Raw genomic sequence first — 72,089 nt, forward strand, 5'->3', positions numbered from 1 at the left:
AGATGGCTTCTTTCTTACATATAAAGAAGGAGAATGAGGAGGGGAAGCTAATGGTACAAAGATAATGGAGTTTGGTTGAAAAATGGAGGAGGGATCGTGGTTTGTAGGTCGACTGAAATGGAGGTGTGTTGTTACTGTGTCTCACTGTTGCTGCTTGTTTTCAAAGGAAGAAGAAGACGAAAAGAAAGAGAGGAATGCAGGGGTGGGGTTCACGGGATGCAACAATCAAAACCATACACATTTTGTAATAACATTAATATATAATAATAATAATAATAATAATAATCATAATAATATATATAAATGTAGTGTGTAGGGTGAGTGTATGAGTGGATAATTATTAGACTAGTTAGGTGAAAAAGGTAAGTGGTGTGTTGTCGGTATGGGATAGGTCAAGAAAAGATTAGTTTCACAAGTGGAAATGTGACGGTCTATAGCTAGACGGAATAATGTCTCGAGTCTATATTAACTTAAGACGGAAACTAATATTATTACTGTCACTATTATTATTGTCCGACCAAAAATATGTATACATATATTCTTATATAAATTATGGCTCAAAGATATAATTTAATAATACGTATTTTTATATAAACGAGCTTTTATATATTATTTTTATAAAAATCGGGTTTGAAATAAAATTAATTAAATTGAATAATTAAAAAATATAAAATAAAATAATCAAACGGTTTAATAAATTTTAAATCTCAAAATGGAAAACTCGCGGGTGTTACAATGGTTATATGGCAGCTAGATAGCATAGACACTTCTCTTAATCAGCCGTTCCATGTCCGACACCGTATCGGACACCGACACTTGTCGGACACACGCCTAAACGTGTCCGACACCTATAAAGCCGTGTCTAACTTTCTACTTTTATATGGACACATGTTCGAAGCGTGTCCATGGTATTTAGGCACGTGTCCTACGCGTGTCCTTGGTATTTGGACATCATTTTGGGTAAATGATGTTCTTTAGACGAGAAATGAGCCGTCGAAAGAGATTGATTAGAATATGGATTTGACTGGGAAATGAAAACGAGTTCTAATCAAGGCCAAGTTTTACCTTCACTTATTTAAATTTAATATCAAATACTTTTTACAAATATAAAATCGAACGTTTACAACTAAAATATACTCCCTCTATCCCGGTCATTTGTTGTCCTTTTCCATATTGGGGTGTCTCAGTGAGTTGTTGTCCTTTGTATTTTAAGAATGAACTTAATGAGCAATTTGATCATTCACACTCAATTTGTTCCATTTGTGATTTAGTGATTAGCTCATTTCTCTTTCCTTGGTCTTTGTGCCAAAACCAAAGGACAAGAAATGACCGGGACGGAGGGAGTAAATATTTTATTAAATTCAAATAACTTGTCATGTGCTCTAAATTTCATGGGATGCCGTGTCACGTGTCCGTGTTGTGTCCGTGTCCGTTTTGGTGCTACCTAGTATGGCAGAGCATCAATAATTCTTTGAGATTGATAAAATCTTTCTCATAGAAGATGATATAGACTACTTTTGGGTAAATCATATTCTAAGCAGGAGGTACGTAAAGCTGTCTTTCAATTGGGTTCTCTTTAAGCTCCAGGCTCAGATGGTTTCCCAACGTTATTTTATCAACGCTGTTGGCGTTTTATTCAAGGCGATGTTTTAAATGCGGTTCTTTATGCCGTAAATTCTAGGGATATACCGGTTAAAATAAAGAGGACTTTCATTTCTCTTATTCCTAAGTGTCCAAATTCGGAACGTGTTGAGCAATATAGGCCGATCAGTTTGTGTAATGTGATTATGAAGATAATCACGAAATGTATTGCAAATAGATTGAAGCGGCTTATGGATAATTTGGTTGGACCCTTTCAGAATGCTTTTGTTCCGAGTAGAAGTATCATTGACAACGTCTTAATCCATGGAAATATTTTCCCACTTCTATTTAGGCACCTCTAATGACTATACCTTACCTTGAGGTCTCTTGTGCTCACCTTTCACCCTTTTGACATGTCAAACATCTTAACACAAATCCAACAACTTCCTTCTTCATACCAGGCCACCAAAACCTGTTCTTCAAGTGATTATATAACTTATCTCCACCTGGATGCACGAAATACGGTGTATTATGTGCTTCAGTCAGTATTTGTCTTTTTAGCTCTTCATTATCTGACACACACCACCTCCCATCAAACCTTAAGTTGCCATCTGCATGAATAGAGAACCGTGAGGGCTCTCCCTTTTCCACGGCCGCTCTCCACGCAACAATCCTTGAATCCATCTTATACTTCTCCCGAATGTCAGTATATAACTCAAACTCAACTGTCAAGTCACTCACTGTATCACCCTTCATGATCACAAATATACCCATCTTCTATACTTCATCCCCTCATTTTCACTCGTGACATAGTTGCACATAAAGAATGGACTGATTTCCTGCTCAATACATCAACTACCACACTTGCCTTCCCCCCATGATAAACAATTTCCATATCATAATCCCCTATCAGCTCAATCCACCTTCTCTACCTCATGTTCAACTCTTTCTGTGTATAAATGTACTTCAAACTCTTATAATCAGAAAATACCTTTAATGTTGCTACAAAAAGATAATGTCTCCATAACTTTAGTGCAAACACAACAGCTCCCAGCTCCAAGTCATGAGTTGGATAGTTCTCTTAATCAGGCTTCAATTGTCTCGAAGTATAAGCAATCACCTTACCATTCTGTATTAGCACACATCCCAATCCATTATTTGAGACATTAGTATAAACCTTAAAATTCCCACTCCCTTCCGGCATGGCTGGGACAGGAACTGTAGTCAATAGTTCCTTTAATGTCAGGAATGTTGTCTCATAACTCTCATCCTATTCAAATATTTTTTTCTTCCTCATCAGTGAAGTCAAAGGCTTAGTTATTCCGGAGAAATCTTTCACAAATCTCCTGTAATAACCAGCCAAACCAAGAAAACTATGCACCTCTGCCATGTTTTTCGGTTCTTCCTACCTAGACACAACTTCAATCTTGCTTGGATCGACATACACACCCTCCTTAGAAACAACATTCCCCAGGAATGCAACTTTCTCCAGCCAAAATTCACATTTACTCAACTTAGCATACAACTGATTGTCTCTCAACGATTATAACACAAGCCTCGGATGCTCCTCATGTTATTATTTATTCTTATAATACAGTAGGATGTCATCGATAAATACAACTAAAATTTGATCCAAATAGGGACTAAATACCCGGTTCATCAAGTTCATAGACACTGTCAGTGCATTATTTAACCCAAATGGCCTAACATCAAATTTATAGTGTCCATGCCTTGTCCTAAATAAAGTCTTTGGTATATCTCCATCTTTAATCCTCAACTAATGGTACCCCGACCTCAAGTCAATCTTAGAAAAGACACCCGCTCCCCCACGTTGGTCAAATATGTCCTCAAATCATAGTAGTGGGTATCTATTTTTTCTTATCACGTTGTTCAATTCTCTGTAGTCTATACACAGTTTCATGGTTTCATCTTTCTTCTTGAAAAATAACATCGGTGCACCTCAAGGACATACATTCGGTCTATGTAGCCTTTATCCAACAACTCCTCCAACTATTTCTTTACCTCCTCCAGCTCCTTAGGTCCCGTTCTCGGTTTCAGTTCAACATTAAAGTGCAATTTCCTCTTAGGTGGCAATCTCGGAATTTCACAGGAAAGACATCTTAAAATTCATTCATTACGTCAATCTCAGCTGCACATAACTCCTCCACATGTGTTTCCCGCACATGGCATAAAATCATTTGGCACCTCTTCCTCAAAAAAGTTTTTAAGGTGATTCATGTAATAAGTTTCACCTTAGGCTTCACAACAAACCCCTTATATGATACTCGAACTCCCTTTGATCCCCTTAATGTTATCTTCTTTTGATGGCAATCTACAAAAGCTCTATTTTTACCCAACCAATCCATTCCCAATATAATCTCAAATCCTTCCAATGGGAAGTCAATTAAGTCTACCGGAAACAAAAACTACCCAATAAAAATAGAAATATTCTTATACATCTTATTGAAGTTTATAGGTTCCCCTGATGGTATTTCTACTTTATCATCTATCAGGTCATGGCCAGTCACCTCCAAAGTCTTAGCATGGTCACTTGAGATAAAGGAATGTGTAGCTCCCAAATTAAATAAAACATACGAAGGCTTAAAGTTCTGCTTATTTTGGTGTAGCTCCTTTGGTTATAGTAATGATTGCTCCACTAACTAGAGTAATGATTGCTCCCAAAGTTAGGTGCCCGAGTACGGTACCCTCCTCGATTTCTATTTCCATTATCATTACCATTTCTATATCCACCTTTGTCATCGATCTCAACTCAATTGGCTTGTGACCAAATTTGTCACACCCAAAGCACTGAAGTCTAAATGGTTCGTCCTGATTTTTCCCGGCCTCCATTATCGCGACCAAAACCACTTTCAATTCCCGATCCCCCAACTGAATAAGACCTGAACTGATTGAAACTTTGCTTCTTACTAGTCGCATTGCTCTCACATACAGTCTCTGCCTTTCTCTTCTCTCCCTTATGTTTCTTATGATCTTTCATCATATCAGCTATCCTTTCTGCATGGCCAGCTCGTTGATAAACTTCTTTGACATCGGTTGGCTCCCCGGTTAGAAGCCTCTTCAGTATCTCCAAGGACAATCCTTTCTTAAACCTCACCTTCAGAATCTCTTCACTGAGCTTCAGATCAGCCATGTACTCAACCAGTTCCATGAATGTGTTGTGATACTTTTCCACTGTCATCCCCTAAGTCATTTTAACATTTCGACCTCTAACCTCATCTTACTTCTGATAAGCTCAGGTAAAAACTCGTTCCTAAGCATAGTCTTGAAACCGCTCAGGTGAACGTGAGTCTCATCGCTCTCCTTAAAAGCTCCCCTTATCATCTCCTTTTTCCTGTCCCACCACAAGCTTGTCTTCCCTTTTAAGTAGAAAGCATCTTGATCTACTTGCACCTCAACTGGGCAATTTAACAACTCTTGTCAAATACCCGACACCAATCCCCCAGCAATGATGGTTCACCTAACCCACCATACTTAGTTAGACTATGACGAGCAATTCCAATCTGCATCCATGACTACCTCATTAAACTTATTTAAATTCTGCAAAGCACTTGTCAAGGTTGCGTTTATCTCCACCAATCTCTCGATCTCCTCAATTGACATAGTTGCAATAGCAACCACTTTCTTTCGAAGCATCTTATTTTTAATAAGAAGGAATAAAGAATACAAGCTAATTGCTTATTACAAAGGATAGACAAAAGAATGGCAAAATTTTGCCCTGAACTCTGGACACTCGATCGAGTCAGGAAATACTCGAACGAGTCTTGGCATACTCGATTGAGTTCTGAGACTACTCGATCGTGGATCCCAATATACCGTACTCATGCATATAAAAAGAAGGTTTCTCGATCGAGTTGGCTTCAACTCGATCGAGTGATACTCCTTTTCACCTGCAATCTTCATTCCCAAATCATATACAATACTCTTTCATATGATATAAATCATATAATTCATATTACTGATCATTTTATATATACTGAAATTGCATCTTTAAATCACTCATTACATCACGTGAATATCCAGTTGTAACAATAAAACATTCATTATATTGCTAGACATGCTCTGCTGCTCATACAAGTCACATACTTCACATCTTACATATCAAGGGATCATTATTCAATGCTTACTACACATGTTATCATTATCAACTTAATGAAATAAACATATCAACAATATTACTATTAAGATCACTATAACAAATTAGTATAATTACATATCAAATGTACATGCATAATATTTCATCATGCTCGTCACAATTGCATCCACTTCTTCAACCCACATCATACCTCCATTCAACTCATTCAACATTATATCTTCATACCAAAGATATGTACTCATAATTCCATATTATCACATGCTCAAAATTCTAGCTAATAAACACATATCACCCACTCTATCTACCCAATCTCTTCAATACTAACCGCAGTGTCTGGTTCCACTACTATAATTTTAGGCTAAGAGGACGCCCCTTAGAGTATGGTTTGTGATGGGACCGTCTTCTATCAGCCAAGTAATCTTGGCGCCATAAGTGATCACATAAATAAGACAGTTAATATGAAAGAGTTCGTGTGCCCATTGTCCGGAATATTGTATAACCGATTAATTCTATGTGGCTACAATGTTCTGCTAGGAGCCGCTTGTAGTCTGAGTCCTAAATGAGTTAGGATTCGGTTAGTATTAATTGGTCCTACAGGGTCACACACTAGATGAGTTTTGGTCAATTATAATTAATATAGACTAATTATTATCAAGGTAATAAGAATAATAAAAGATTATTCAATTAGACTTTCCATATCCTAGACAGTCTAGAATTCTCCTTGAATTCCCTATATATAAGATATAAGGGAAGAAGTTTATAGATCAATTTTTCTGAAAGACAGAACCTCAAGGGAGAAAAAGGAAGAAAATTGCCCTTAAATTTGTACTAACATACATACTCATATCGTGTGGATACCAGTAGAGGCGCAACACTTGGGGCGTTATTGTGAGACGGTCTCACATATTATATTTCTATTCAAGGAGCCGCGATTTGGGTTTTATTATACTTCTTATTATTAGCATATTATTGGAATTCTTCCGCATCCAAGTAAATTTGCTAATCACTCCTTTTATTTAATCTTAATACTTAACATGCACGAGATCTTGGGAATTCTGTAATTCAAATCTGTTGAAAATCATTACAGAACCCTTCAGTGGTATCAGAGCGAACTTGTATTGTTAAGTATTAGATTAAAAGGTTGCGCCTTTAGATATAATTGTTGTATCTATGTTTTTGTTCTTTAATTATAGGATTAGGGCTTTTAAATTAAATTAGTTCAATTAATGCAATTGTTGTATGTTGTTAAACATTAAATTTAGGATTGTATCATAATAGATGTTGACTTGTATCGTAATATTTGATATTATGATGTATTCCTTTAATTCGATTAAAAGAACCCTAATTTAATTGATTTTAACAAAGCTCTAATTTGTTGTTAGATGCCTTTTTTAAGAGTGTCTTAAAATTTTCAATTTGATTGGATCTAATTAGATCAGATATGTAATAAACACTAATTTGATTAGGTGATTAAAATGTTTAATCAGTTTTTAATTTTGATTAAAGGAAAAAAAAAACACTGTTCACGAAACATTATTCACGCACGGGTACTGTTCACGACCACTATTCGCAGAAAATTACTGTTCATTAGTTCGGAGTGTCGGATTTTGATGTTCCAATAATGTTTTTCGAGTGTAAACAGCATTCTAAACAGGACTGTAAAGTAGGATCGGCGTTTTTAAGCCAAATTCTGACGTCTTGATAGACGTTCAGATCGTTTTTTATTAAAAATTATGATTTTGATTTTTCATAATTTGGTTTTGGGTTTTAATCAATTTGATTGATAGATTGTTACAATGTTGTATTGATTTATGTTTATATCTTTATTTAATGTATATATACCCTGAATGATACGTATCATCTACCCATGTTATTATGTTTTTGCATAAGATATTTAAAAACAAACAATTATGAATTGTGGATGATTATGAATCATTTTTGGGTTCTTAACTTGACTTGTTCTAATTTACAAATGTTTGTATATTACTTTTTACATATGATGTTTAAATATTAATTGAAACCTGGTGTGTTGATTAGAACGGCTAGGTTCCCTTATACGCTTTTCCTAAGAGAACTAGTGCTATATTTAGGACCCGTGTCATGTATGACTCAATACTCCCCAATTAAAATATTAAGTAATGCCCTTCCAAATTAATGACTGTAAAGTACTTATATCGTTGGAAGTATTGTCTGCCAAAGTAGAGTACTCCTTCTATATAAATTGAACAAGTGGGTAACAGTTACCCACACGTGAGATTTGGTTCACTTAACAAGGTCATCAAAACAGTTTTGGACTTTGGGGCAAATAATCAAGTCACATAAAATGTTACCTGACGACTAGGAGTCGCATTTGGTGCGATTGACATATGATGATGTCTACCTTGATATGTGTAATTTGGGCGATGAGCCAAAGCTCACTCAAGTTATATATGATTGGGGATTCTAGGATATTATGCACATATGAGAGGTGTGTGTGTAGTAAATCTTAAAATTGTTTAAGAATGTCGTACAAATTGTGTGTCTTAAATTGGTTAATGTAACACCCCCATACTCCAAGTGCCTTACCAGGACCACTTAAGGTATGAAATGCTACCATCTCGGTTACCCGAGGCAATGATAATCAAATGGAAAATAACGAAACGTACTTAAATAGTAATAAAGTTTAAGTGATACAAACCAAATCCAAAACTGATAAAAGAAATACAAATGTTCTCCAAAACCGTCAAACTACTAAACAACCGAAAAACAACTAGTTCGAGACACAGCGGAAGACTCTACGACACGTGATGACTCCATCCCACCTATCCCTCGCGTAAGCCATCATACCTGCTTAACAACTTCTCACCATCTCCGAATGGATCACCACAGTTTTTAAAACAATTAACGGGGTCAGTACTGATTACACAAAACAACAGCTGCAAAGAGACAGTATTACAAACAACACAATCAGCACAACTCAATCAGCACAACTCCATCTCATCTCCACACATCTGACTACACACTGAAGTGTGTAGCCCTGCCAGAGTACCCATCGCAACAAGTACTCCTCGCTGCCAGTGGGGGACCGCAACCGTTCCCACCTAAGCCCCGCTCATCTCCGTCGAGCGATAAACCCATGTTCATTAATATGCACATCCCTTCTTTGGCGGGTTCCACAGAAGACGAATTAAGGGCGTGAAGTCACTCCCGCAAGTAACTCCACTCAGCCAAGGACGCACCCCGAAGATCACAGACAGTTACACAACAATCATCTTATACAAACAACAACTACCAAAACCAATGCCAATACGATAAAGAATCAATAACAACAACAACAATCACCAAAAATGCTATGTAACCAATACTGAGTAGGGAAACCCTACCTGGAATGCAAACACCACATACGATCTAGCAGCTAATCAGAATTTCTCCTCAGCGAATCCTCCTCCTATAACATGCATACATACAATTACTACCAAAGCCATGCAAATCACCCAAAAAAACCCCTATCATTACCTAATTAGGGCTTTAAAGAAACTCAACGAAACACTACATAAATTATACAAGGAACTTACCCCTGACATAACGATGACAACGGTGTGAAGAACAAGATGATCCGACGAACTTAGCTTAGGAATTTGCCAATAATGCGAGAGAAGCAAAGCATGTAACCTCTAATCGTCTCTTGAAAAGTTTAGGATGTTGAAAAGATGTTTAAGAAATAACGACAAACCCTTTTATATTAATCTCGCATTATTAACAAAACCCGTCAAACTCAGCCCGTAAAACACACTTACTTGATCGAGTAAGTGACTTACTCGATCGAGTGGCCCTTACTCGATTGAGTCCCCAACTTACTCGATCGACTACCCTACAAGCAGCCTACTGTTTTGCGCGGAAAACTACTTACTCGACAGAATAAGCCCCACTCGATAGAGTACCCATAGACACATAAAACCGTAGTATTACAGTTAAGATAATAACAGTGTATTAATATATCGATTTAGTTTTGCATATGTTGATAGTTGTAATTTATCATTGTTGTCATGTTTTACAAGTGAGCTTGAATCGTTCAAATTCATAGATTGGTTTTTTTAGAATTCTTCTCAATTAGGCAAAGTGAAGTTTGTCTTCAAAAGAAAGTTTATCAAACCATACTTAATGCTAACGTATAGTTTAGACTATATACCGAAAGTCAGAAGGATGACTATCCGTACCATATGTGTCAATTGTTTAAAATAATGGAATTGTTCCCGCTTAGTGAGAAAAATATGTGGAATGATCCACTTAGTCCACTTGTCATTGTAATGGCATAATTAAATTGATAATTTAGATTAATTGGATATCCTTCTCATTAAAGGTTGATGATTGAAATTGTTTCAGTTCTACCTTAAGTTATATTCAATTCATTGTGAATGATGCATGTAACTTAAGTGAATTTCTCACTTAGTGACAATTGAGTTTCATGTCAAGAAGAATAAAAAACTAATGTTCTTTGAGTTCATCAGTAAAGAGACTTTGAGATATGAGTATTAGACACTGGTAATGGTGGAATAGACAATCGTTGTCAAGTCCAACCCGAAGATCAATGTCTTAACATGTATGAAAATCATTTAGTGATTAACGTCATTATTGTAATGACAAATAGCATCGCAAAGACAGCTTTTAGAAATGTCTTGAAGATCTGCGAAAGCCATTTAAGTATGACTTCTAAATGAAGTATGTATGTTATAGAAGTAAAAGTTACTACGAATATTCTACTATAAGGCATAAGATACCAAAGATGGTATTTACATTATGAATGTAATGCCATGTGGAGTAGGTTAATGGTAAAGAATGAAATAGATCTACGTATATAATGAGGAAATGCATTATGCGTAAAAGTTATTCATTTGAATGTTGTATTGTTCAAAACTAGATTTATTTGAATAATAGTTCTTCTTACATTTTATTGTTAGAAAAATGTTAATTCTTTCATGTTTGGACATAAATTGAATTAATATTTTATAAAGAACAATTGTTGTTCTCTTTCTTGTTAAGACAATTTTAGTTTTGTTCAATCTCATCTATGACATGAAATACAAAAGGGTTCAAGTGTGTTATGACTCGAGTTTCACGCGCTTACAACATTGTCTTATGAGCCAAAAAATAAGAAACATTCAAAGAAGTTCCATGATGATGGAACTCTAAGCCTTGTTGATTTGGATCAACCACGACAAGTGAATTTTGTTTAAATGGTGAAAAAACGGTAACATGCCTCTAACTTGTTAAGATGGCAACTGACAAGTTTGGTCACACATATTCATATATGTGTGGATTAATTAAGTGATGTTGTTAAGGAATGAGATTCTAATACTTCATCATAATTACAATTTTCAGTAATTATGCATATGTTCATACGATGAACATTAGTCTGACATTTTAAAAGGTTTACTTGAAATAGACTCGGACTGAAGTAAAGGTCAACTTAGGAAGACAATCAGTATCGCTCGATTTGATCGAGATGGGAAAACTTGAACCAAATGTTTATGATCATCATAATAGTAATGAAATTGTTTCATTACCAGTCTTAAGAAGACAATCTAAGTTTCACAGTAACAATATTAGAGAATTTTTTTTTTCTTATAATTGGTATGTGGTATTTTGGGAATGTCACAAAGATATAACTATGCGGGTTCGTCCCAAATGGGAGATATCATACTAATTTTATTTCGATGGTGGTCTTTTTCTAAATGATTGTGGAATGTTATGTCTTATAAGATAAGAAGAGCCCTATTTTGATATGGTTCTGTCTATGATGAGTCATGCAGATCTCACTATTTTATACGCTCGAAATTATCTAGGTACACAATTTTAAAATTGTTTCCATCTAAGTCAATGAATATAAATTACATATAAGATATGTAAGGGAATTGTTCCTATATAGTATTTTCTTAATATTTGAGGTATTTAAAACCTTTTTTTTTAAAAAAAAAAAAATTTCTGAAATTTAGACTCAAATTTGCCATGTACTTTGTGGGATTATCCTAAGGTAGGATATTAATTTTACGTCTCATTCAAGTACAAAGAGTTTGCTACTTGAAATGATTCTCAATGTAAATATTGTCTCCAAAGAAACAGTGGGAGTACAATATTCTTGAAAAGATCAAGATTCATAGTAATTCTCATCAAATGTTGATGGAGATGGCTAAGATCCATGAAGAGTCATGGATGTACCATCTATGAATAAGCCCGCATAAGTTTGACTTTAAAGGAAGCAATAATGAGCTCCAACTCAAAAGGTGTAAAGTGGCTAGAGGCCATGAATCCAAAATGATTTCATGTATCATTACAATGTTTTGGACTTAGGTTGATACCCCGATGGTGTTGTAACCATATAGAGTTTGGATTATCCTAGTACATGTCAACATACATGAAATGAGATTTGACAGGTATACGTGAATAATGTAGTTTTGCTTAATGGAAATATGCAATAAGTTGTGTCAGACACACCTTGAGATTCACGTTATCAGAGTGTGCTAGGCAAGTGAGAACGTTTTTGAAACGAGTATCCAGAGGTTGGAATTTTCGATCTCAATAAAATGATTCAGAAGTGTTTTGAATTATTTGAGATAAGGATAATTTTATATGTACACGAAAGTTATGGGAGTATAATTTGCTTTTATGGTTTGGTATGTTAGTGACATACAAATTAAGAAAACGACATTTTGTTGTCTCAATGAGACTCGCAAATATGTTGTTTATGTACTCGTATGACGAGTGGATACCAATCCAGTCTTGATGACTATTATGGACAACATGAGAAATAATCATTGTAAGTTGGTTACATTGATATCAATTTCAAATAGACAAGTATGGTTCCTGATTGTAATCTGGATACATTTTGTTTAAATGAAAGTAATTATGTGCTGAAATGGTTTCAAGTACGACACTATGACTAATTTTACAACTAAAATGAATACTTTGTTGCTTATGAAGCATCGAATACAGTGTGTGGTTTGGAAATCAAACATATACACAACTATATACTTTGTTGCTTATGAAGAAACAAAGAGTACATTTGATTTAAGAATTAAACGTGTGCTATTGATTTTACTTTATTCAGATAAGGTAAATTAAACATATGTAAGATAGTAATTGATGCAATGGCTGCATGTCTTGTATAAGACGCATTAGCGAGTGGTCTTGATACTACCAAGAGGTCTTTATTTTAGTGGTAGGTTATGTTCGATATGATTGATACGTTTGTATGACATGTTCTTTTATATGATAAAAGGTTGATTTTGCATTTAATTATCGTATAATTGAATGTTTGTCCTAAAATAGTATACATTGTTTAAACAGATCACTAAGTGCATGACTTGGTTATGGAACTCTGTTTTGTAAGATAATGTATTTATATAAGTCTCTAATCAAGGCATAGTGAAAGGGACACTAATGCCTCATAATGATTAGTTGTGAGTTGGTTGATGACTACGTTCCGTAAGTCATGATATTGAGATATCAAACCAGGCACATGGATACATGTTTGGAGTGTGTATTAGATTGACCCGTCAAAGAACTTTGTTAAGGTTTCGCTTAGTGTCAACAAAGTTTCTTTCACCATTTGGTAGTCTTTAGACCCGAGTCTTTGACTATTATGTACATGTGAAGTGCTAGTTTTGACATCATCAAACGTCAACCGTGACTAGTGGCTATAAAGGTGATGGGTAAACTTGTCATGGAATGTGTGACAAAATGTGGTTAGACAAAATGGGTTTTGCTCCTCCTTTGAGAAAGGAGTTTGTCATCTTCGGCCTCTCGAAGAGTGGGAATTGTATAAGTGCATGGCCATGCCCAGGCGAGGTGAAAGTCAGTCGTCTGTTGTAACAATTGAGATTCGAGAAAAGAGATCGAGATTTATAGGGATGACACTTCTCCTACCCTATTCTCATATAGAGAGATAGAAGCAAAGAGATTATGGTGCCTTATAGGACATAAGTGCAAGTGGGAGACTGAAAGAGTTAGTGTGCCCATATGTCCGGAATATTGTATAACCGATTCATTCTATGTGGCTACAATGTTCTGCTAGGAGCCGCTTGTAGTATGAGTCCTAAATAAGTTAGGATTCGGTTAGAATTAATCGGTCCTACATGGTCACACACTAGATGAGTTTTGGGCAATTATAATTAATATAGATTAATTATTATCAAGGTAATAAGAATAATAAAAGATTATTCAATTAGACTTTTCATATCCTAGATAGTCTAGAATTCTCCTTGAACTCCCTATATATAGAGATATAAGGGGAGAAGTTTATAGATCAATTTTTCTGAAAGACAAAACCTCAAGGGAGAAAAAGGAAGAAAATTGCCCTTAAATTTGTACTAGCATACATACTCATATCGTGTGGATACCAGTAGAGGCGCAACACTTGGGGCGTTATTGTGAGATGGTCTCACAGATTATATTTCTATTCAAGGAGCCGCGATTTGTGTTTTATTATACTTCTTATTATTAGCATATTATTTGAATTTGTCCGCATCCAAGTAAGTTTGCTAATCACTCATTTTATTTAATCTTAATACTTAACATGCATGAGATCTTGGGAATTCTGTAATTCAAATCTGTTGAAAATTGTTATAAAACCCTTCATAATAATGAGACCCGTCCTTATCGTAAAAGTAACAAGGACGTTTGGTCAATAAAACCATCTTCTTATTAATATACAAGACGGTTGTTTACTAGAACCGTCTTCTTATTTTTTAATAGTGATAATTAAAATTATCATATTACCCATCAGTTCACTACTCCAACGGCCTCGGTCGTTTGCCTTTTCCCCTTTTTTTCAAACACTCAATTTGTTCTACCCTAGCATAAACACTATCACCTACCTCGACGCTACCACCACCGCGCCTCGCAAACCACCACCACCACGTTCTCCTTCATTGACCATCGCCCTAACGCAACACCAGTAACAATCGCCATCTCTCATCTCCTTACCGAGGTAATTAAAATTGACACATATTGAATCAATCAAATCAATATTGCTGCATATCATCATATTCTTCATTTAACACATATTGCTGCTCCGATTTTTAGTAATTCCTCTCATGTAACTTATTTTTTTGCTCCGTTTTTTGGTACATATGGTTGTCCCTAATCCCTTAATTTGCTTCTAGGGGGCATTGGTAACTTGTATCTTTGGCTATTTGTAAACTGCTCCAGACTTCTTTTTAACAAGCTTTGGGGATTCTATTTTGTTTTGGTAGCGTAAAAGAAGGTACCTTTTCTTTCACTAGCCTATTGCTACAGTACATCTCTTGTGCATTGCATCACCATTATTATGACTCTATAAGCATTATTGAGTGGCCATAGAAAATTTTCATGATCCCTGGGTTAACAAGTAATTGTATTCTTCCAGTCCTTGTTGATGCTAGGTTGCATTATTGTTAAACTAAGTGAGTATATTGTACAAAATTGAAATAGTTGTTGGGGTTATTGTGGATGATACTTCACTAGTACAAATAGAAAGTGAACTATGATGCTATTTTAGATGTTACTGGATAGCAACATCTTTCCCCATTTTTATTCAAACTAGTCCTTTGTTACGTGCGTTGCACGAAAGTTTAATGCAGTAGTTAAGAAGACAATGAGATTTTGGTAAAAATAGATCTAATAATATATCATCATATACCAAGTCTAGTACTCTGTATATCTAACAAAATATCATGACTAACAAGGTGTTTTTGTAAGTTGGTTTCAATTTGTCATATAATTTCTACAAATAAATATAATAACATTATTAATGATTTGGTGATAACTATTTCTACATTCCACTTCTACTAACGAATGTTTTTCATTGCACCACCTGTCTTTCTAATATGTGTAGCCAATTTGAATACAATGCGTGAGACACCAATCTGATGGTAATGTTAAGCTAATTTTAACGCTTGGATTAGAACAACTTGGTGGTTTACTCTTTTCATCTACTAATGTTATCTTTAATAAGTATTTGAACGCCATAAGTCGGACACCAATTTGAATTAGGAAGCAACCATAATTGCTAATACTCCAGCAAGATCCAAGTATATTAGAGCAACTTATTTGAAATGGAAAAAGAAATGACAGTAACTAAGACATTTCAAGAGTTTGTTTAATTTCTATCCTAAAATATAAATCTTAAAGAGTTGTTAAGATTTACTCCAATGTAAAATGATATTTTGGGATGAAAAACATGCCATTAGTAAGAAAAACAGGAAGAATGCAGCTCAAAGGAAAGCAAAATACCATGGTTCTAAAGGAGGATATCGGGAAATTGAGAAGAAAATTGTAAGTTACCCCATATATTTTATTGTTCAAGTGTTTGCTTCATAAAAGTTTTAAATATTTGATATAAATATTTTACCCAACTTAAGTTAATTTTGAGTTATCTTATAATTGTTTTAAGTTTTCTGGCAAACGGGTAAGCAGCCAAGTGAAGAAGTATTAGCTCGTTTCATGAATGCGATGACGAAGAATGCGTCTCAAAGGAAAGCAAAATACCATGGTTCTAAAGGAAGATTGTTTGGGCTAAAATCTGCACTTTAGCCTAATATGAGGTAAGCCCACCTAATTCCGTTTGAAGAGTTGGGCCGCAGAGGTAGGTCAATCGCGGAAAGCTCAAGAACAAGTGGAATCTGCCTAAGGAGTTGGGCCAAGGAGCATGCGACGATGAGAAGGCCTGATGATAAAGGAAGCCCGTGTTTTGGAAAGCCTTCAGGGAGATCTTAGGAGAATTCAGAGAGATCAGGTTGAATGGAGGAGGAAGACTCGTTTATGGAAAGAATTGTGGTAGGAGTAATATTGCTTACCATAAACAAGGTAGAGCATATCTAGAGTTCCTACCCTATAAATAACCAAGGAGACAAGCAAGAAATGGCATTCAAGATCTCTCACGCATAATACATTGAGCTAGCTAGATTTACATTCCATTTCCATTGTACTCGTTCTCTTATTATCAAGCTAGTGCAATACTTGGGAGGGTGCCGTCCCTTCCCGCGGTTGCTCCCCACATTGGGTTTTCCGCGTCACCAAATCTCACGTGTCAACATTTATTTACGTACTTAATTCCTTTACTTTACGTTGGAACACAAATATACATCCAACATACAATGAGTAAGACTGCATTGACCTCGCTTAACCTAATTCGGTAGAAAATTACCAAAACAGTTTGGCGCCCACCGTGAGGCATTGTGGTCGTCAATCATTGACTAACTCAGACATATAATGGACAAGCAAACGTCAGCAGTCATGTTAAGGAGTGGCCAGCCGTCGATACCATCCAATCCAGTTCAGAATCCAACATCAGTGGCATAAACCCAGGCCCCCGGGCACACTCCAAGAACCACATCCATGACAAAAGTCACTCTGCTTCCTAGGACTCCTGTTGTGGCAGCTCAACCCAGATCGGACAAGGGCACAACAAGTTCAGGCCTCACCCCACCACCCAGTCCAACACAAACCCTGCTTAGTGGCATTGAGAATCTTTAGAAGGTAATGGAAGATATGCGAGAAGACCAGAGAAAGGAAGAAGCTGAAGCAAAGAAGAGGGACAGGGAACTCTGGGCGCAGATAGACAGACTTTCTGAAGCAGCAGTCCAGCACTCCAGCCAGCACGGGGAATGAAGGTCGGGCCCCGGTAGTAAATCTTACCTAGGGGGCATCAGGCAGCAAGAGTCAGCTTCGACAGATACCAGCCGAGTTGGTAACAAGACTAGATCTAACAGTAGTATCAACAGGAGAAAGGATAACCCCGCAAGGGCTAGGATACCTCACACCAGACAGCTGGCAGCCAGCCAGCCGCGTGGAAGTACAACCAGGTAACCTTCCAGTTGATAAATTCGTAGTTACTAACCATACACCTGGTGCAGGATCCGCAGGTAGCCCGCAAGTAAGCTGGGATCAAGGAACGCTCGTGACCTCAACCCCATTAGCTACCACGCCGCCTCCGAACCTTCAAGAATTCGGGCCTCGCAGCAGCACTCCAAATCAGCAGGTAGTAGACAGACGAATCTCGGATTCAGGAAGCCTGACCAATCAGCAGTACCTGGAGTTAAGGGAGATGCTGAGCAGGGTCCCAGGATTGCCACCTCTACTTGAGAAGGCGTCACCCGAAAGTTATGCTGACTCGCCATTTGTGGATGCCATATCCATTGTAGCCATGCCAAAGGGATTCACAAATCCAAACATGCCTATCTTTGACGGCACTACAGATCCCTTTGACCACATAAGCCAGTACAAGCAAAAAATGATGATAGTGACAGTAGTAGGACAAGTAAAAGAAGCATGTATGTGTAAGGGGTTTGGATCTACACTGTCGGGGCCAGCACTCTGATGGTTCGTAAGCTTGCCAAATAGGTCAATACCCACGTTTGCCGACCTGGTAAACGCGTTCACTCAGCAATTCGCAAGCAGCCGGAAGCCGCAAAAGCACGCAGGGGACTTGTACAGAATTGTTCAGGGAGCAGGCGAGACCATTGGAGAGTACAACACTAGATTCAACAATGAGAAGGTGGCAGTACGGGAATGTGACGTGTCAACAACAATGAAAGCCTTCAGAAGAGGTCTGCACCATGAGTCTGACCTGTATAAGTAGTTAACTATGCACCCTTGTCATAGCTTTGAGGCGGTGCAAGAGAAAGTAGCAGCTGCAATCAGATTGGAAGAAGATATCCTAGCCAGAGCCACCAAACCAAGTACACCAAGCATATCCAGCACATCAGCCATGGAAAAGTCAGGTAGAAAGCAACCCACTAGCAAGAAGGATGAGAGATACATGCCTTATGGTAGGGGAGTCAACAGAGAAGAAAATCAGCAACTCCCCACACTGGCAGAATATGGATTCACAACTGGTGTCGGAGGAATCCTTAAAGCACTCAGAGAAATGGGAGACGGGGTAAGATGGCCCAGGCCACCAGTAGAGGGACAGGCATGGCGAAAGGACAACAAGAAAAAATGTGAGTTCCATCGTGACATTGGGCATAACACAGAGGACTGTTATACACTACGTAGGGAGATCAGACGCCTGTATGAGCAGGGAGAACTGAGCCACCTATTACCACGTGGGGGCAAGCAGCAGGATAAGGTAGGCTCCACAAAACCTGCAACTCCAACTAAATGCACCAAAATAATAAACGTGATAATAGGCGGCTCAGACATAAGTGGGTTAACATATTCAGCAGCTAAAAGGCGTGCCACTGAGACTACGGGAGATAGACCATAAACGTCTTGCAGAATTTCCCATAGTGATCTACCTGCGGTTGCTTTTGACGAAGGAGATGTATGTGACGAGTAAGATCATCATGACGCACTCATCATAACTCTGTCAATGGCCAACTGCACAGTCAGAAAGGTCCTGGTGGATACTGGTAGCTCGGTCAACATGATCATGCGGAAAACCATAGAAAACATGGGGTTCAGAGAGAAGGATTTGCATAAGAAGACTATCCCGCTGGTAGGGTTCAGCGGAGAGACAGCGAACTCGTTGGGCGAGATAGTAATCCCATCCTACGTGGGAGGAGTCAACAAACAATTAAGGTACTTGGTCATAGATGGACCCTCTACCTACAACGTCATTCTTGGAAGACCATGGTTGCACCTGATGAAGGCATTCCCTCAACATACCATCAATGCATAAAGTTTACCACGCCATGGGGAGTGGAAACAATACGAGGAGACCAGGAGGAAGCTAGAGGCTGCTACAAGAAAGTGCTAAAGTGCACAGCTAGTCCTCGAGCATAGCAATTACAGAAGCAGCATGTCCAGGATGAATACATTGAACCTCCAGCCGAGGAATTGGACCAGATCAACCTGGACAAGCTGCACCCTGAGAGGACCGTGTTAAGAGGGGCAGGATGCACAAGAGACCTCAGACAACACCTAGTCAAGTTCCTCCAAGCCAATATGGATTGTTTCGCATGGTCCCACGAGGACATGATAGGGATAGATCCATCTATCATAACACACAAACGCAGCGTGGACCCAGGATGCAGGCCCATCCAGCAGAGACGAAGAAAGTTCGCAGCTGAGAGAAATAAGGTAATCAACCAGGACGTAGACAGCCTGCTAGCAGCAAATAAGATAAGAGAGGTGAAGTAACCAGAATGGCTGTCAAACGTGGTGGTAGTACCCAAGAAGAACGGAGAGTGGAGAGTATGCGTTGACTTCACCGACCTCAACAAAGCATGTCCCAAAGATCCTTTCCCACTACCACACATTGACGCAATGGTGGATGCAACAGCTGGACACGAGATGTTGACATTCCTAGATGCTTGGAGTGGTTACAATCAATTCAATATGGATCTAGCAGATTAGGAGAAGACAACATTCATGTCCAAAAGAGGAATATACTGGTACAACGTCATGCCTTTTGGCCTGAAAAACGCAGGATCCACATATCAAAGGCTGGTCAACCGTATGTTCAAAGAACAAATAGGAAGAACCATAGAGGTATATATTGATGATATGCTAGTGAAATCAGAGAACGCTACGGATCACATGCAGCATCTGGCAGAAACATTCAGCACCCTCAGAGAATACAAAATGAAGCTAAACCCGTCTAAGTGCACCTTTGGAGTTTCCTCCGGCAAATTCTTAGGCTACATTGTTACTCAAAGAGGAGTAGAAGCTAGTACCGAGCAGATTAAGGTCGTATTACAGCTAGAATCACCAGAAAAACCGAAGGATGTACAAAGGCTAGCTGGCAAAGTGGTAGCTTTGAGCAGGTTCATCTCAAGATCCTCAGACAAGTGTAGACTATTCTACGATATATTGAGAAAGAGCCAGAAGTTTGAGTGGACTGCAGACCACGAGCAGGCATTCAGGGAGCTGAAGCACTACCTCAGCAACCTGCCATTACTATCAAAACTAGAGCAGGGAGAAGCGTTGTTCCTTTATCTAGCTGCCATAGAGGTTGCGGTAAGCGCAGTTCTGGTCAGAGAGCAAGACAAGGAGTAAAAGCCAGTTTATTATGTAAGCAAGTCTCTGCTGCCGGCAGAGACCATGTACACATCTCTTGAAAAATTAGTACTAGCACTGGTAATTGTATCTTACAAACTGCGCCCCTACTTTGAGCCCCACACCATACATGTTATAACCAATTACCCGTTGAAATCCGTGATGAGGATGCCTGAGCTGTCATGCAGAATAACAAAGTGGTCCGTCCACCTTAGTGGATACGACATCAGGTATGATCCAAGAACAACAATAAAGTCGCAGGCACTGGCAGACGTTCTGTCAGACTTCAGCCCAGCTATCCAGAATCTGGCAGACGAAGAGATCCTAACCCTCAAAGGAAACAAGGAAGCAGAAGTCTGACAGATGCACATCGATGAAGCCTCTAACCGAAGGGGGGCAGGTGTAGGACTAATCTTGCGATCACCGCATGGAGATCTGATAGCACAAGTAGTACGATGTGAGTTTAAGGCAACTAATAATGAAACAGAATACGAAGCCTTAATACTAGGAATGCAGCTAGCCCTGGAGTTGGGAGTCAGGAACCTACAAATATTCAGTGACTCTTTGCTAATAGTTAACCATATGAATGATGAATTCATAGCCAGGGACTCAAAGATGATCGCCTACTTAAAAGTGGCGAAGGAGCTGAAACAGAAATTCAAAGATTGCAAGCTCAAACAAATCCCCAGAGACCAAAACATGGAAGCAGATGCCCTAGCAACTCTGGGGGCAACCTTCAAACCAGCCAAATGGTCCAATATTCCCATCGCGCACATGCTGGAACCTTCTATCCAAAAATTGGAAGAAGCGGACAGAGGAGAACTGGAAGACCAGCAAGATGGGGCAGCAGTTTAGTCAACCACAAATGGCCAGGCGACTGTTCAGCCAGATAATCAGTCGGATGGCCAAACAACTGCCCAGCCCGACGATCAGCCAGCTGATCAGACAGATGACTGGGATTGGCGGACGCCATACCTAGATTGGCTGCTGCACAGCAAGCTGCCAGATGACAAGAAGGAGATAAGAGGTTTTAAAATGAGAGCCAGGTTCATATTAATTGACGATGTGCTTTTCAGGAAATCATTGGCAGGACCCTACCTACGGTAACTGAATAAGCAAGAAGCACAGACTGTGTTGCATGCCCTCCACAGTGGCGAGTGTGGAAACCATGCAGGGGGCAGGAGTCTGTAAACAAAGCCCTCAGACAAGGCTACTTCTGGCCCACAATGAGGGCATACTCGACAGATTATGCACGCAATTGTGACGCCTACCAGCGCTCAGCGCCAATGATCCATCAGCTAGCTGAGCCCCTGCATCCAATCATTTCTCCCTGGTCGTTCATGGCATGAGGGATGGATATAGTGAGTCCTCTGCCTAGAGCCACAGGAAACAGAATATGGATGCTAGCAATGACAGACTATTTCTCCAAATGGATAGAAACAGAAGCATTCACAGAAGTGAAAGATAAACAGGTCATCTCTTTCATTAAGCGTAATATCATCTGCAGGTTTGGTATATTATCAGAAAGCATATGTAACAATGGATCACAATTCATCTTAAACGATGCGGAGGGATACTATGCCATATGAAACATCACTCTAAAAAAATCAGCACCCAGGACTCGAAAGTCCAACGGGCAAGCTGAATCCAGCAATAAAATCATCATGGATAACTTAAGAAGGAGGCTACAGGAGTTAGGAAGAAAGTGGACAGATGAATTGCCACTAGTGTTATGGTTAGACAGAACGACACCAAAAACGGTGATAGGCCAAATACCCTTCAGCCTGGTGTTTGGTGCAGAAGCAGTAATTCCATCAGAGGTTCTAGTTCCAACTCACAGGTATGGATGTATGACAGGGGAACTGAACAGTGCAGAGATGGCCAGGGGCCTGGACACGATAGACGAGCTGCGAGCACGCACAAAAATACGTCTGGCGGCCTACAAGCAGTCCGTCGCCAGAAGTTACAACAAGAATGTAAAAGTCAGGCTCTTGGAGGTAGGAGACCTGGTTCTCCGTGAAGTGTTCCAAAACATGGGGCCGTTGTTGGCCATGGTGCGTACAGATTAATGACCATGGATGGTCAAATCATACTCAAACCATGGAACATACTTCACTTGAAGAAGTATCACTTTTGATAATAAGTAGAATTTAGTGTACAGAGTAGTGTATTAAGAAAGCCCAAAAAAAAACGGTAGTAGGCATACTACCAATTTTGTGTCATTTTCTTTTATTTCTTTAAAACTTTGAAAACTACTATTGGAGTTGTGTGGTCTGTAAGCTTCCTGGGATCACAATTGCTCTGGCACCCCATGAGATGGCATCAGGTACTTCACATCGCTCTGGTAGGATTTCTATTTTCAAGCTTCTGTAAATGCATCACTCTGAATTCTAACATCTATGGTACATTGAAAGTGTAGCTAGCAGGACTGTCAACTGCAAACGCGGGGTGACAAGGCCCATGACACTCCAACATGCCTAACCTACATTTCTCCATTAGGAGCACCCTCACCAGGCGGCCTGTGGAACATACAAAAGGGCGCCTGGTTGACAGCTGAAAGCTTATCCAGCTACCCTGGATACCACCCCCTAGACGTAGCTCGCAATCAACGCAATTAATCAGGTCCCCAGCATGCATGCACACACATATGGAGCACAGGGATCTCTAAGCTACCAGAATCCTGCAACGTTCTATCGGTCCTAGAATGACGATAAACTTGCCTAAGGTACGCCCCAGTTGACTTTAAACGTGATGAACACACCTTGCGTCATGAACAAGGTTAAGTAGTCAAAATGCGGCGCACGCCTAAATTAGTCATCAGACTGACACGGCAGCTAGCTGAGTCTAAATCAGCCTTTTCAGGCTGACACGACTGGTCTAAATCAGCCTCAAAGGTTGACACGACCACCTCACCTACAATGCGGCGTACGCCTAAATTAGTCATCAGACTGACACGGCAGCTAGCTGAGTCTAAATCAGCCTTTTTAGGCTGACACGATTAGCCTAAATCAGCCAGCATGCTGACACGGCCGCTTCCTAAGCTAAGTATATAAGTAAGAAAAAAAACACATAAGATATGGTAAAACTTGCCAAATTAAGGCAAGGGGCATTCCAAAAAATTGGCCAAAAACACGGCCCCATGTTCAAACCGCCACCACGGCGAGAAAGCGTAAACAGAAAAGTGTTTAAAAATCTTCCAAGTCTGCCCACACAGGGTCAGACCACCATCGAAAAAAGTTTAAAACTAAAAAACTTTTAACTTTAGGTCACATTGATGACCTTCACTTCTGGCACCTCCTCTGCCGCCTCCTGCTGACTTCCCATTTCAGGTACAGGACCAGCTTGCACGCCCCCGGCAATAGCAACCTCCTGAGCTCCCTCGGAATAAAGACCTCTCGGGAATGAGCCAAAGCATCCCCAACACCGTATGTCGCTCCGCCGTAGCAGGAGAATTCACCTCGCCAACCTCAGGCATCAGCACGCTCAAATCAGGCTGGATGGGGTAAAGGGTCTCCAGCTGCCTCTCCTCCTCCTCTATGGCCTGCTGGGTTGGACTCTCATCAAGTGCAGCACGCATCCCACTGATCTTTCCCCGCTAGGTAGCATAAGCAAAAATATTGGTGGCCAGGGAGATCAGCTCGCTGACCTTCTCATCCAAGCGCTTGAGAGAATCAGAGAAGGTACTGCACACTTCCTGAGTGCACGCCATCTGGTCAGCTCTCTCCTTCAGCTTCTTCTTGGCTCCAGCAAGCTCGGCTTTTAGCTCCACTACCCGCCCCCTCAAGTCAGAACGCTGCTGCTTCAGCTCAGCAATGGTTCCAGTCAGCTCTTGATTCCTGGCACTGGGGGCCCTGCTGGTAGTCTGGACCACGTTGATCATCTTCCTATTGTATAAGGCTGACTGGAAGGCCTGGTGGCGAAAAAGAGAGTTAACAGATGTGACATAGACAATTTGGAATAGATAGCGGAGGAAGAACACTCACTATGAATGCGTTATGCACATCATTCTCAGCCATCTCCTCTGGGGAGAATTCTGAGAAGGACTCTACCAAAGGAGGGAAGAGGATCTGGTTGATTTCAGGCCAGTATGGTACCTTGTCTATATTTCCAAAGCCCTCGGGGAAGTGGGCAATGATGCCACCACTAGGAGGAGCAGGACTAGCATGCGGACTAGGAGGGTGGTGTGACAACGGGTTGACTTCTATGGGTTCAGGACGAATAGTACTGGTATGGCCAGGAGGAGACTGGAATGAGGTAGCAGGGGCACTCCTCTTGGAAGCAGAGGCGGTGTCGGGGCTCGCAACAGTTCTCTTTATTTTAGCACTCTGGAGGATGACCTCCAGAGGATCAACTTTTGAACCTGCAAGCAGCCAGATTTTAGACACCAGAAACACCAGATAGGCAGCGAGATTACATGCAAGCAGAGATAGCACGAATGACATCACGAAGTGACTTACCAGAGGACATGATGTGGGCTTGTTGCTGTGGATTGGAAGAAGAGGCAGGTGAGAAGTCGGGCATCAGATCAGGGAACTTTGTCTCAGACTGGGGGATGTAGAATAGCTTGTTGTGAGCAGATATTGGGTCGCCCAGACGAGTCAGGTGGCAGGGACCTACACTAAAGCAAAAAGTAAGCCAGTAAGCATTAAGAAGAACAAATCAGGCGTCAAGAGAGCCACTTACGCGAGGTAGTGACCCATTTCTCGAAGATGTAGTCAGTGGGCGGCTGGATGAAAGCCTTCCTCACAAAGAAGAAGTCCTTAAACCACTTATCATCCCTGGATTTTGACACGTGTCTGAAGGGGGTCTCACTAGAGCCCCGAAAATAAAATTGGCCTCTTCCTAGGGACCTGATCTCGTACATATGGGCCAGATCGCCCAAGGAGATGGAGCTGTCGGTGTTCTGACTAGCAGTCAGAGAGTAAAGGAGGACCCTCCAAATGTTGGCAGAAATTTGTGCCATGGCAAAGTTGTTTGTGAAAAGGAAATCTTGCATGAGTCTTGGGAAGGGGAAACGAAGGTCGTACGTAAATCGATAAAGGTAAAAGCAGACCCATCCCGACCGGATGGCATCCGCCTTCTGGCCCGGTTCCGAGATAGAAATATCAACCCCGTCGCCGAGACCAAGCAAACCCTTATTCATGGGGATATCGGCGGTAGTCAAAGAAGAATTGCAATCATAAGGGTGAACGAAAAGATTCCGGGAAGGGAAGACGGGGTCTGGGTTTTGGTCGATTGGGGTAGAAGTTGAAGCAGTGTGACGGGATTTACCCATGGTCGGAGGGAAGAAAAAGAAAGGATCAAAGAGAATCTGCAAGAAAAGTACCTGATAAAGGGCAGCGAAGGCGGCGGCGAGAGAAGCGGAGCCCGGCAAGGAGATGGAAGGAAGAAGAAGGGTTTTCGGAAGGTGAGAGGGTTTAATTTTTGAAGTTAATGAAAGTAGGAGGGGGGAGGGGGGTTGAGATTATAAAGGAGGAGAGAGAGAAGGGAGCGCGAGAAATGAGGGAGGGTAATGATGAGTGTTTGGGAAGTTGTGTGGAAGATGGCGCGGTACTTTAAAAAAAAAAAATACGTAATTCCTTATTCGACGCCTCAAGACGTATCTCACAAGGAATTAGGGGCAAAATGTTTCAGCTAAATTCTGCAATTTAGCCTAATATAAGGCAAGCCCACCTAATTCCATTTGAAGAGTTGGGCCGCAGAGGTAGGTCAATCGCGGGAAGCCCAAGAACAAGTGGAATCCACCTAAGGAGTTGGGCCAAAGAGCATACGACGATAAGAAGGCCTGATGATAAAGGAAGCCCACGTTTTGGAAAGCCTTCAGGGAGATCTTAGGGAGAATTCATGGAGATCAGGGAGAATGGAGGAGGAAGACTCGTTTATGGAAAGAGTTATGGTAGGAGTAATATTCCTTACCATAAACAAGGTAGGGCATATCTAGGGTTCCTACCCTATAACTAGCCAAGGAAACAAGCAAGAAAGGGCATTCAAGATCTCTCATGCATAATACATTGAGCTAGCTAGATTTACATTCCATCTCCATTGTACCCGTTCTCTTATTATCAAGCTAGTGCAATACTTGGAAGGGTGTCGTCCCTTCCCGCGGTCGTTTCCCATATTTTGTTTTCCACGTCACCAAATCTCACGTATCAACCTTTATTTACGTACTTAACTCTTTTACTTTACGTTGGAACACAAATATACATCCAACATACAACGAGTAAGACCGCATTGACCTCGCTTAACCTAATTCGGTAGGAAATTACCAAAACAAGGATATCGGGAAATTGAGAAGAAAATTGTAAGTTACCCCATATATTTTAATTGTTCAAGTCTTTGCTTCATAAAAGTTTTAAATATTTGATATAAATATTTTACCCAACTTAAGTTAGTTCTGAGTTATCTTATAATTGTTTTAAGTTTTCTGGCAAACGGGTAAGCGGCCAAGTGAAGAAGTATTAGCTCGTTTCATGAATGCGATGACTAAGAGTACACAAGGATCGACTAGCTATCCATCTATGGAGGGGTCTCAATCACAACCTAGTAAGGAGTCGCCCAATGACGAGCCATCTCATAAGGAGAAAGCAAGTGAGCCATTTAGTGAGGAGCCACTCTCTGATGAGGTTTTTTGTACTCTAGTGGCCACCATTCCGAAGTTTTCTATCCCAATACTACAGGTAGTCAAATAAATTAAATTATCTCTGCCACTATATCATATTCATATATCTTCTTTGTACTTTGTTCTGTCCGGGACAAACAAATTCATGTGCAGAGGGCTTAATAAAATGTGCTGACATTTAACCTTTATCCTATTCTCAGCTCACGTCTTTGAAATGATTAATTTGAGATGGATGTTATTTGATGGTATGATGGTCAGTTTTTCATATGATTACTTTTAGGTGTGACGATCAGTTTTTTATATGCAGTTTTATAGTTTTATGTGAAACTTGTGCATACTGGTATTTTCTTTGGGACGACGGTAAAATTAACGCCTTCCGTATTAGCGGTTTCCACTCTCCTATTATATCGATGTTTGGTTTCTGGTATGTTTATGCATATGCAATATCCAGTCAAAGATAGTAGTAACTTATTGAATTTTGGCTTCCTCTTAATCTTATTCTGCCTCCGTCTGCTGCTATTTATGAGAAACTTGCTCGTGGGCGCAATAAGTAAGCTAGCCCAATGCACAGGAAGAACTTGCTTGGTTTGGCTTGAGTTACCTTGTCCATTTCTTGGATTATTTTATATTGTAATTTCTTGGTTTAATTGGGTTCAAAGGCACTGGCTTAAGACCAATGATTTCAGATTGGGCAAAACCTCTACCCTGGCAAAACCATTGTCTAAAACTCCTTCCTTAGAATGATCAGAATGATATTAAGTAGAACGAGCTGGTTCCCTTGCATTCTCATTAACCCCACTACACTTCTTTTCTGCTATTTTAATATTCTTGTAACACGTATTGATATGGATGACAAACTTTGAAATTATGATTAATTTGAAAAGTGTAGGCTTGGAAAAATTGTATATTATCATAGCCAGGAAAATAGATAAAGATGGTGGCTTTAGAGTTGGTGTTCATGTCAACTAAAGGGGAGTTTATTTCTGTTCACGACGCCTCCCTACGTGATGGTTTTAAAAAAAGTCACAATCAAGAAAGTGTACTACAGTGGGTCTGAAAATGTGTTGTTGTCGGTGCCGATTGGCGACATGGAGATATTAAACGATGCTAAGGGCTCATTTGTTAAATGGCCACAAACTAATATTCATAATACTACTGAGGTAATTAATTTCAATTGCTACAGCCTTGAATATTGCTTATGAAATACGTTGGACAATTCTTATGCGATTTAGGAGACCATGTGCTTCCAGATTTTAGTTAATGATGCACCTGAAACATGAATTCATACGCTAATGTTGCTCCGATTGGTTGATGTGCTATATAAACCCCGATGCATGCTCTTTATCTTCCTTTAGTTCCATTTCTTTGAATATGTGGCTTTTGTTAGAAATGCTTTGGGTACTTTTACGAACTATCATCATATATATTATTTGTGTTTTTTGGTTGTATGTAGTTCATGCTTAAAGCCCCAAAGACATACCCGGTTTAGCAAATTGACGAGGTGCGAGACATTTGGGCAAAATATACATTGGAGTTTAAGGTGCAAGTATTTGCTGACAACGTTTAAAGTATGCTGAACGCTTGGATTTTTTATAGATAGCTTACGTATGGTGTCTGGATGGAAAAACTCTTGTTAGTGCTTGTGTTAAACTGATTGTCGATAGTTTGTATTTTAGAGGTTCAAACTTATTCCATTTTGTTTGGTTGGATTTAGAGTATAAATGTAAGATTTGCTAGATTTTCTGAATTGTAGCAGGATATATTTAAGCTATACGACTATTATCGTATAGGGTATGAATGAAACCAACTTTATTTCAAAAATCTAGTTGTGCCAAAAAATGGGCGGACTATATTCATAAATTCGCGCTACATTGATTTAAAAAAAAGAGATGTATAGAAGACGGTTCCTTGACAAAGCGTGGTGAGGTTGGCGCAAAAGTTATGCGCGCAATGTGTCCAAAACAAGACGGTTGAGACAAGGGACCACCCCCCTTGTAAATTCAAAGAAGACGGTTCTAAACCACAACCGTCCTATTTTCAAAAGCAAAAGAGGACGGTATGTCAACCGTCATCTTAGGCAACGAGGTCAGGTGAATTTAAGACGGTTGTTTTAAGATTTATGAACGGTTTTTAACCATCCTCTTTGTCTGTTTTTGTAGTAGTGTTCAAAACTAGAAGGACCATAACCCGAATTAAAAATGTCTCCCTGACCGAGCTAAGAGGGCTCCTAATAATTTCCACCCGGGGTTAATTTTATTACACACATCCTAGGTGTATTAGATTCATTAATTTAGGCCCTAGGATCGTTCACTCTGATACCACTTTGTAACACCCACATTTATTCATGAGACATTCCTAAATAACTAGGACTGTTACCATCTCGCTTGTCCGAGGTACTGAATAGCAAAGTAAAGCAATCAAAGGAACTTTAAATTAAATTACATCAAATACTGTAAAACTATCTCAAATACATTATTACAAATTTAACCAACTGAAATAAAAACTGAAATTTTAATACAACGGAAGTTTAAAAGTGATTAATATCATCCAATTGGTAAGCTAGACTCAGCCCAAACTCAGTCTGCACTCCTGCATATCACGCTCCAGTCCTGCATCCAAAGCATCCAACTTACTCTTTATTATCTGCTATATTAACTGCACCCCATTTGAAAAGAAATAACAAATGGATCATCACAGGCCACCGTAGTAAAAAAAGTTTGTGACAATTGACACAAGGCATAAACAACGTCAACCAAAAGTTGAGTAGAAATTATGTAAACATTGATATAAAAATTCATATCAACACCTGCAATAGAAATTACTATAGAAAGAACAGTCAACAACATATAAGGACCACGACCTCATCAATGCCATTGTACCTGGCCACTCGTAATCAGGTCCAAGGTCACACTCGAAACACCACCGTGCATGGCCTACCAATACATTGTAACACCCCTAATTTCCATTTAATATTTCTTTATTTTATTTTCGCATATTTTGTATTTTATTTTACGGAAAAATATCCTTATCTTGTCTTTTTGGCTTGTTGGGCTCGAAGTGGCTGAAGACCCGCTCCTTTCTTGTGCTTCAAGTGAGGTTGGAGTATATGGGTGGAATTTTGGGCCTAAGCTTGGTTTAAACCCATGAGTTTTATTATAAATAAGAAGGGAAACAAAACCCTTGATTTTCTTTTCTCATAATTCTCACAAAACCATAAACCTAGTTTTCTCTCCTCTCTTTTCCTCTTGGAGCCGTGTGCCTCTTCCCCTTTAGAGTTTCGTGCACCCTTTTCTTCCTCCTCTCTTCATCATCTTTTGCGCCTAGATCGATCCTACTCCTTGGATCTATCTATTCTTGTCGTAAGTTCCATGTTTTTCGCGTAGTTTTTATAGTTTTATTTTAACGTTAGCGTTTTAGTTGGGAACGTTTTCCTTTGGCACATTTGAATGGATCAATGAAAGCGTGGAGTCCGCTCTTGTAGAGGATATCTATATCGTGGACGGAGATCTTGAGAATTAATCACTAAGAAGGTAACTAGGTGTTTCTCTTTTAATTGTATTTATGCCAATTGATGTGATTTACATGATTTAATGATTGATTTACATAATTGGTACTTGTTAGATTGTTTATTGTCATGATTAATCATGTTTCATATGTTTGTATATGTTTTAATATCTTAATTGTGTGTCGTATAATGTTTACGCATTAATATGGGTGTCTTGTACGCGTCTAGGGTTTACGAGGGAAACCCTAGAGGCGGTTTCACCATGCGGCCAAGAGTGGTATGTAGGGTTATAGCACCAGCTAAGTAACAAGAGATTTAGAAGCAAATTCAAGAGATGATCGATAAGGGTTTTATCCATCCGAGTGCTTTGCCGTGGGGTGTTCCAGTTTTTTTCCGTAAAAAAGAAGCATGGTAGTATACGGTTGTGCATCAACTCCCGTGAGCTGAACAAGATTACTATCAAGAATAAGTATTTTTTGCCGGGGATCGAGGATTTGTTTGATCAACTCCGTGGCGCTACTGTGTTATCTAAGATGGATCTGAGGTCTTGCTACCATCATATTCCGGTTAGGAAAGAGGATATTCTCAAGCCTACTTTTAGTTCGAGGTATGGCCATTACGAGTTCGTGGTTATGCCGTTTGGATTGATGAATGCACCTACATTCTTTATAAATCAGATGAACCGCACTTTTAGCGAGTATTTGGATAAGTGTATCACGGTTTTCATAGAAGACATACTGATTTACTCGAGAGATGAGGTTGAGCACGAGAGTCATCTTCGTATGATTTTCGAGACTCTGCGTAAGCAGAAATGGTATGCTAAGTTCTCGAAGTGCACGTTTTGGCTGAAAGAAGTGACTTTCTTGGGTCATGTGATATATGGCGATGGAGTTATGGTTTATCCCTCGAGATTCAAGCTGTGGTCGATTGGGAGAGTCCGAAGAATGTAAACGAGATTCGGAGTTTCCTTGGTTTTGCTTGTTACTATCGTCGTTTCGTGCATGATTTCTCAAAGATCGCGAGGCGGATGACTCTGTTTATGAAGAAGGAATTCCATGTTCATTTGGACTGAGGCTCGTGAATCTGCCTTCCAAGAGTTGAAGAAGAGGTTGACTAGTGCTCATGTGTTGGAATCTACCAGAAGAGGGTGTTGAGTTCGATGTCTACTGCGATGCGTCGGAGTCTAGTTTGGGTTGTGTTTTGATGCAGAAGCGTAAGGTTGTGGTTTTTGCTTCCCATCAATTGAAAGTTAATGAGATAAACTACCCGACTCACGATCTTAAGTTAGTAACAGTGGTGTTTTCACTTAAGCGGTGACGACACTACCTTTATAGAGTCTCTTGCAATATTTATACGGATCATAAAAGCTTTAAGTATATCTTCACTTAGAGGGATCTTAACATGAGGTAGATATGTTGGTTGGAGCTGCTTAACAACTACAAGATTGAGCTGCAGTATCGTGAGGGTAAGGCAAATGTGGCTGCCGATGCTTTGAGTCGTAAGGTGTGTCATGCTATGAGATATATGATGGTGTTACTTGATGACTTGAGTCGAGAGTTCTAGAAAATGAGACTTGAGGTAGTTCTTCCTATTACTTTAGATTTGAGTGCGATAGTTGATGAACCCGAAATTCTTCAGGAGATCCGAGTAAAGCAACGAGTGGACGAATTCCTTGATGGAGTTCAAGTCATTGTATGCGAGGGTCGTGTCAAAGGCTTTGACCATGGACCTGATGATGGTCTACTATTCCAACGTCGTTGGTGTGTACCTAGCTATGAGGTTTTAAAATGTACGATTCTTAAGGACCCTCATAGTAATCCCTATCCGGTTCATCCTGGTGGTGATAAGATGTACAAGGATCTGAAGCTACGGTTTGGTGGCCAAATATAAAGAAAGAGATCACCGAGTTTATGAGCTGTTGCCTGATCTGTCAGAAGGTCAAGTTCGAGCATTAGAGATCTGGTGGTCTACTGCAACCTTTGTAGATTCTCACTTAGAAATGGGATTCTATTTCAATGGATTTCGTCATGGGCTTGCTGAGGTAGCCGAAAGGAATGAATGCGATTTGGGTCGTGGTTGATCGTTTGACCAAGGTCATGCATTTCATTCCGATGAAGGAGACTTGGGGTCTCGAGGAGCCAGCGAATTCTTATCAGCGTGAGATCATTCGTCTTCATGGGGTTCCTAAGGATATCATCTCCGATTGTGAGATCATTCGTCTTCATGGATTTTAGTGTTACAGTTGGTATCAGGGCGAACACACTCCCAACTATCGCGTAGTTATGACCAAAATAAATGACCTAGTTAATGAGTGACAGTAAATGGGGTAGAAACTAATAGGACATGTTGGTTTTCTTATGCTTGTAGATTGTATGAGTAGTTGTTTGGAGTGGTACATAGGTTCTACCACTTATAATGAAATTTCGTTCTTGCAGATGGTGCGCAACGGAAATGGTGAGACTGATGTTGATCGCATTAGGAGACTTGAGGCCATTTTGGCAACTATGGATGAGTGTTTCACAAATCATCTCAATAATAATAACAACCATCCACATCAGACTGTGTTCGATCATTTCGCTCGTCATCGTCCCCTACTTATGATGGTGCGAATAATCCTACTGCTTATAAGGCTTGGATTCGAGAGATCGAGAAGCTGTTCCTCGCTACTGGGTGTCCAGAGGATCAGAACATGGACATTTCCATCTATTATTTGAAGGATGAGGCCGACAACTGGTGGGCTCTTGCTAGAGCTGGTCTGGAGGTTTAGCCGGGGTATGATTGGACTGTCTTCACTAAGGCTCTGAAGTAAAAGGTTTTATCCTGAAGAGATGCGTTGGCAGAAGGAGCTAGAGTTCCTTTGTTTGTAGTAGGGTTCCATGACTATAGAGGAGTACACCAGAAGAAGGCGTTCAGTTCGATGTGTACTGCGATGCGTCGAAGTCTGGTTTGGGCTGTGTTTTGATGCAGAAGCGTAAGGTTGTGGCTTTTGCTTTCCATCAGTTGAAAGTTAATGAGATGAACTACCCGACTCATGATCTTAAGTAAGCAGGAGTGGTGTTTTCACTTAAGCTATGACGACACTACCTTTATAAGGTCTCTTGCAACATTTATATGGATCATAAAACCTTGGAAGTACATCTTCACTCAGAGAGATCTTAACTTGAGATAGAGACGTTTGTTGGAGCTGCTTAACGACAACAAGGTTGACTTGCAGTATCATGACGGTAAGGCAAACGTGGTTGCCGATGCTTTGAGTCGTAAGGTGTGTCATGCTATGAGATTTGTGATGGTGTTACCTGATGACTTGAGTCAAGAGTTCTAGAAGATGAGCCTGGAGGTAGTTCGTCCTCGTACTTTAGACTTGAGTGCGATGGTTGCTGTACGCAAAATTCATCATGAGATCTGAGTAAAGCAATGAGAGGATGAATTCCTAGAAGGAGTTCAAGTCGCTGTAAGTGAAGGACATGCCAAAGGTGTCGATGGTGGACCTGATGATGGTCTACTATTCCAAGGTTGTTGGTGTGCACCTAGCTATGAGGTTTTAAAATGTATGATTCTCAACGAGGCTCATAGTAACCCCTATTCGGTTCATCCTGGTGGTGATAAGATGTACAATGATCTGAAGCTACGGTTTTGGTGGCCAAATATGAAGAAAGATATCGCCGAGTTTATGAGTCGTTGCTTGATCTGTCAGAAGGTCAAGTTCTAGCATTAGAGACCTCATGGTATACTGCAACCTTTGGAGTTTCTCACTTGGAAATAGGATTCTATTTCGATGGATTTTGTCATGGGCTTGCCGAGGTCGCCGAAAGAAATGAATGCGATTTGGGTCGTGGTTGATCATTTGACCATGGTCACACATTTCATTCCGATGAAGGAGACTTGGAGTCTCGAGGAGCCAGTGAATGCTTATCAACGTGAGATCGTTCGTCTTCATGGATTTTAGTGTTACAGTTGGTATCAGAGCGAACACGCTCCCAATTCTCGCATATTTATGAATAAAATAAATGCCTAGTTAATAAGTGAGATTAAATGGGGTAGAAACCAATAGGACATGTTGGTTTTCTTATGCTTGTAGAGTGTCTGAGTAGTTGTTTGGAGTGGTACATAGGTTCTACCACTTATAATGAGATTTCGTTCTTGAAGATGGTGCGAAACGGAAATGGTTAGACTAATGCTGATCGCATCAGGAGACTTGAGGCCGCTTTGGCAACTATGGCCGAGGGTTTCACAAATCACCTCAACAATAATAACAACAACAACAACCATCCACATCAGACTGTGTTCGATCGTTTCGCTCGTCATCCTCCCCCTACTTATGATGGTACGAATGATCCTACTGCTTTGGAGGCTTGGGTTTTAGAGATCGAGAAGCTGTTCCTCGCTACTGGGTCTCTTGAGGATCAGAAGGTGGACATTGCTAGAGCTGGTCTGGAGGTTCAGCCGACTGTCTTTACTAAGGCTCTGAGGAAAAGATTTTATCCTGAAGAGATGCATTGGCAGAAGGAGCAGAAGTTCCTTCGTTTGCAGCAGGGTTCCATGACTGTAGAGGAGCACACCAACAAGTTCGTGAAGCTGTCACGATTCGTTACCTCTGTTGTTATGGACGAGGTGTCGAGGACTCGTCATTTTGAGAAGAATTTTGCTTCTAAGGTCCGGACTGTTGTGTCTGGTATTTCTTCGACTTCTTTACAGTAAGCTTATGACCGTGCTCTCAGCATTTATGAATCCGTCCTTGCTATCGAGGCCGAGGAGAGTGCGAGGAGTAAGTTTGTGAAGAGGTCGTATGTTGCTTCTAGTGCTCTCCAGAAGAAGCAGAAGTTCGAGGCTCGTCCGTATACCCCGCGTGATCAGAGTCAAGCTAAGGAGGGTATGACCTGGTTCAGATGCAGGAAGCCTTACCACTCAGGTACGAGTTGCGCTCCTGGTAATCTGATCACATGTTTTACGTGCAAAGCTACGGGACACAAAGCTGCTGATGCTCTGTAGACTGGTCGAGTGTTCGTTATAAGGCATGCTGAGGTAGATGCTAATCGAGATGTGGTTACGGGTACTTTTCTATTTTACTCTTTATTTGATTTTTTTCTTTTTGATACAGGTGCGTCAATGTCTTTCGTATCCGAATCCTTTTCTATCCGAGCCGGACTTACTTTCTCATCATCCGTTGATACCTTTATATCCCTTCCTACGAGTGACATTGTTTCTTACTCCGTTATGTTCAAGGACGTACCTGTCAGTGTTATAGGGGCGATCCTTTCTGTCGATCTTGTCCAATTCAAACTAGGGGAGTTTGATGTGATTTTGGGCATGGATTGGCTAGCTCGATATGATGCTAGGTTTCAGAGTCATGATCATAAGATCATACTTAAGAGTCCTACGGGTTCGAGGGTTTCTTATCAGGGTGTTAGGGTTACACCTTCTGTCAAGTTGGTTTTTGCTAAGAAGATGGCTAACATGGGTAGAAAGGGTCATCAGATCTATCTGTGCAGTGTTTGAGATGTTTCAGCTGAGATGAAGTTGGAAGATATCCATGTGGTTAAGGAGTTCCCCGATGTATTTCCAGATGATTTACCTGGTATTCCTCCTGAGCGAGATATAGAGTTCTCGATCGACTTGTTGCCTTGTACTGGTCCCATTTCGAAATCTCTCTATCGTATGGCACCACCTGAGTTACAAGAGCCTTAGAAATAGCTTGAAGATACGATCAATAAGTGTTTTATCCGACCGAGTGCTTCACCATGGGGTGCTCCACTTTTGTTTTGTCAAGAAGAAGCATGGTAATATGCGGTTGTGCATCGACTACCGTGAGCTGAACAAGATTACTATCAAGAATATGTATCCTTTGCCAAGGATCGAGGATTTGTTTAATCATATCCATGGCGCTAAGGTGTTATCTAAGATCGATCTGAGGTCTGGCTACCGTCAGATTCCGGTTTGGAAAGAGGATATTTCCAAGACAGCTTTTTATTCGAGGTATGGCCATTACGAGTTCGTGGTTATGCCGTTTGGATTGAGGAATGTACTAGCTGTCTTTATGGATCAGATGCATCATAATTTCAGCGAGTATTTGGATAAGTGTGTCGTGGTGTTCATAGACGACATACTGATTTACTCGAGTGATGAGGCTGAGCACGAGGTCATCTTCATGTGATTTTGGAGACTCTGCGTAAGCAAAAATAAAATGTTAAGTTCTCAAAGTGCGAGTTTTGGCTGAAGGAAGTGACTTTCTTAGGTCATGTGATATCTGGTGAAGGAGTTATGGTTAATCCGTCGAAGATTCGAGTTGTGGTCGAGTGGGAGAGTCCAAAGAATGTGAACGAGATTTGGAGTTTCCTTGGTCTTGCTTGTTACTATCGTCGTTTCATGCATGATTTCTCAAAGATCGCGAGGCCGATGACTTTGTTAATGAAGAAGGAATCCATGTTCATTTGGACTGACGCTTGTGAATCTGCCTTCCAGGAGTTGAAGAAGAGGTAGACTAGTGCTCCTATGTTAACTCTACCAGAAGAGGGCGTTGAGTTTGATGTCTACTGCGATGCGTCAAAGTCTTGTTTGGGCTTTGTTTTAATGTAGAAGGGTAAGGTTGTGGCTTTTGCTTCCCATTAGTTGAAAGTTAACGAGATGAACTAACCGACTCATGATCTTGAGTTAGCAACACTAGTGTTTGCACTTAAGTTGTGGCGACACTACCTTTATGGGGTCTCTTGCAACATTTCTACGGATCATAAAAGCTTAAAGTATATCTTCACTCAGAAGGATCATAACATGAGGCAGAGACGTTGGTTGGAGTTGCTTAACGAGTACAAGGTTAAGTTGTAGTATCATAAGGGTAATGTAAATGTGGTTGCCGATACTTTGAGTCTTAAGGTGTGTCATGCTATGAGATCTGTGATGGTTTTACCTGATGACTTGAGTCGAGAGTTCCAGAAGATGAGCCTTGAGGTAGTTCTTTGTGGTACTTCAGATTTGAGTGCGATGGTTGTTGAACCCGAAATTTTTCATGAGTTTCGAGTTAAGCAAAGAGAGGATGAATTCCTAGAAGGTGTTCGAGTCGCTGTAAGCGAAGGTCATGCCAAAGGCTTCGACGTTGGACCTAATGATGGTTTGATATTCCAAGGTATAAGGTCTTAAAATGTAAGATTCTCAAGGAGGCTCATTGTACTCCCTATTCAGTTCATCCTGGTAGTGATAAGATGTACAAGGATCTAAAGCTACGGTTTTGGTGGCCAAATATGAAGAAAGAGATCGCCGAGTTTATGAGTCGTTGCTTGATCAATTGGAAGGTTAAGTTCGAGCATCAAAGACCCGGTGCTCTCTTGCAACCTTTGCAGACTCCCACATGGAAATGAGATTCTATTTCGATGTATTTCGTCATGGCTTGTCGAGGTCGCCGAAAGGAATGAATGCGATTTGGGGTGTGGTTGATCGTTTGACTAAGGTCGTGCATTTCATTCCGATGAAGAAGACTTAAAGTCTCGAGGAGCTAGCGAATGCTTATCAGCGTGAGATTATTCATTTTCATGGGGTTCCTAAGAATATCATCTCCGATCATGATCCGAGGTTCTGTTCTCATTTTTGGAAGAAGCTAAAGTTGGCTTTGGTCAGTGAGCTTAAGATGTGTATGGCTTTTCATGCTGCAACTGATGGTCGAACTGAGTGTACTATTTAGACGCTAAAGGATATGTTGCGGGCTTGTGCTTTGGATTTCCAAGTTAGTTGGGAGAAAAGTTTACCACTTTTGGAGTTCTCATACAAAAATAGTTACCATGCTAGTATTCAGATGGCTCCGTTTGAGGCACTCTATGGAAAGAAAGTGGCGTAGTCCTTTGTGTTGGGACGACTACAGTGAGGCAGTCGTTCTTGGTCCAGAGTTGGTTAAGGAATCGATTGAGCAGGTAAGGGTTATTTGTGAGAAGCTTAAGGCAACTCTGGATTGACAGAAGACGTATGCAGATTTGCGGCGTAGGCCGATTGAGTTCGAGATTGGCGATAAAGTTTTCCTTAAGGTTTTGCCGATGCAAAGTGTCAAGAGATTTAGGATTAAGGGCAAGCTTAGTCCTAAGCATATTGGACCTTATGAGGTGCTCATGAGAGTTGGTGAGGTGGCCAATAGGTTGGCTCTACCTCCAAATTTGTCGAAGGTTCAGGATGTTTTCCATTTGTACCAGTTGCGCTGTTATCGTAGCGATCCTTCCCATATTCTACAAGCTGATGCGATCGATGTTGAGCCTAAATTGACTTATGAGAAACGACATGTTCGTATTTTGGAATGCCAGGAAAAGAGGTTAAGTAATAAGGTTGTACGTTTGGTTTGGGTTCTGTGGAGGAGTCAGAATTTCGAGAAGGAGACTTGGGAAATCGAAGCGCCGATGAGAGAGAACCATCCGCATCTTTAGAGTGAGGTAGTTCTCTTTTCAAGTTTTGAGAATGAAACTTTTTTTTAGGAGGTTAGATTGTAACACGGCTAATTTCCGTTTAATATTTCTTTATTTTATTTTCCCATATTTTGTATTTTATTTTCCGGGAAAATATTCTTCTTTTGTCTTTTTGGCTCAAAATGGGTGAAGACCCACTCCTTTCTTGTGCTTCACGTGAGGTTGGAGTATATGGGTGGAGTTTTGGGCCTAAGTTTGGTTTAAACCCATGAGTTTTCTTATAAATAAGAAGGGAAACCAAACCCTTACTTTTCTTTTCTCATAATTCTCCCAAAACTCAAAACCTAATTTTCTCTCTTCTCTTTTCCTCTTGGAGCTGTGTGCCTCTTCCCCTTGAGGGTTTTGTGCGCCCTTTTATTCCTCCTCTCTTCATCATCTTTCGTGCCTAAATCGATCATATTCCTTTGATCTATCTATTCTCATCGTAAGTTTCTTGTTTTTCGCGTAGTTTTTATAGTTTTATTTTATAGTTAGCATTTTAAATGGGAATGTTTCCCCTTGACAAGTTTGGATGGATCAGTGAAGGTGTGGAGACTACTCCTGGAGAGGATATTTATATCGTGGACGAAGATCTTGAGAATTAATCGCAAAAAATATAACTAGATGTTTATCTTATTATTGTGTTTATGCCAATTGATGTGATTTACATGAATTAATGATTGATTTGTATAATTGGTACTTTGTTAGATTGTTTATTGTCATGATTAATTATGTTTCATATGTTTGTATATATTTTAATTTATTAATTGCGTGTCATATAATGTTGATGCGTTAATATTGGTCTCTTTTACGCGGCTAGGGTTCACGAGCGAAACTCTAGAGGCGGCTTGACCGTGCAGCCAAGAGTGGTATGTAGCGTTATAGCTGAAGTTGGTATAACCTTGAGAATATGGCTCATTGTTATGGCTGAAGCTAGTACAACTTTATGTTATGACTCAAGTTATGGTTGTTTAAGGTATAACCTTGGAAATATGAATCAAAGTTATAGCTGATACTACTATAACTTTGGACTACGAGATAAGGTTATGGCTGAAACAAACGTTACCCTGAGATTATGATTCAAGGTTATGGTTGGAGCTAGTATAACATTGAGTTTCGTGTCAAGGTTATGGTTGAGGTTAGTATAACCTCAGAGTTATATATGTTGAAGTTATAGTTGAGGTTAGTATAACCTCACACCCAGAGTCGATGTTATGACTAAGTTTACTCTAACTTTGATCGGTAATACTTGTTTCATATGTTATGTGATATTTTATTGTTATTATATTACGCTATGTTTGCATATGTCGTTTCTTACTCTTGTTCATATGATAAGTAGGATAGTCAGTTATACTATCATATGAGTTGAGTCGTGATGTTGTTTACGCATGTTAGTACAGTCAGCTATACTGTGCATTTGTTGTTTGCTAGTCTGAATAGATGATGGTACCATCAGTTATATACTATCGGAATGAACTAACGCCACCCATTGATGTGGGATTTATTTGGTCTATGTTCGGAACTAGCCAGAGGCGGTGTTTATACGCTCTGGATCCCGAGTGTCGTTCGGTATACAATTATTGCACCGAGAGTCTGGCCAGGTCTTAGACATATAGGTAGTGGTTATACGCTATACATAGTACCATGGAGGCAGTGGTTATACGCTCCGCACAAATAGAGGCAGTTGTTATACGCTCCGTCAGCTAGAGGCATTGGTTATACGCCGTGTCAAGTTAGAGACAGTGGTTATACGCTCTAACGGCGTTCGCTCTATTCGCTATGCTTTGTTTCTAGCTTTGTGCCTTCTGTTGCCGTGGATCGTGTGACACCATATTCGCTATGCTTTAATGCTAGCATTGTGCCTTAAGTTATTATGGGTCGTGTGCTACTTTGGTTTGTAAGTGTACATGGTCTAGTGGTTGCATATGGTCTAGGTTTGCATGATTGCGTACATTTAAGGTTGATAAAGTTTGATGGGTTATGTTAAGCTTTCATGAGTATAGATGGTCTCACATGTTTACTGGTTTTACATTTCAATTGTTAATGATTGTTGGTTATATTCACTTGTTGTAAACATGACTGGGAGAGAATCTAGTTACTTCCCACTGATTGTCGACCCCCCCCCCCTTTCTCAGGTTCTTCAAGCGATTTGAGGTTTGGTTGATACCTTACTGGGAAGTACTGTGCGGCGGGATAAATAATAAATTAGGATTTTGATTTCTGGTTTTAAGAACCCTTTAATAATGTAATGACTTTCGTTTTAGTAGCGAACTGGATTCGCCAGGTGTTTCCGCTACCTGAACCCTTTTATAAGTGTTTTACTCTGATTATTCTTTTAATATACGTTTTCCCTTTGTTATATAATCCGGGTTGTTACAGAAACACCACCATGTCTATCCTACCGATACACTGTACATCACGTCCACAGCCACGTTATGCTTGGCCTACCAATACATAACAAGTATAACCTAGACTATCACAGTATGTCAACCACAATACAATAATATAATAACAGTACAGTAAACCGTCACAATTATAATACAACTTCAATACCAGCGAATAAACCGTGTCAGCATGTTGTAAACAAACATCCAATAATAGTAACGTAGATTGAGTAGATAATTCCTACCTTTTTGAAAATCTTCCAAAAATACAGATATCAAATTATTCAAAAGCTTTCCTCAACGACTTCCTCACCTACACGTCACAATATATGCATACAATTACTAATCTAACAATACAACAACGATTAAGACAAAAATTTACCCCAAATCCCTCCAATAGGTTTCGTGACCCACGTTTAAACCGTGATCACTCTCGGTCCATGATGGTCAAATGGTGGTCAAGGGTGGTGTGTCATCGTAAAAGAATAAACAAATGATTAAAAGCGTAGATCTAGATTAACTTACGAGAATTCGGTGTGAAAAGATGATTAATACTCCTTAATCGCGCCTCTTTTCTCTCTCAATGTGAATTAGGGTTTTGTGTGAATACCAATAAGAAAAAGTGTATTAAGTTTGATGTATAGATGGTATTTATAGGTCTAGGGTCGATATAAGTGGGTTTAGAAATAATATAAAATAATTAGAAACAATTTAGGAAAGACGAAATTTAAGAAAGCTGTTACAGCGCAAGACACTCGACCGAGTATAGAGACACTCGATCGAGTGACCTAATTAAGTCAAGTTCTGGTCGGGCCAAAAACGTAACTTCAGCAATTCTAACAAGGGTTTCTCGACCGAGTACACCCCCTAAATTGATCGAGTGACCTACTGTAGGATCAAAAATACTTCAAAAATGACAGATATTACACCCCCCCAACCCACCCATGGCGAGTGGAATTCTTGTACTCATACCTGCCCCACCATCCGCGAAAGCTCCATCTTCGCCCAACTGGAGAGAGTACAGGGCGGTATCCGCTTATACCCGCCCCGCTAACATCCCTAATCATCAGTCAAAATTTGACACAAATATGTAAAGTTGTGTGTCAGTTCCTAAAGTTATTTATTTAAGAAGATCTTTTGATTCTTGTTTAATATCCTCATTTTCAACTTATGGTTTTTCTACCATGTTAATGGTTTAATTAGGTTTTCTAATCCATATTTATTTGGATATCATATCCTCTATTTTTATAGAAGACACGATATTTTGCAAACTGTAATTTCCATTAACTTTCTAAATCATTACAATAAGTGGAAGAAAATAAATACATAACATAAATTACTAACTAATTCTAGTAATCGAAGCAATCTCATGTCTTGAGCACTTCGTTTTGAAACTGAACTTTCTTCTAAAATGTCCTCTAATTCTTTTTATGCAAATTTCTTTATCTTTGATGAAGGTTTTATGTTCTTTATAGTCTACTAGTTGCAGCTTATCCAGCGCTTCTATTCTTGGTGGTGAAATTTGCTTTCTAAATTTATCATCAAGAGTCGTCACATTAACTTCAACAGTAGGTAAATCAACATGGATATTTTCATAATTTTTACCACACCACATTACCAAAAGTTAGAATAATTAGGAGGGAATAGACTATTTTATTCAACCAACTTCTTCCTAATAAAACATTACATGTAGTTATAGTCCTAACTACATAAAAGGGCATAGTAATAGTACATGTAATACTACGGTTTTATGTGTTGTTGGATACTCTATCGAGTAAGGCTTACTCTGTCGAGTAAGTGAGGTTTGCGTACAAAATAGTGTTCTGTCTGACGGATACTCGATCGAGTAGGGGCCACTCGATTGAGTAAGTCACTTACTCAATCGAGTAAGTTGGTTTTTACGGGTTATTTGTCGGGTTTTGATAGCAACGCGAAAAGGATATATACACACTTTTCGTCAGTTTCTTTTCACTTTTTACCTTATTCTAAACTTCACAATGCTAAAACAAAGTTACGTTGCTTCCCTCTTTCACATTGCTATCGAATCCTAAGGCTTGTGTCGCCGGAATCCAGAGTTCTCTACGCCGTTGAGACCGTCGCATTGTGGGTAAGATCCTAGTACAGTTTTTGTATTGTTTCATTGATTTTGGTTCAAACCCTAATTGGGTAATTTGGGGGTTTTGGGAGTATTTTGATATTAGATAGTGATTGTATGTTTGTGTGATTTATAGGAGGTAATTTCGTTGAGGAACGTTTCTGATTCGTTGTTGTGACGATATTGGTGATTGCATTTTCCAAGTAGGGTTTCCCTACTCAGTTATTGGTTACATGTATATTAGATGGTTAGTTGGTTGTTGATGGTTGATTGATGTCATTGATCTATATCGTATTCCATTGGTAATTGTTGATGTAGTAGTTGGTTGTTGTTGTTTGTCTGTGGTTCACGAGGTGCGCCCCCGGCTGAGTGGAGTCACTTGCGGGAGTGTCTTCACGCCCTTGATTTGACCCTTGTGGAACTCGCCACAAAAGGAGAAGTGCACATTAAGGAACATGGGTTTGCGCTTGGTATTGATGAGCGGGGCTTAGGTGGGAACGGCTGCGGTCCCTCACTGGCGGTGTGGATTAATGGTTGCGGCCGTAATCTGGCAGCACTAGACCCTCAGGTTAGTCAGGTGATTAGAGATGTGACGGTGTTGGAGGATTGTATGTATTGTTGTTATTGCCTTATATTATACTGTGTAATCAGTAACTGACCCCGTTTAATTCTTTTAAAAACCGTGGTGATCCATTCGGGGATGGTGATCAGTCATTGAGCAGGTATGATATGGATGCGCGAGGGATAGCTGAGTTTGAGTCACCACGAGTCGTTTTGAGTTTTCCGCTGTGTTATCAAACTTTACTTTTGATTTAGTTGGTTTTGGATTTGGAACAGTTGTACCTCTTTTGACATTTTTGGATTTTGGTTATGTATCACTTTAAACTTATCTATTAAAGTATGTTCTTTTATGGTCAATTTGATATATATTGCCTTGGGTAACCGAGATGGTAGCACTTTCTTACATTATGTGGTCTTGGTAAAGCACCTTGGTATATGGGGGTGTTACAAAGTGGTATCATAGCGATGATTTAGGAACCTGTAACTAATGAATCTAATGAACCTAGGGAGTCAAACTAAAATGAATCCGGGTAGGAGTTGTTAGGAGCTAATTCAAAGACTTGGGTGACGTCCGAAAGTCGCGAACTCGCCCTATAACTTTGAACCGGTCACTATGGGGTGTCATGGGCTCGCTATGTCTTTATTAATGTTCAATTAAATATGATGGATGAGTATGTTGTATGAAATATTGGATGAATGATTGTGGTGGAATGGAGAATGTGGTAGAAAAAGGGTGAAGTAGATGTATATGATAATATGTTGTGATAAAGCATGTTGCATGATGGATGATTTATAATGTGGCGCTAATAGTAACATGTGAATAGGAATGTTGGTGTTATATAAGTATATTCTTATTGTTGCGAAAAGTTATTAAGTTAAGGCATGCGGGTAACTAGAAACGTCCGCATGGCTCGATCGAGTGGGGGTAACTCGATCGAGTAGGGTGGACTCGATTGAGTAGGCACAGCTCGATCGAGTGGGTCTATGGCAAAGTTAAGTAGTAGCTGCTATTTTGTGCAACTCGATCGAGTAAGAGCAGTACTAGATCGAGTGGGGGCTACTCGATCGAGTACGTAAGTGACTCGATCAAGTGCATTTTTGTGTACGTTCTGGTCAGGTTCTAGAGTTGAGGTACTCGATCGATTAAGTGGGAAACTCGATCGAGTGACCTCTACTAGATCGAGTGGGTGTTGTTACTCGATCGAGTATGTGTTGTACAGGTTGTATATGGTTTGAGCCGTAGGCTATGTGCTTACGTTTATCTCTCCTCTTATAGCTCAAAGATATACCGCCAAAGAGGTCTTCCATGTATGCTAGGGCGCAGGAGATGACTGTGGATGATATTGCCAAGATGCTTGAGCATCAAGATGCGATTACCGAGGCCCTAAAGAGGTTTGGGAAAGACAAAGATGCCGGGGTAGATTTTTCCAAGATGAGCACTACAATATCCCGCTTCAACCCAAAGGAATATATGGGTACTGGTGCGCCAATTTTGCACGACAATTGGCATAGGGAGATGGAGAACCTCTTGGGAATGGTTCATTGTCCCGAGGACTTTAACGTGGAACAAGCTGCGTTCTACTTGAGAGATGTTACGGGAGAGTGGTGGGACAAGGTAAGGGAGAGTGACCTAGATCTTTATCTGAAGCAGGGTAAGTCATCTATACCATGGGTTAAGTTCAAGAGAGCTATGCGCAGGGAGTTTGTTCCAGAACATGTTCGTAGTAAGCTGAGGGAGGAGTTTGATTCTTTCAAGATGACGTCGGATATGACTGTGGCTGAGTATTACCATAAGTTTAATGAGAAATCAAGGTATGCCGAGGACATGGGGCTGAGTCAGGAGAACTTGGCACTTCGGTTTGAAAAGGGGTTGACCTATCAGATCATGGAGAAGTTACCGGTTGGGGTCCTTACTAAGTTAAGGAAGTTCATGAGAGGGCAAGGAGAGTTGAGAGATTGGTCGAGATGGCCAAAGAAAATAAGGAGATAGGTCCTGAAAAGAGAAAGGCTGAGAGTGAGGGTGGTGGTCAGTCTAGCTACAAGAGTGGTAATCATAACCAGGCAAGGCCTTACTCATCGAGATCGGGTTTCAGTGGTGGAGCTTCTTATGGGCGTGGTCGTGGTGGTAGAAGTAGCAGTATCAGCTGAAGTATCTCTTGTTTCAACTGTGGCTGTATGGGCTACAAGAGACATGAATGTACTAGTGCCGTGGGGGAGGTTTTCAGAGGTCCTCGCCGGGGAGCTTCTCACAGGTTCCGACTCAGAGCTATGCTAGAAACCGACTGGCTGGGTCATGGAATAATCAAGGAGGGCATGGTAACAACAACGGTGGGTCCAACCGTAATAGAGGTAATGCTTATGAGAAACCGGCGGCTAACAACAATCAGGGGTCAGCTGCTAAGCCATCTACTTCAGCTAGTACAGTTCAAGGAGGTGGACAAAAGACTAGTGGCAAGTTATTCATGATGGACAAGAAAGCTGCTGAGGATGATTCACACGTGATCATTGGTACCTTTCTTGTTAATGATGTTTCTACCCTTGTTTTGTTTGATTTGGGGGCGTCACACTCTTTTGTATCACCGGGTCATGCTAAACTTTTGGGTTTGAGAGAGTTTGAGTCTGTAAAAGACGAGGTTTTTATTCCATTAGGTGAGTCAATGTCTTGTGGGAGGTTGTATAAGGGTGTATCTATGAAAGTTGGGAAGTTTGATCTTCCAGTGGATTTGTTAGAATTTCTTATGGATGTTTTTGAGATGATAGTTGGTATGGATTGGTTGGGTAAGTACAAGGCTAGAATATGGGATTTAGTGCGTGTTACCGGGTCTTCAGTAAGCTTTTGGATTAGTTTGTGGTGGTGTTCATAAATGATATCTTAGTCTACTCCAAGACTAAGGAGGAGCATGAGGAGCACTTGAGGTTGGTGTTGCAAACTCTACGCGATAACCAGTACGCGATAACCAGTTGTATGCAAAGTTGTCTAAGTGTGAGTTCTGGCTAGAGGAAGTGGCTTTTTTGGGTCATGTGTTTTCTATATAGGGTGTATCTTTGGATCCTACCAAGATAGAGGCGATGTCTAAGTGGGAAGCACCAAAGAATGTAGCAGAGATCATGAGTTTCTTGGGTTTGGCAGGGTATTATCGCCGGTTCGTGAAAGATTTTTTTAAGATTGCCAGGCCTATGACTACGTTGATGGGGAAGGAGAAAAGGTTTCGATAGGATGAATGTTGTGAGACGGCGTTCCAAACATTAAAGGAGGGTTTGACCACAGCTCCAGTCTTAGCTTTACCTGAAAGATGTGAGAACTTTGAGGTGTATACAGATGCTTCAAGGAATGGGTTGGGTTGTGTGTTGATACAGAACGGCAAAGTCATTGCCTATGCTTCTAGGCAATTGAAGCCTTATGAGAAGAACTATCCGACGCATGATCTAGAGTTGGGTACAGTTGTGTTTGCTCTCAAGATTTGGAGGCACTATCTTTATAGGGCGACCTTTAAGGTGTTTTTAGATTACAAGAGTCTAAAGTACATCTTTACTCAAAAGGAACTGAACATGAGACAGAGGAGGTGGATGGAGCTTATAGGGGACTACGACATGGATATCATATACCATGAAGGGAAAGCAAACATGGTAGCTGATGCGTTAAGCAGGAAGAGTGTGCATTCTCTGTGCACAGTTATGTCTTTGATGAGGTTGAGAGATGAAGTGGGTAATATGGGGATTCATTTTATTTAAAAAGGGGATGCTAGAGGAGACTTGACAATGGAGCCGGATCTTTATGATGACATTCACAGGATGCAGGCTCTTGATTCTAAGATTCAGGAGTAGAGAGCTGGAGTAGAGAAAAGGACAGTGTCTCGGTTCTCTATCCATTCTGATGGCAGAGTTCGGTTTGATGGGAGATGGTGTGTGCCTAGGGATGAGGAGTTGAAAAATATAATCATGACAGAGGCTCATTGCACACCGTATTCAGTGCATCCGGGTGGTGACAAGCTTTATAGAGATTTGAAGAAGACTTTCTGGTGGCCTGGGATGAAAAGGGAGACAGCTGAGTTCGTGGCTCGATGTTTGACATGTCAGAGGGTTAAGGGAGAGTAGCGACGACCACAGGGTAATATTGAGTCTCTTGAGGTACCTGAGTAGAAATGTTAGTATATCTCCATGGATTTTATAATGGGTTTACCGAGGAGCCACCAGGGTAATAACATGATTTGGGTGATAGTTGACCGTTTGACTAAGTCAGCTCACTTTATTCCAATGAAAGATACATGGAGTAAGGTTCAGTTGGCTAATGGGTACAGGAAGCATGTGGTGAGGTTACATGGAGTGCCAAAGGACATTGTGTCAGATCGGGATGCGAGGTTCATTTCTCGGTTTTGGCAAGAGTTGTAGGAGATGATGAGAACTACCTTGAAGATGAGTACTGCGTTTCACCCTCCAACAGATGGACAGTCAGAGAGGACTATCAAGACTCTGGAGGATATGTTGAGAGCTTGTGTGATGGAGTTTGGTGTAGTTGGGAAGATAGGTTGCATTTGATCGAATTTTCTTAAAATAACAGCTATCATACGAGTATTAGGATGGCTCCGTTTGAGGCTTTATATGAGAGGAGATGTAGGAGTCCGATTTGCTAGGATGATAGAGCTGAGGCTGTGGTTTTAGGACCACAGATGGTACACGAGATGATAGAACAGGTGAAAGTGATTTGACAAAAGATGAAAGCGGCCCAGGATCGACAAAAGAGCTATGTGAACTTACATCGTCGTGACATCGAGTTTCAGGTTGGGGATAAGGTTCTTTTGAAAGTGTGACCTATGTATGGGGTTATGCGGTTTGGTAAGAAAAGGGAAGTTGAGCCAGAAGCTCATTGGACCGTATGAGATTTTGGATCATGTGGGAGAAATTGCTTATCGATTAGCTTTACCACCAGCTTTGGATCGTGTACATGATGTGTTCTATGTGTCTCAGTTACGGAAATATGTGAGTGATCCTTCCCATGTGTTAGAGGTAGGGCTAAGCAAAAAAAAGTCTGATCCGCTTTAAAAAACCGCAACTGAACCGAAACCCGTATTTAGGGGCCCGAAAATTCGAGTTTTTTCCGGTTTAGGTGCTCGAACCGAATTTTTTAGATCAAAAGCGGTTTAATTTGGATTCGGATCCTAAAAATACAAAACCGGTCCCCGATTTTTGAACCGAATTGATTTTTCTAAAAAAAAAATATACAAATACCACACTAACTTACAAACACGGCCGCACAACCCTCTTTCTCTCAAAACCAAAATGATCTAATTTCTTAAAGAGCACTCCACCTCTTAGACTTTCACTCCCTTAAACACAAACCAACCCTAATTTTTGTGATATATGTGAATCAAATTTAAGGATTAAATCAAGGTTTGTATTGATTTATTTCCTTTGTTCATATTTTAGTTTATTTGTACTGATTGTTTTTATTTATTTTTTTTCATTTGTTCTGATTTCATTTCTTCTATTCTGAGTTTAATTCATTTCCAATTGAAGGTCAGCTATCATTTATTGGGTGTTAAAAGTTTTAGTATTTTGTTGATTTGAATACAATATGATGTTGATGATTGTTACTTTGATTTTATTTACATGCTGCCCAGCTTATGTGCTTCTAACGTTTTTGTTTTGATAATTGTTGGAGATGGTTGATCATCCTTCCTTAGTTTGTTTGGGATTTGAAGTTGTTATACAACTTGAATTTGTAATATACTTTAGCGTTGTAATTTGTTAACTTTCATAAGAATGAATTAATCGTTACTTTGGCTGTATAACACTGAAGAAAAAAGACTATCTCTGAAACGGTCTAAAAATCGGTTCAGTTAAACCGATTTTGGTTCCGGTTTGAAAATTGCAAAAAAACCGGTGACCCGAATTAATCCGGTTTGGTTCCGGTTTACAAAGTATGGGATTTTTAAAACCTGGTAACCGGACCGATTTGCAAAACCGGGTCGGTTACCCGGTTTTGCTCAACCCTAGTTAGAGGTGGAGAACATCGAGTTGCATGAATCCTTGTATTATCTTGAGGTGCCAAAATAGATTCTTGATCGCAAGGTTCGCAAAACTAGGTCCGGGGAAACAGTGTTGCATAAGGTTCTATGGTCTAATCATGAGGTTGAGGAAGCAACTTGGGAGGCGGAAGATGTAACATGCCCTTCTCGATTTCCCGAAGCGGTGAATCGGAGATACAATAAAGAAACATTTATTATAAATGACAAGTTTCGTGATTACAAACCATTAATTAATGAATAAAATACGACTCATGGCTACTATACTTATCTAACTAACTATACTCGTCTCGTGACTCATCAAGCTCGTCCCGTCTCCTGCGTACTATCGAAACCACATGTACCTAACCAGCTCCCCATATGACCAAAGGACATCATATGAATTAACATAGGCCACCCCAAAAGAGACAGGTGACAAATACACACAAACACAAATGTCAGTTTCAATAATCAAATAAAGTGCAACACGACTCAAGTATGTGAATATGCAACATGACTACTAATGTGAATGAGACGCTATCAAACAACCACCACCACGGTACCGGGACACGCCCAGACATACTGACAACCACACTGGTACCGAGACACGCCCAGATATACCTACAACCACAAACAGGTACCGGGACACGCCTCGACATACCGGGTCAGGAACCCAACCGGATCCCCTGCCAGACGTCGTGTCTTAACCACACGAGTCCCTCTGTAACTCAAGCCATTAATGTGCACATCCCTATTGGAGTTGAAAACTCCAAGAGGCGACTTAAGCGTAGGACGGTTGGGCTTACGTGTTCACAACAACAATAACAACAACAACAGCAACAACAACAACAACCTCCAACATATATGACAATGACCCATACATGAACCACAATCAACATATCATAATCATCCTCTTAATTGATTGCCACTAGACATGTTATAATGAAAATACTATAATTATGCAAAACTAACTACAACATCAACACAAACAACATCACATTATTGAAACCGAGTAGGATTAACCTACCTTAGAAATATCCCCAAGCTACCCGACTCCGGACCGAAACCGTCTCATCCAATCCAAATCTCATGATAACTATCACAATACATCCTATACTAATATACACTACAAAATCCCTTATTATTACCACTTAATTACCCCAATTACACATACTAATCACTAATTAATTACCCATACGAATTTCCCCAGAAGTTAGGGTTTAAAAGACTAGAAAAGGGGAGATCTTTACTTATTAGGCGAAGAAGATGAAGAGGAAGGTGGGAAATCCTCTAATCCAAGCTTGAATCCCAAGTAGAAGGTGTTTGTGAGGGTTTAGAGAGAAGGGAGAGAGTTTGGAGAGATAAGGAGGAAGGTGGAAATAATTTTAGGGTTAGGGGAGAAAGGGGTTAAATCCCGGGTTTCTGAAAACAACATCACTCGACCGAGTGCCGAATCCACTCGGTCGAGTATACTCTTCACTCGACCAAGTGGACCAACTCGATCCGCTGCAACACCTACTTGGTCTAGTCTAGGTCTAGTGTAAGGCTATCCTTCCCTCCCGAGTGATCTCTTATTGGTCTAAAGTATCACGCGTCCCAAGGTCTAACTACGGGTCCCATAAAGGTCGGGTATTACAATCTTCCCTCCTTAAAAATGAACTTCGTCTTCGAAGTTTGCCTCGCCCTTACATTTCCTTAACATTTTCTTACGTCTCATTCGTGTCATGCCTCACTCCCAATCTCTTCCCCAAGCATTCACTCGTCTCTCTCGCTAGTGTTTTACCCTACGTGCACTTTTATGTTCTCTTATCCTTTCTTATTCCTAAATGTTACATTCACTCCTCCTAAAACAGAACTTCATCCCGAAGTTCGCCACTCGATCCCTCACAAGAAGGATTCTCTTATTCACTCGATCTAGGCTCATGTGTCCTAGTACAAGTCAGGCTCAACCTTCTTTCCCACTATGATGGCTAAGGTTCAGTCGTATCGTGCATAGTTGTGACTCTAGGTATGCATGTATAACTCATGACTCTGTATATAATAATCGTAACACGGTCGAGTACCCCGTCTACTGTGATTCACCTCTTCCATATTCCTTAATCCCGACTAAATCATGTTGTGCATAAATCACCTATCCTCGTATCATATTATCTCACTCTAGTCGCCACACGAATCGATCATGCATAAAACTCATAGAATTCTAATATACATTCACCAATTACCGCATCATTATTGATCTTACAAAAAACGTCAGATCTCATCCATCAATTAAACATGTTTGTACTACAACACACAAAACGGCACATGCTAACGTAAACAACTCATTCCAATTCATTCGTTAATGATTTCTATGATTACACAAGTACTAGGGGCCGGTGGGGTTATAAAACGGAAGTACTCAATCCATGTCGCTTCAAAACCATCGAAACAAGGTCAAAACAGTCCACTCGGTTGAGCGGAGACTTAATCGGTCAAGTTGGGATGGCACTCGATCGAGTGAGCGTGTCACTCGGTCGAGTGCGTATTTTTACAGAAAGTTCCCAAGGTCTATTTTCGGCTCACTCAATTGAGTGAAGTGAGGCACTCGGTCGAGTGGACCGCCACTCGGTCGAGTGAAAACGGCACTCGGCCGAGTGTCTCCTGATAGTCCAAAATCCGATCATTTATAGTCTCTAAACTTACCTATGGTTGATCATACTTGCAAAAAGGGTCTCAATGGTGATCATAGCATCATCCTACCACACAACATCTACTAGCTTTTGGCCTTATGGCCAAGTTTACAATGCGAGAAAAGCAAATTGTTCGAGACTCAACCGACATAAGGTCACACAAGTTTCCACATGAATAAACAAAACTAAGAAGATGACTTCCTTCTCTTGCCAAGCCTCTTTACCCACCGAACCAAGGCTCCTTGGTTGTTTACCGGTGACTCCTCCCTTCGCGTGCTAAGCTCTTCACTCCTCGTATCACCCGAGGTGTCCATCGTCGCATCTTCTACAATTGCGTTGACATAGCGGTCATGATACTCCATAAGTCCCGGTGCCCAACTAGATGCTCCTCCTCCACTCCCGCTTCTATAGAAAACATTGCCCCCACCCTCGTGAGAGACACCTCCCACCTCCTCTCGGTACGAACTATCCACATTACCTTGGTAATCATTACCCACATTCTTGATGCGTGTATTTTATATAAGGTTTTTACCTCGTTTTTACACGCATTTCTGCACTAATTTATGTAGCATCTAGCTATAAACACTACAAGAAAAACGCGGCATAGTGACGGTCATACCGAAGGAAAAAAGAAGCCATCAGAAAACTCGAGATACTGAAGGATTTTTGACGGAATTTCCGTCGGTATCAATTAGTGACGAATTTCCCGTCACGAGTAATTCGCGCGTTGACAAAGTCAATGACGCTAAAAAACATGTGACGGAATATCCGTCAGTATTTCCAAAAAACTGACGGAAATTCCGTCATTGGCTGCCACACACAACAGTGCATGACAGCTGTATGGCAATTAGGAAAACTGACGGAAATTCCGTCAGTAAAACATAAAAACTGACGGAATTTCCGTCACATATGTTATTTTTTTGAAAACAGGTGTGTGACAACCTGTCACAATAATTGACCCAGTGATAGAAATTCCGTCAGGATTTTGAAAAAAGTGACGGAAAATCCGTCAATAGTCCAAATTATATGACGTGTAAAATTTATGCATTATTGGTCTGATAAAGTAGGCCTACGGCGGAATTTCCGTCATTTTTTTGGAAATACTGACGGAAATTCCATCTGGAATCCTATTTTACTGACGGGATTTCCGTCAGTCCTTCCTTTTATCTCAAACACGGGATCCAATCAATATCACTTTACCAATTTTCCCCCAAATTACAAATCGCCAAAGCCTCCTCCACCACCTTGAAACCCGACACAAACACCACCCTCCTCCACTTCCGGCGCCGCCACCACCACCAACAACACCACCACGCCGTCGCCATCACTATAAGGTAATTTTTTGTGTTTTTCTTCTTTTCTCCTTTCTCTTTTTCCTTTTCCTTTAATTGTTTTTAATTTTTTTTTTCTCCATAGCCTCCCGCCGCAGCCTCCTCCTGCCGCCGCCACCCCTGTCGCCTCCTGCCGCCGTCACCTTTCCTCTTTCTCATCCTTCTTTTTCATTTTTTTTCTTTGTGGAGCTAATTAGGTATTTGTCTTTTAATTTTTTTTGTTTAATTATCTTAATTGAATTAGAATATTAGTTATTGTTTTAATTATTGTTGAATTATTGTTGATGTTGATGCATGTTGACTTAGGATAATACCGCTATTGTGGAATTAAGAGAGCAAGTTGCGCAGTTAACGCTTACGTAAAACCAAATTCATCATCCACCCTCGTGCGATCCAGTCAATGCAATAAATCTCCGGAGTGGCCTTGCTTATGAGGGGCCAAAAATGCTAGGAGACGGGGTAGTGACAGCTGGAAATGCCCCGGAGGATGAGTTGGACGAGTTCACGGACGATATCCCTGCTGCATATTGTCCAGACACTCGATCGAGTGAAATTTCAACTCGATCGAGTGAAATTATCCATCCAGATGCTCGATCGAGTATAAATCCTACTCGATCGAGAGGTGCCCAATTTGAAGAACTCGATCGACCAACAAATTCCTCTCGATTGAACGTTTTGGCAGAAGAAGTCACTCGATCGAGTAAAAATTGCGCTCGATCGAGTGAACCAGAAATACAAGAGCTCGATCAAGCTATTCAAATACCTCGATCGAGTAATTTCCAAGATAAAACCACTCGATCGAGTGAGGAAAGTACTCGATCGAGTGCTAGAACCAGCGGAGATCATATTTTAACATCCAATTCCGCTACCGTGTCATCTTCCCCTGCTGTGAAGACGTCACGTGCTGATAAAGGTAAAGAGAAAGTCGCGGGTCCACTCATTGCTACCAGAGTACCCTTTCTAGGACGTCTGAAGGATGCAAAGGTTGAGCGACAGTACGGTAAGTTTGTGGACGTTGTCAAGACCTCCAGGTAACTGTCCCTTTTACCGAACTTATTACCGAGGTACCTACTTACGCTAAATTCATGAAAGATATTGTGACGCGTTAGAGAGAGCTAAGTGAATTTGAGAGCGTTTCATTTTTGGAAGAGTCTAGTAATTTACTTCTAAATAAGGCTCCACCTAAAATGAAGGATCCGGGTAGTTTCTCTATTACCTGTGTTATAGGCAATGAAGTAATTGATAAGGCTCTTTGTGATTTAGGAGCCAGCGTCAGTGTCATGCCCCTATCTGTCTGCAAGAAATTAAAAATAGGTCACCTTAAATTGACTAACATTACACTATAGATGGCTGATATATCTGTAAGACGACCCTTAGGTGTCTTAGAGGACGTGCCTGTGAAAGTAGGCAAGTTCTTTATACCAGTGGACTTTATTGTTTTAGATATAGTTGAGGACACTCGGACCCCAATTATATTAGGAAGACCGTTCCTTTGCACAGCTGGGGCCATTATTGATGTCAAACAAGGGCGTTTGACTCTTGCAGTAGGGGATGACGCGATTACTTTCAGTCTGCCTGGCAGTTTGGCTCGGCCAATGATAGAGGATACATGTTATTCAGTTGATATTGTTAACGAGTCTGTCTATGACTTTTGGACGGGTTCTTTTATAAAGGACCCACTAGAAGCTCTTATGCTTTTGGATGAGTGTGTATATAACCCAGATAACAATGACGTTGTGTTGGATTTGCTTGAAGCTGCTTTAGATTAGTGTGAACTCACCGACGCTGAAGGAGAGCAAGTGGAACAGATGATCAGTACCCATTGCTCCATTGAGGTAAAGGTACCTGAGCGTAAGCCTCTCCCCTCTCATCTAAAATTTGTTTTCTTAGATGATACTGAGCAATATCCAGTTATTGTTAGTGTTAAGCTTGATGATGATCAGCTGACTTCTTTGTTAGCTGTGCTTAAGAAAAACAGGAAAGCTTTGGGTTATTCTTTGGATGATATCAAGGGGATTAGTCCCGATATTTGTATGCACAGGATAGAGCTAGAGGAAGATCACAAACCTTGCAGACACGGTCAGCGCCGGCTGAATCAGAAGATGTAAGATGTTGTGATGCCTGAGGTAATGAAGCTGCTTGACGCAGGTATTATCTATTTTGTTGGTCATTCTAAGTGGGTGAGTCTGGTGCAGGTAGTCCCTAAGAAAGGAGGGACTACTATGGTCGAGAATGACAAAAATGAGTTAATACCTACTAGAGTAGTGACTGGTTGGCGGATGTGTATAGCCTACAGACAGCTGAATGCCGCCACCAAGAAAGATCACTTTCCCCTTCCTTTTATTGATCAGATGGTAGAAAGGTTAGCTTCTCATAAGTTTTTCTGCTATTTAAACAGGTATTCAGGGTTCTTTCAGATCCCTATTCACCCAGATGATCAAGCTAAGACTACTTTTACTTGTCCTCAGGGCGTGTTTGCTTATTGCAGGATGCCTTTTGGTTTATGTAATGCCCCTGCCACCTTTCAAAGGTGCATGATGGGGATATTTTCAGAGTATATTGAGTCTATTATGGAAGTTTTCATGGACAATTTTAGTGTTTATGGAAGTGATTTTTCTAACTGTCTGTCTAACCTTGACAAAGTGTTGCAGCGCTGCATTGAGGTTAATCTTGTGCTTAACTGGGAGAAGTGCCATTTTATGGTCAACGAGGGAGTTGTCTTAGGACACTTAGTTTCTGATAGAGGAATAGAAGTTGATAAAGCAAAAGTGGAAGTGATTCAGCAATTACCTCCTCCTGTTAATGTCAAAAGAGTGAGGAGTTTCCTTGGTCGGGCCGGCTTTTATCGCTGGTTTATTAAGGATTTTTCAAAAATTGCTAAACCACTTACACAGCTGTTATTTAAGGATGCCCCTTTTGTACTTACTGACGAGTGTCTTTCTGCTGGGATTTGCTTTTATCTGCGCTGATTATACAGCCTCTCGACTGGGATTTGCCGTTCGAAATAATGTGTGATGCTAGTGACTATGCACTAGAAGCGGTGCTAGGCCAAAGGAAAGACAAAGCTTTAAATGTAATCTACTATGCAAACTTAACTCTGGATGAGGCTCAAGTGAAGTACACCACCACTGAAAAAGAACTGCTAGCTGTAGTTTATGCCTTAGAGAAATTTCGTTCTTACTTGATTGGGTCAGAAGTCACTGTTTTTACTGACCATGCAGCTCTGAGGGACCTCCTTGCTAAGAAGGAGGCTAAACCACGGCTATTGATATGGATACTCCTTCTTCAGGAGTTTATTTGCAGATAAAAGATAAGAAAGGAGCCGAGAACTTTGTAGCTGATCATCTGTCGCGACTGTCACGGCAAGAGGGAGAAGATTTTTTACCTATTGATGAGTCTTTTCCTGATGATTCTTTATTTGCCGTATTGTCTTCTATTATTAACCAAGAACCTTGGTATGCAGATATAGCTAATTACGTTGTCAGTGGCAAGCTGCCGCCTGACCTTTCTCATCAGCAGAGGAAGCGTTTTCTGTATAACGCTAAGCAGTATTTTTGGGATGATCCTTATTTGTTTAAGGAATGTGCAGATGGTCTCTACAGACAGTGTATTCCGCAGTAGGAGGCTAAAGTAGTCCTGGAAGGCTATCACTCATCCTCTTATGGTGGTCACCACGGTCCATCGCGCACCGTGGCTAAGGTACTTCAGTCTGGTTTTTACTGGCCTACTTTGTTTGCTGATGCTAAGTCTTTTGTTTCAGCTTGTGATTCCTGCCAACGATCAGGGAACAGTTCAAAGAGACACGAGATGCCACAAAATGGTATCTTAGAGGTTGAGGTTTTTTGATGTCTGAGGCATTGATTTCCAGGGACCGTTCCCGTCTAGTAAAGGTAACAGGTATATTTTAGTAGCTGTTGATTATATGTCTAAGTGGGTTAAGGCAATTGCTTCACCCCATTGTGATGCCAAGACCGTGATAAATATGTTTAAAAATATCATATTTCCCCGATTTGGTGTCCCTAGGGTCGTCATTAGTGATGGGGGAATGCATTTTAAAGAAAAGAAACTAACTTCCATTCTGTCAAAGGTTGGTGTTCAACACCGACGTGGTTTGGGGTATCATCCCCAAACTAGTGGTCAGGTCGAGGTCTCTAATCGCGAGATTAAAGAGATCTTGTCTAAAGTAGTTTCTAAATCACGGAAGGACTGGAGTCTTAAATTAGAAGACACATTATGGGATTACAGAACTGCTTTTAAGACATCAATTGGTGCATCACCTTATCGGTTAGTTTATGGAAATCATGTCATTTACCTGTTGAGTTGGAATGTAAGACTTACTAGGCAATTCGTGAACTTAACTTTGATCCTAAGTTGTGTGGTCAGAATAGTCTTTTGCAGCTAGATGAATTGGAGGAGTTTAGGCTTAACGCCTATGATAGCTCGCGCATTAACAAGGAAAAGGTGAAGAGATGGCATGACAAAAGGATTTTACCTCGGGAATTTCATGTCGGGCAGAAGGTGTTGTTGTTTAATACCCGACTGCGATTGTTCCCTGGTAAGCTTAAGTCCAGGTGGAGTGGTCCTTATACGGTGACAGCTGTTACTAAATTTGCATCCGTTGAGCTAGAAGGTCCCGAAGGAAATTGGTTCAAGGTGAATGGGCAATATATGAAGCATTATCACGAGGCAAATGAAGCAGACAATCGTGTTGAAGTCTTGTACTTCGACGAGCTTGGCGCGCGAGTTAATTGATGCCAGAAAGGTCGTGCGGGATCTCTTAAACCTGTACTTTTCGGGAGGCAACCCGGACTGTTTTATTGTATTTTTGTTGAACTTATTTGTTTTCCCTTAGCTGTATGTTGAACTTTAAACGCCGAACTATGCATCCCTTGCATTTCTTATACTTCTTATTCGTGTTTTTCAGGTGCAGCAACTCGATCGAGTAGTTTTTCTACTCGATCGAGCACTTTTGCTTTGGTATTCACTCAATCGAGTAACTGCTATCCTCGATCGCCAAGCTGCAAAATCACGTCCACTCGATCGAGTAACATATCCGCGCGATCGAGCGTTTTTGACACCAAACCACTCGATCGAGCTGTCCTGAGTTGCTCGATCGAGCTATTCCGTCTTCCAGCCGCTAGTTTTCGTCTGTCGAGCTGCTGTGTGACTGCCTATGACCTCCCATGTTCATGGTCAGTTTGGGGAGGTCCCTCTTCATGACGTCTTGTAAGTATTCCGACTCCAGTTATCCTTTTCTCCTTCGGTTTGCATTCCTTTCCCTATTTTCGGTACAATGAGGGCATTGTACGGTTTGGTTTGGGGAGGTATGCATCCATATCTGTGTCTGCATGTTTTCTTGCATTTCCGTTTGCACGTTTCCTCATTTTCGCATGCATCGTTGTTTTTAATTAAAAAAAATCACATAAAATTCAAACATTTTCACGTTTATTTTGAGTCGGAACGTTTGAACTTTGACGCTACATTGAATCCTTACCTATGTCCTGCATATTCTTGACATTTTGTTTTGATAATGTACATAGTCTACGAGTTTTTGTTTCTCTCTTTTCTGAACGAATAGACTTGACTCATATATTGGCAAGCTACATTCCATTATGAGGTTAGAGCTTTATAAACTGGTGACATTCATGACCGGTTTCATTTAGGATGTGAGTAGTACTCTCTGTAAGGCATATAACATCAATTTGCATAAGCATGAGTCTAGTCTTCTTAATACCTGTATGCATTCGGTCTGTGGATGGTGACACATGTTAGGAGAGGCAGTTCCCTTTATTTCATTCTACCCACGAGCTTCACATAGCCAAATTGCCTTTTTTATGTCCTATTAGCTACAGCCTATAATTTTGCCTACCCTAGCCGAGCTAGTGATGAGTAGCTGTTGGAATGCTTTACTGCAGTTTGGTTATATATCTAATTTCAGAAGTCAGTGGAAGAATTGAAGGGAATGAAAGAGAAAAAAAACAGAAAAAAAAAGAAAAAAAAGAATTGAAAAAGAAACATGAGAAAAAGAAAAGAAAGAAGAAAAATCATATGCGCAAAATGAAAAATTGTAGATTTGATTTTCACTCCCATGTCTTATTTATTTCTTATGGGGAGTTGACAAGTTTATGGTGTTTTGTGAGTTGAGTGCATCTAATTTGCACTGTTTTGTATTGTTATATTGAGTATGAAGTTAGGATGCAGATCAATATTTGGATCTGTTGTTGCTAGCCAGGCTATTAACTCCATATTTCCAAATTAATCTTAGCCCCTTCTTACTCATTACCTCATCTACCCAAATGTAAGTCCGCGGCATGTGTCTTGGTCATTAGTTCGGTTGGAATGCATATGTACGGTTGTAGAGACATTATTCATGTTAACTGCATGCATGTTCTTATAGGTTGAGTTAGGTGAGTGTCTTTACTCCTTTCTTTCTTTCACTTATATACTCACCCTGTGCTTAAATTTGAGTGATGAATGACACGTGAGAGTCTGATATCTTTGAGTCTTGCAAGGTTGACGGTTCAGTAAGTTTGAAACATTGATTTAATTCGTTTGCACTTATCACTTGCCACTTTGTTAGTTGTTGCATTAAACTGCTTTTGGCGGATGATTTGTAGCTGATGCGTTGGTCCCGTTCCACTATTTGTTCTTAGTTGCATTCATAGTTTGCTTGGGGACAAGCAAAGGTTTGGTTTGGGGAGATTTGATGCGTGTATTTTATATAAGGTTTTTACCTCGTTTTTACATGCATTTCTGTATTAATTTATGTAGCATCTAGCTATAAATACCCCCAAATAGTCTACTTTGGTTCGTCTTGTGTAAATTGCAGGTACAGACCGGAAAGAAGATAAATCAAGCCTAAACTTGTCCTATTTGCATACATTGATGGAGAACAAGGAATCGGAGTGCCTTATGTGCTAATATAGCTCGATCGACCTCTTTTCAGTCGATCGAATGCTTTATTTCTGAAGTTTAACTCGATCGAGTAGTTTTTATACTCGATCGAGAAGGCCATTATACGGAGTTACTCGATCAAACGGTTTTTCCATTCGATCGAGGGGATTTGCTGCATAGTTACTCGATCGAGTGGTTTCATTCCATTCGATCAAGAGGTTTTACCCGGCCTTCAGCCGTGTTTTTGCCTTGTTTCTTATGGGCTTTTGTAATTAGGCTTATTAATTAGGTTTTAGAGTAAGATTCTCGTGTGCTATATTACACTGGAGACTGTGTTACTCTGGGGACTCACCTCCCTCAATTCTTCCCTTTCCTTTACTCTTTTCTACTCTAGACTACTCGGATTCGGAACTCGGATTCGGAACTTGTAATCGGTACATTTACTCCTTTTTATTTCCTAATCGTAATTATTATTTTAATTCTGCCCTTCTCTTATCGCTTTTCATTATTGCCTTATTCAATCTCCCTTAGCATTACTATCATGTTTAATTCCGTTTATCTATGCGTTATTATTGTTGGTTCGATGATGATACTTAGCTAATTCCCTTTCGCTAAGACTAGGGAATCCATGATTATGAAGGAGTAGTAATTGATTTATTAGGTTAATGCTTGTGTAGTCTTTGTTATTAATCGCTGCAATTAATTATTTTTGCCTAATTGAGTCGACACAATTAGTCATATAATTGTAGTAAACCTTGACCTAGACCGGAAGGTTGGAAAGGGTGAGACTCGTAGCGAACATTAGGGCACCGTAGTGAGGGCGGAAGCTAAGCTATTCGTGCTTTAGGGCGAATTGAGACCGGCAGGAGATATTCACTACCCCATGGACCATACTTGCATTGACTTGAGACCTAGATTGCTTGACTGAATAATCATGGTGAACCGATTGTCTTAGCTGCGTTCTCCTTATTTGCTTAATCTTTGTTCTCTCGCCTTTTCTCTCTTTCTTAATCTCTTTAGTTTAAAACAAACAAATTCAAACCCCAAATTTGGTTACCGTGACAGACTTAGTAAAGCTAACATTTTCCCATCTCCCTGTGGAGATCGACCCGACTTCCCTAGCTATATTAGTTAGAGCCAGTTGGTTATTTTTGATAGGTATATGACTAGCTTGTAAATTCTCTTGGTAGCCTTCACCTTGATGCGCATCATTAAAGAAACTCCCAATGGTATAATGCGGTCCCGCCCAAGGACCAAGAAAGTGTACGTCACCATGAGGAATCCTATGACCCCAGTCCGAGGGTTAAATACCATAAGCCTTGATTACCCCGGAAGTGTTCCCATCTCTGGACCAAAAGTTAGGGCGTTCGGTCGACCTTATCCCTTGGTTATATGTGAACTCGTATATGTCCCGCAGAACCAAGGAGGTATTGACTCTCTCAATTAGGTCCGACATGGGATATTGGTGATCATAAGCTGGCGGTGGTTGGATATATCCTCCGGTGAAAGACAGCATGTGCATGGAGTGTCTGGGACGGTCATGCTGTGGTGAAGGTTCGTGCATGAAAGAACAGGACGGGGCGTAAGTGGAGCGTCTACGGCGATCAAAAGGCGGCGAGGGCATTGGAACATAGGAGGACGATGGGGCATGTGGAGAAGTCCTAGGAGGATCGGAAAGGAGTTGCGGGATTGGTTCCCCTTGCACCGCTTCACCATCAAGAGTGTAAGTAAGATTTTCGGGAATAAGGAAGGATCGGGCCAGAGGGCGAGGTGGGACTAGTTCGGGTAGGTGGGAGGTTTTGGGCAATCTCCCGTTTGCGGGAAGCTTTATGTATAAGTCCGTGTTCACCCTCCATGAGTACCCCTTTTTGTCTTTCCTATCCACAACCCAAAATATGCCTTTTATGTAGGCAATGTCGAAGTATGGCACCTCCATACTCATGGGTCAATCAATTGCCCCCGTTTCATAACCTAAGAGATTCTTGACTAGTCTAGTCACTAGGGCGCCACAATCATAGGAACATTTGTCGGACTTGGTCATCCTTTCAAATGCTAAGCATACCATAGACATGGGGCTAAAGTAAAAACGCCTCTCATTGTATGGATTGAGGTAGGAGCTTAGAAGTAGTACTTCCGTGGAATTGAGTTTACTAGGGTCCTTTATCCCATAAAGGAGGTTGGTCAATAGGCGAAGGAAAATTTTCAAAATGGGGTGTTCCACATCGTTTATTTTCATGGCACTAACGTCGGTATTTCGGTTACCCGTATAAAGGTCGATGTATTTTGTGGGTTTTATTTCCTTCCCCGCCTTATCAAGGGTAGGGTGGTCCTTTTTTCCACACCTAACCGTTCCGCAAAGACATCACTAGATAGATGAAAGGAGGTGTTATTGAGTCGGAAACTCACGGTGTGGTCTTTTGGATTGTAGAATAAGGAGCTCAAAAACTCTAAGGTAAGGTTGTCGTAGCTTATTTCCGCTATGTTATACAATCCCTCCATTCCAAGTACGCTAAAGATATCATGCATTTGCACCTATACCCCAAGGCTTCTAAGGCACTCTCTGACACACGCCTAGTGGCGTTCATACGTCTCTCGGTGAGGGCTAAGAAGCTATTCTTATGGGGTTTGCTCTTAAATTCTAACCCCGGGTATCCTGGATGGGTAATAGCGGGTGGTGCCTTCGGTTCGGGTTGAGGTTGACGGTTGTTTCTCCCACGGTTGCTCCTCGTGTTCCTTGACATGCTACAAGAGAAATCACACACAAGACATAGAAGGGAAATATGAGACTTGTGACTAACTTTGAAAGTGGATGAAATTCTCTCCCAATTCCCACTTTAATAATTGACCATGTAGTGAGCTTAAAAATGGAGTCTTTGACATAATGAGTGTTAAATTTTCGATAAATAACTTTACATTTTTAAGATGAACTTCCTTGATTTACCTCATAGTGTAATAACCATCAAATTCTTGATTTATCAACACTCTCAATTCCTTTTCAAGACAAAATCAAAGTTGTTCATGGATACTTAGGAAGTTTTCAAGAGTTTCACCCAATTTTCAAGATGGAAAATTTTCATTTTTGAGACCACATACCGTATTACCAATTAGAATGGTAGTCTTATAGGGCAATTAAACCAATTTTTACTCAAGGAAATTAAAATTTTGGGCATGACTTGTCTAAAATTAGAAAATTTAAGACGAAGTTTTAAGGCGGAATTTTCACATATTAAACAAAATCCATCCATAACAACAAAGGTCAAGACTTTGTTGTCCAATTATACACAACAACAATCACCAAAATTCACATATAAATTCATCATCAAAATTTCGTTTTCCTTGGTGATGATTAAAAATTTTGCCACAAAAATTTGATTTTTAGCAACAACCATAATGTGGAAAGCTATTTGTTACTATGAATTAAGTAAAAGCATGGAATTAATTGACACACCTCAAGCACATTAGTGTAGATCTTAACAAATTCAAGATGGAGGAACAAGAAGAAGAAGAATGGTCTACTTACATTTCTAATTAGGAGAGATTTGAGGCGGAAATTTGAGGAGAAAACTTAGTCCAAGTAGTAAATCACCAAAAATGGAGTTTTGGAATTATTTTTAGAGAGATTTTGGTGTTGCTTGAATGAGGTGAAAATGAGATATGAAGAAGATAAGGAATGAAGAAAAGGGAATCAAACCCATGTAAATCTCATCCCAGATCCACTCGGTCGAGTGGCGAGTTCACTCGGTCGAGTGAATTGTTCACTCGGTCGAGTGGCCGAGAACACTCGGTCGAGTGCCCTATTTTCCAGGATGTTTCCACCTTCTGGAAAATGGTCCACTCGGTCGAGTGAGAGGTTACTCGGTCGGGTGCGAACTCGTACTCGGTAAAGTGGTTGCTTATGGTTTGAAATTCTCGAGCCGAATTAGGACGATGAAATCCCTGCAACACAAAGAGAGGATTCGGGGGGTCCACCGGCTTTCGGTGACTCACCTGAGTTAGCTCATATGTCATCCTATTCTACCGTCTTTTGTACGTTATCGTAGTACTAATAACTACTCTACCAACATAATTCAGCAATTATATACAACAAATACACTAACATGCATTCATTTAGCACACGGTGTAAAATTTAAAAAGCAATGTCATCATTCCTATACCAACATATACTACTATTTCTAAGCATACTACTCCTAACAACCTAGCATTAAACTTCCACACATTTTCATGCATAATGGCAAGTATTATATCATACAAGAACTTAAAAGTAAATCACATATTCATGCAATCATGTCACTATACGACTTTCCATATAGCGTTCACCCATACTTTTAACCACCCACGTAGTGACCAACCGAGACAATAGGCACTAGTTTTGATATGAGGGTGCCCACTCATCAAAAACCGATCTCTTATCTTACTCAAGTCGGGTTCATTTTATTAGACACACCTAGGTTCATTTTGGTTCATTGGTTTAGGTTCCAAAATCGTCGCTCTGATACCACTTTGTAACACCCCCTTCTTATCCGGCCAAGGTAATTGGGAGATGTTACCTTCTCGGTTTCCCGAGGCGGTGAATCGGAGATATTATAAAGAAACATTTATTTTAAATGACAAGTTTAGTGATTACAAACCATTAACTAATGAATAAAATACGACTCATGGCTACTATACTCATCTAACTAACTATACTCAGCTCGTGACTCATTAAGCTCGCCCCATCTCCGCGTACTATCCAAACCACATGTACCTAACCTGCTCCCCATATGACCAAAAAACATCGTATGGATCAACACAGGCCACCCCAAAAGAGAAAGGTTACAAATACACAGAAACACAAACGTCAGTTTCAATAAGCAAATAAAGTAGGACACGACTCAAGTGTGTGAATATGCAACATGACTACTAATGTGAATGAAACGCTATCAAAAAAATACCACCACAGTACCGGGACACGATCAGACATACCGACAACCACACTGGTACCGGGATACGCCTAGACATACCGGGTCCGGAAGGCAACCGGATCCCCTGCCCGACGTTGTGTCATAAAAAACAAGTCCCTCCATAACTCAAGCCATTAATGTGCACATCCCTCTTGGAGTGGAAAACTTCAAGAGGCAACATAAGGGTAAGACGGTCTCCCAACCGTCTTACGTTTCCAAAACAACAACAACAACAACAACAACAACAACAACAACAACAACAACAACAACAACAACAACAACAACAACAACAACAACAACAACAACAACAACAACAACAACAACAACAACAACAACAACAACAACAACAACAACAACAACAACAACAACAACAACAACAACAACAACAACAACAACAACAACAACAACAACAACAACAACAACAACAACAACAACAACAACAACAACAGCAACATATATGATAATGACCCATACATGAACCATAATCAACATATCATAATCATCCTTTTAATGATGTGATTACCACTAAACATGTTATAATGCAAGTACTCTAATTATGCAAGACTAACTATAACATCAACACAAACAACATCACATTATTGAAATTGAGTAGGATTAACCTACCTTTTAGCAATCTCCTCAAGCTGCTCAACTCCGGACTGAAACCATCTCAAGGAACCGTTTCATCCTATACAAATCACACGATAACTATCACAATACATCCTATAATAATATACACTACAAAACCCCTTATTATTACCCCTTAATTACCCAAATTACACATACTAATCACTAATTAATTACCCATACGAATTCTCCCAAAAGTTCGGGTTTAAAAGACTAGAAAAGGAAAGATCTTTACTTACTAGGTGAAGCAGATGAAGAGGAAGGTGGAAATGATTTTAGGGTTAGGGGAGAAAGGGGTTAAATCTCGTGTTTCTGAAAACAGCGTCACTCGACTGAGTGCCGAGTCCACTCGGTCGAGTGGACTCACTCGACCGAGTATACTCTTCACTCGACCGAGTGGACCCACTCGATCCACTATAACACCTACTTGGTCTAGTATAGGTCTAGTGTAAGGCGATCCTTCCCTCCCGAGTGATCTCTTATCGGTCTAAAGTTCCTCTCACGCATCGCAAGGTCTAAGTACGGGACCCACAAATGTCGTGTATTATAGAAGAGGCTATGAAGGAGCGGTATCAGTCTCTTTTTGATCAGGTATGTGTGGTTACGGGGACGTAACCATGTTTCTTTTAGGGGGTAGGAGATGATCGCATAAGGTTTTAGTATGGTTTTATATTGGTTTTGTTATAGTTAGTGGTTGTTTTGAGTCGGTATGAGTTGTGGTTGGGTTTTGTTTTTGAGTTTTTGTTGTGTTATTTTATCATAGTTGAGTTAGTATGTTTGTTTTTTAGTATGGATTTGAACTTCGAGGAGGGAAGACTGTAATACTACGCGTTTATGTGTTGTTAGGTACTCTATCGAGTAAAGCTTACTCTGTCGAGTAAGTGAGTTTTGCGTACGAAATAGTGTTCTTCCTGATGGGTAATCGATTGAGTAGGGGCTACTCAATCAAGGGGGGCACTCGATCGAGTAAGTTAACTTACTCGATCGAGTAAGTCACTTACTCGATCGAGTAAGTTGGTTTTTACGGGCTATTTTCCGGGTTTTAATATCAACGCGAGAAGGATATATAGACACCTTTCGTCAGTTTCTTTTCACTTTTTACCCTATTCTAAACTTCACAAAGATAAAACAAAGTTACGTTGCTTCCTTCTTTCGCATTGCTATCGAATCCTAAGGCTTGTCTCGTCGGAATCCGGAGTTCTTTACGCCATTGAGACCGTCGCGTTGTGGGTAAGATCCTAATACAGTTTTTATATTGTTTCAAATCATTTTAATTAAAACCCTAATTGGGTAATTTGAGGGTTTTGGGAGTATTTTGATATTAGATAGTGATTGTATGTTTGAGTGATTTATAGGAGGTGATTTCATAGAGGAACTTTTCTGATTCGCTATTGTGACGATATTGGTGATTGCATTTTCTAAGTAGGGTTTTCCTACTCAGTTATTAGTTACATGTATATTAGATGGTTAATTGGTTGTTGATTGTTGATTGATGACATTGATCTATATCGTATTGAATTGGTAGTTGTTGATGTAGTAGTTGGTTGTTGTTGTTTGTCTGTGGTTCGCGAGGTGCGTCCTCGGCTGAGTGGAGTCACTTTCGGAAGTGGCTTCACGCCCTTGATTCGCCCCTTGTGGAACTCGCCACAAGAGAGGATGTGCATATTAAGGAACATGGGATTGCGCTCGGTATTGATGAGCGGGGCTTAGGTGGGAACAGCTGCGGTCCCCCAATAACGGTGTGGATTACTGGTTGCGGCCGTAATCTGGCAGGACTAGACCTTCAGGCTAGTCATGTGATTAGTGATGTGACGGTGTTGGAGGATAGTATGTATTGTTGTTATTGCCTTATCTTATATTGCGTAATCAGTAACTGACCCCGTTTAATTGTTTTATAAACTGTGGTGATCCATTCGGGGATGATGAGCAGTTATTGAGCAGGTATGATATAGATGCACGAGGGATAGTTGGGCTTGAGTCACCACGAGTCGATTAGAGTCTTCCGCTGTGTTATCAAACTTTACTTTTGATTTAGTTGGTTTTGAATTTGGAACAGTTTTACCTCTTTTGACAGTTTTGGAATTTGGTTATGTATCCAGTTTAAACTTATCTATTAAAGTATGTTCTTTTATGGTCAAATTGATAACATTGCCTCGGGTAACCGAGATGGTAACACTTTCATACATTAGGTGGTCTTGGTAAGGCACTGTGGTGTATGGGGGTGTTAGAGTACATGCCCCTGACCTTGATAGCTAAAGAGATTGTTCGTTCACAATATTCTGTTGTCCTTGAAAAATTGGTTACTGACACTTTACATGGTGTTATATCCTTTCCTGTTTTCCCCATTGCTTGCAAGTTGCAATGCGGTAATTGGTACTATATTAGCAGTAGCGTCATTATCAATTATAAAGGGTTTAGATTCTTAGTACCTAAGAGAGAGAGAGAGAGAGAGAGAGAGAGAGAGAGAGAGAGAGAGAGAGAGAGAGAGAGATGGGAGAATTAGGTACCTTTTATATATTTTCAACTTATTCTTTATTGTTTACAGAAACTTGATTCTCAACGTGAAAAACAAATGGATACATCAAATAAATTAAACTATTAAGAGTGTATCTCTTTGTTTGAGGAATTATTGTAAATTGAATACGACAGTTGATATGACTGTTACGTGTTCGCCGTAGCAAATGAAGTTAAGGCTATAGTACGAAAATAACAGTATTTAGGACTATTGCTTTTATTGTACGAGAAAAAAACAGATACATAAAATTTTTGATTTAATTCGGCCAACACCCTAAGGGCCTACGTCCAATCTTCTTTTTATTGCTTTAACTATGTTATCTACTTCGACTACTAAAAACCCTTACAATAAAAAAGAACCAACAACCTACTCCGATTGTGAATTGAGTTCAAGGACTACTCCATCTTTGAGACTTGACACTCTATATTAGAATGTTTATAAGATCAAGTTTACTCTAACTTATTCTCGAAAATAATTAAGGAAGAGAGCTTAATGAGTTTATACACCATCTAAAAAATAGGCAAAAAAACATGTGGTAATTCTACTTTTAGAGTAATTTAGAAATTTCAATCCTTTGATTGTGCCTTGGGCTAAAGGCAACGACGGTTCATGTCATATTATATCTTATAAAGATTTTGACTTAGAATATTATACTACCTGTAAAAAGTTTGAGGATATTAAATTTAATTTGAGAAGCATATCATTGAACAACGAAAAGTAATCGGTGACAAATCAGTAAAGGCATTCATATTTCTCTTTAAATTAACATAGGAGTGTGAAATTCAATGTGTATCTCAGCAAGTAATGTGCTCAAGATCTCTCGGTATGCTCCTCCTCTCTCGCATCTTTTTTATGCAGATGATGCTTTCATTTGCTGCAAGGCAACTCCTTCATCTTTCGAGGTTCTCCGGGATATTTTTCAATGCTTTGAGGCTGCTTCTGGTCAGATGATTAATCTTGACAAGTCCTTTATAAAGTTTAGCCCTAATTCGTCGGACACTACAAGAAATCCTATTTCGGGCGACTTAAAATGGCGACTGACAAAAATAGTCGCCAAATTGGCGACTGAAACAAATTTCGGGCGACTGATTTCAGTCGCTAATTTGGCGACTACCAAAATCCTTCAAATTATTGGACCTGGCGGCTGAATTTCAGAAAGGGCGACTAAAATCAGTCGCCAAATTGGCGACTACCCCTCTTCAGTCGCCAAAGTAGTTGCCCGCTCAACGATTATATCGACACACGCAGATCCTTTCTCCCCTCTCTCATACTTTACCAAAAAAACATAAACACACAAAACAACTCAACCGCAAACCACAAATCCGACTTGCACCCGACCACCACTCCGACCACCGCTCCGACCACTGCTCCGACCACCATTACTGTGACGACAAGGTTCATCCTCTCCCTTATTTCGGTTCATCCAAGGTATAATTTCTTTGTCTTAAATTTCATTTACTTTGTTTAATTTTTGATTATTTTGTTATTGTAATTAGTATTAGGATGATTTGATATGTTTATATTAATATTTGTGTTGATTATTAGGTTTTTAATTGTAATTTAATTAGGTTTTGGTGAAATTGGGATTAAGGGTTGTGTAAATTGGGGGTTTTGATAGTGATGATTGTGGTTATAGTAGTGTTGTTGATTTTGATTAATATTAGTTTTGTTAGTTTTGTTGATTTTGTTTATTGGTTATATTGTTTAGTGAATTAGTATAATGTTAGTAAGGTGGAAGTTATTATATGTTAGTAATGTTGAATATAGTAAGTTAGTATAAAGTTTTGTTTTTTAAAGGTAGTAAATTATTTTAATTAGTTTGATGTGGAGTATTGTTAAAGGTAGTAATAAATTAGTATAGTTAGTATAATTTTAGTTAATTAGTATAAATTAGTATAATTTTAGTTAATTAGTATAAATTAGTATAATTTTAGTTAATTACTATAATTAGTATAAATTAGTATAATATTAGTTAATTAATATAATTTTAGTTAATTAGTATAGTTAATTAGTTTGTATGGATTATTGTTAAAGATGGTTCTATGTTTTATTGTTAAAATTATGGTTTATATATTATTTAGATTAAAATGAAGAGATCGGAACGTGGATGGATGTACGAAGAAAGAGTAGATAAGAAGAGGTTGATGATGATGTACGAGGAAATAGATAATGATAATGATGATGATGATGATGATGATGATGATGATGATGATGATGATGATGATGATGATGATGATGATGATGAAGAAGTTGATGATGATGTTGATGATGATGATGAGGAGGAGGAGGAGGATGAAAATGAGGATGAGGATGAAACTGATGAAGAAGATGATGAGGATTAGTGTTAGTTATATTGGTAAATTTACTAACAACATTGTTTAATTTTATTTTATATTTTATTGCAATTATGTTTTTATTTTACTAACAACATTGTTTAATATTTTTTTTTTTTGCAATTGTAGATGGCAGGAGGTCGTGCAGGACGAGGTAGACAGCGAGGTGGGTATAGTCAGCGTGCTAGTACGTCTTCTTTAGAGGAAGAGGAGACGGAGATTGAACAGCCGTCGGTCGAGGAATCGACCAATGATGACTCATCAGATCATGGACCCGAGATTCAGTGGACTAATGATGGGAAGATGATACTTGATCCGGCTGGTCTTTGGTAAGATATATGTTACTCATATGTTCATTTCATATAGTCCATTAATGTTACAATATTCAGGCTTTGTTTAATATAAACTCGTACTTGTATTTAACGTATTGTATTTCAGGTTTAACTGCAGAACGGTTGATAGTGGTTGTTCGGGAAGATGACAGGGGATGTTCCTACTTGTTGGTCTGACGCTACGCCCCAACAAAAAGAAGAATGGTTCAACATCTTTC

This window comes from Silene latifolia, chromosome 1 (assembly GCF_048544455.1).
Source record: "Silene latifolia isolate original U9 population chromosome 1, ASM4854445v1, whole genome shotgun sequence".
Taxonomy (NCBI): Eukaryota; Viridiplantae; Streptophyta; class Magnoliopsida; order Caryophyllales; family Caryophyllaceae; genus Silene; species Silene latifolia.